Source organism: Triticum urartu, chromosome 4A (assembly GCF_056163025.1).
Source record: "Triticum urartu cultivar PI428250 chromosome 4A, HENAU_Tu73, whole genome shotgun sequence".
Classification (NCBI taxonomy): domain Eukaryota; kingdom Viridiplantae; phylum Streptophyta; class Magnoliopsida; order Poales; family Poaceae; genus Triticum; species Triticum urartu.
Window position 1 is genome coordinate 132,340,166 of NC_141876.1, and position 72,089 is coordinate 132,412,254.

A 72,089-nucleotide genomic window follows, 5' to 3' on the forward strand; every position below is an offset into this window, starting at 1 on the left:
CCACGAAGGGTAATGGTTGCGCGAGTCCACGGAGGGCTCCACCCACGAAGGGTCCACGAAGAAGCAACCACCCACGAAGGGTCCACGAAGAAGCAACCTTGTCTATCCCACCATGTCCATCGCCCACGAAGGACTTGCCTCACTAGCGGTAGATCTTCACGAAGTAGGCGATCTCCTTGCCCTTACAAACTCCTTGGTTCAACTCCACAACCTTGTCGGAGGCTCCCAAGTGACACCTAGCCAATCTAGGAGACACCACTCTCCAAGAAGTAACAAATGGTGTGTAGGTAATGAACTCCTTGCTCTTGTGCTTCAAATGATAGTCTCCCCAACACTCAACTCTCTCTCATAGGATTTGGATCTGGTGGAAAGAAGGTTTGAGTGGAAAGCAACTTGGGGAAAAGCTAGAGATCAAGATTCATATGGTAGGAATGGAATATCTTGGCCTCAACACATGAGTAGGTAGTTCTCTCTCAGAAATAGGATGCTGGAAGTGTAGGCTTAGTCTGATGGCTCTCTCTCGAATGAAGAGGAGGTGGAGGGGTATATATAGCCTCCACACAAAATCCAACCGTTACACACAGTTTTCCAATCTCGGTGGGACCGAATCAACAAACTCGGTCGGACCGAAAAGGTAAACCTAGTGATCGTTAGAGATTTTCGGTGGGACCGATGTGCTAGGGTTAGGGTAAATCCAAAACTCGGTTTGACCGATTACTCAAACTCGGTGGGACCGATTTGGGTAATAAGTGAAACAGAGAGTTGGCCAAGCAAACTCGGTGGGGCCGATTGCATATCACGGTGGGACCGAAAATATTGCAATAGGTAACAGAGAGTTTGCAAGCCCATCTCGGTGAGACCGAGATCCCATCGGTGAGACCGAACTGATTAGGGTTTCTGGCAGTGGCTATGACAAGTGAAACTCGGTGGCGCCGGATAGGAATAATCGGTAGGTCCGAGTTTGGCTTTGGGTTTAGGTCATATGTGGAAGTGGGAAAGTAGCTGAGGATTTTGGAGCATATCATTAAGCACATGAAGCAAGAGGATCATTAAGCAACACCTCATCCCTCCTTGATAGTATTGGCTTTTCCTATGGACTCAATGTGATCTTGGATCACTAAAATGTAAAATGAAGAGTCTTGAGCTTGAAGCTTTAGCCAATCCTTTGTCCTTAGCATCTTGAAGGAGTTCCCACAACCTTTAGTCCATGCCACTCCATTGTTGAACTTATCTGAAACATGCTAGATAGAAATGTTAGTCCAACAAGAGATATGTTGTCATCAATTATCAAAACCACCTAGGGAGCACTTGTGCTTTCAATCTCCCCCTTTTTGGTAATTGATGGCAACATACATCAAAGCTTTAGATAAAGATATAAAGAACAGCAAGTAAAGCTTTGGAAGGACATGTAACAAGCATAGGCTCCCCCTACATGTATGCACTCATGTAAATATGAAATATAGAGGCATGTGAGAGCATAACCATGACAGAGTAGGCAATGTGTTACATGTATCTTGGCCATATGCATCAGAGCAAAAGATTATCAAGGAAAATACCTTCATGCTCATGATTCCTTCTTGCAAACAGTATGTACATAAGCAAGAACTCCTCATACTCATGATTTTGATGCATATACTTACCTTGTGGTCTTGAGTTGGCTTAGGATGGAATGAACCTGCACAAACAAAGTTAGATAACACATGTACATACACTAGCCAGAGCAAACAAAAGAAACCACAAGAATACCAAGACTGGGATGACATGTAGAGAGTGAGTACAAGGTACCACATTGGATTCAACATGTCCCCAAGAATAAAGATATGCAATGAACTTGAATGATTTCTTTCCCTTAGGTGTCTTGCTCCCCCTGAATCTTACATGGGATATTAGGAGAAGATAGGGAACAGAAAATCAGAGCTGAAAGATACAAATGGATAGAACTTAATGCAAATACATGTCTTTCCCCCAAAAAGGCATGTGACATCTCTCCTCTTGAACATCAAGCATCTGGGATCCTTGAGTATTCTCTCCCCCTGGAAATCTCTTTCTCCCCCTTAATACTTTCTCTCTTGTAGGTTTAGTTCTTTAGTTCTTGAGACTTTTTCTCTCCCTTGATGTGATCTCTCTCTCCTACAAGCTTTGATGTGATCTCTCTCTCCCCCTTTGACATCAATTTCCAAGAAGGGCTTTCTGGAATCCGTCGTATAGGTTTGGTCCTTGAGACTCAGCACAAAGCAATGGATAAAACTGTGATGCTTGAAGAGGACAAGATTCATTGAGTAGAGCTGGATCAGAAGAAATATAGAACAAGTGGCAAATTGTTTTTCCTGTTGCGAAGTCGGTGGCACCGAGTGGAATGTTTCGGTGGTACCGAAAGGATTCGGTTGGACCGAAAATTACAAGTCGGTGAAACCGAGTTTACACAGAGAAAAACATTTGTCACCTCAGCTCACTAGACATGTAGGATCTCACAAAGATTTGCAATGAATTACCTGAAGGATTTGCAAGGAATTGAATGCAGAAAATGCAGAACAAAAACAAAGAGAAAAGAGAAGAAACTGAAAGATCTAGATGAAGTTTTTTTTGAAAAAGAGAAAGAAAATAAACATGCATGAGACAAATGCAATAACACAGAAAAGAACACAAGAGAACTTCATCTAGAGTTGGGCGGTGACATAGTCACCTATGTTAGAGTATATTGACTTAGGAGTCAAGTGAGAACACTTGATCATAGGTCATACTCATCGTTTAAGCTCAAAATGGGGTTACCATTTTTCGTTTAAGCATCTTGATGTATTCACATCTTGTTGAGTTGCTTTGACTCATGTCTTGGAGTAAAGCTTCTCTAAGATGGAATAACATACCTTGGGTGGTGGTGTGGTTCTTGCTCATGTAGTTGAACTTGTGTGGGTGCTCAAGGTTGATGTAGCTCATCAAGAGTTGGGAGCACCACTTGGAGTTTGAGTTCATCTACCTATATGGGTTAGTTCTTGCAAGGAAGAGCACTTGTGTATCCAAAAATGACAATCATGAAGCTCAACATAGAATTTGTCAAAGGATATGTTTGAATGGTTTTGTGCTTCCTTGTCTTCAACCACCATTGTGTAGAGTCTTGGTGATGTAGAGATTGCTCAAGATGTGAGTGAGTCGCAATCTCATGGAATTAGATTCAACCAAGCACCTACATGGGTTAGACAACATGCAAGGTGTAAATATATCCAAGACATAAGATAGTTATCATAAGAGATATATCATGGATTAGTCATAAGCTCATGTCTTGCATGTATCCAATGGAGTTTCTACGCCAAGTTCGAAGCATCAATGATGTTCAATTCTCCTCTCAACCTGCAAAACACTTTCTCATCAAGAGGTTTAGTAAATATATCCGCTAATTGCTTATCGGTGTGAACATGCTTAAGATCAATGTCACCCTTAGCAACATGATCTCGAATGAAATGATGACGAACTTCAATATGCTTAGTTCGAGAATGTTGTACAGGATTATGACCAATTTTGATAGCACTTTCATTGTCACAAAGTAGTGGAACATGTTTCACATATATCCCATAATCTTTAAGAGTTTGGGTCATCCAAAGTAATTGAGCACAACATGAACCAGCGGCAATGTATTCCGCTTCGGCGGTGGATAAGGATACCGAGTTTTGTTTCTTGGAAGACCAAGACACAAGAGATCTACCAAGAAATTGACAAGTACCCGAAGTGGACTTTCTATCAACCTTGTCTCCGGCATAATCCGAGTCGGAATAGCCAATGAGATCAAGAGAAGATCTCTTAGGATACCAAATGCCAAAGTTTGGTGTATGGATTAAGTATCTCACTATCCTTTTCACAGCCTTAAGATGACATTCTTTAGGAGCAGCTTGATATCGTGCACACATGCACACACTTAGCATAATATCGGGACGTGAAGCACATAGGTATAACAATGAACCAATCATAGAGTGATAAACCTTTTGATCAACCGGTTCACCATCTTTGGTTAAATCATTATGTCCACTAGTAGGCATGGGTGTAGACATACCTTTGCATTCTTGCATATTGAACTTCTTGAATAAGTCCTTGGTGTACTTTGTTTGAGAGACAAATGTACCTTCCTTAGTTTGCTTGATTTGCAAACCGAGAAAGAATTTGAGTTCACTCATCATAGACATCTCAAACTTCTCTGACATTAGCTTTCCAAACTTTTCACTAAAGAGAGGGTTAGTTGAACCAAATATGATATCATCAACATAAATTTGGCATACAAATAGTTCTCCATTAACCCTTTTAGTAAAAAGAGTAGAATCAATTTTACCAATTTCAAAACCACTTGTAGTAAGGAACTTGGTCAAGCATTTATACCATGCTCTAGGAGCTTGTTTAAGACCATAAAGAGTTTTGTGAAGTTTGTAAACATGATTTGGTTTCTTAGGATTGATAAAACCGGGAGGTTGTTTGACATAAACTTCCTCCTCTATTTCACCATTTAGAAAAGCAGCACTTTTGATGTCCATTTGGTACAAGGTGATATTATGGTGATTAGCATAGGCAAGTAAGATGCGAATGGACTCAAGTCTAGCAACGGGAGCATATGTCTCACCATAGTCCATACCTTCGACTTGTGTGTATCCTTGGGCGACGAGACGTGCTTTGTTGCGAACCACTTGTCCATCTTCACTTGCTTGTTGCGAAACACCCATTTGGTACCAATGATGTTGTGGTTGTTGTCGGGCTTCTCAACTAATGTCCAAACTTGGTTTCTTTCAAAGTTGTGTATATCTTCATGCATAGCGTTTATCCAATCCGGATCTTCCAATGCTTCTTAAACCTTCATAGGTTCAATGCTAGAGATGAATGAATAGTTTTCACAAAAGTTAGCTAAACGAGTCTTTGAGCGAGTGATTCTCCCGGTTTGTATATCATTTAAGATTTGCTCGACGGGATGATCTTTGGCAATTCTTGCTCGAACTCGTGAGAGCTTTTGCTTGGGTCTTTGTTGAACATCTTCTTCATCTTGTTCTTCTTCTTGGTCTTCTTCATTGTGACATTGTCGTTCTCTTGTCGTGGTGGAGAAGGAGGTTGTTGATGTTCGTCTTGATGTATTTCCTCGTTTTCTTCATCTTGGTGTGTCCCACTTGTGGATGCTTCCGTGTCAATTCTTGGTTCACTTTGTCGTGAAGTAGAAGCTTCCACTTGGACGGATGAAGTACTCTCCTTCACCTCCATTGGACGAATTTTGCCAATGGACAAGTCTTGGATTGCTTCTGAAGGGTCTTTATCTCATCAATTGGCAATTGCTCTACTTGCGAGCCATTAGATTCATCAAACTTCACATCTACCGTCTCTTCAACCTTTCGGGTGAAATTGTTGTAGACATGGTAAGTGCGAGAGTTTGAGCCATAACCAAGTAGGAAACCTTCATGAGATTTAGGAGCAAACTTTGAACGACGATGCTTATCAAGAATGTAGCACTTTGAGCCGAATACTCGAAAGTATCCAACTTGGGGTTTGTTACCGGTGAGAAGCTCGTATGCCGTCTTGCCGAGTAGCTTGTGAAGATATAAGCGATTTGTTGCGTGACAAGCTGTCTCAACCGCTTCTGCCCAAAAGTGCTTCGGCGTCTTGTATTCATCAAGCATCGTTCTTGCCATTTCGATGAGCGTCCGGTTCTTCCTCTCAACAACTCCATTTTGTTGAGGTGTGTACGTAGCCGAGAACTCGTGTGAAATCCCTTCTTCGTCAAGAAAGGTGTCCACATTTGCGTTCTTGAACTCCGTTCCGTTGTCACTCCGAACCTTCTTGATCTTCACGTCAAACTGATTTTGGGCCTTCCTAGCGAAGTTTCTGAAGATCTTCTGGACCTGCGACTTGTCATTAAGAAAGAACACCCACGTAAATCTTGAAAAATCATCAACTATAACTAGACCAAAAGAATTTCCACCGAGACTCTTGTAGGCGTTGGGACCAAAAAGATCCATATGAAGTAGCTCGAGTGGCCTTCTTGTGGTCATGATGTTCTTCACGGGATGCCTTCCTCCAACCTGTTTACCTGCTTGACAAGCACTGCAAAGTCTATCCTTATCAAATATGACATCGTTAACTCCAAGGATATGATTTCCTTTAATAAGCTTGTCAAGGTTTCTCATGCCAACGTGACCTAGTCGTCTATGCCACAACCAACCTTTTGAGGATTTAGCAACAAAGCAAGTTTTAGGTTGTGCCTTTTTAGAGAAATCGACAATGTAAAGATCACCTCTACGCATACCCGTAAAGACCATTTTATGATTGTCTCGATGAAATACTTGGCAATCTACCTCAGTAAATAGGACATTCAAACCGAAATCAGCAAGTCTAGATACTGAAAGTAAGTTGTAGCCGAGAGATTCAACGAGCATGACATTTTGAATGGAACTATCATGTGAGATGGCCACCTTACCAAGGCCAACCACTTTACCCTTTGAATTATCACCAAAGGTGACATATTTTCGAGGGCCGTCATTTTCAGCAAGCTCACGAAACATCTCTTCATCTCCGGTCATATGATCAGTACATCCACTATCAAGAACCCATTCCTTTCCTCCTGATTCATATCCCCGAAGATTTGCCATAAGACCAAAATGTCTCATTGCATCATCAAGATCGAAGTCACTATCATCATCATCATAGTATCCATGTTCATCATGATCTTGTGACTCATCATTTCCTAGAGAGGGTAATTCATTAGATAAATGATCATCAAAGTGGTCACTTTTATGAATTCTTATAGCTTCGAATATGATATCACTAATGATTCCAACATCTCCTTTAGCATGCTTAAGATTGGTAAGTTCAAATAGACAATTACCAAAACTAGGATCACTAGAGTTCATCTTACTCAAGGCAATAGATTTATGGAGAATTTCATCCAAAGTTTTCAAGGAATGATCGGGAAATCGTTCCTCAAGAAATTTCCATATAGTATAGGCACAATTAAGAGTAGGCAAATTAGCAATCAAATTTTTAGGCAATCCTCTAATGATGAGCTCAATAGTTCTAAGATTGCGAATCATGTCAATATCTTCATCTATGGTAGGATGCAAAGGATCAATATGAGGTGCACAAGGGCTAGCAATATACTTGTTCAAATGATATTGATTGAAAATTACAAGCATCTCATTTTTCCACTCATGAAAATACTCTCCATCAAGAATAGGCACTCTATGTCTAAGACTCCCTAAAGTAGACACATCCATCTTCCTCCAATGGTTATTAAACCAAGGCAATGGAAACCAAAGCTCTGATACCACTTGTAGGATCTATAAGTAGATGTGTCTAGAGGGGGGGTGATTAGACACTTAGTGCTAAAGTTGCAATTTTTAGGCCTTTTTGGTTTGAGTGGAGTTTTAGGCACAATTTCAACATACACAATACATATCAAGCAAGCATGCAAAGAGTATATGAGCAGCGGAAAATAAAGCATGCAACTTGGAAGAATGTAAAGGGAAGGGTTTGGAGAATTCAAACGCAATTGGAGACACGGATGTTTTTCCCGTGGTTCGGATAGGTGGTGCTATCCTACATCCACGTTGATTGAGACTTCAACCCACGAAGGGTAACGGTTGCGCGAGTCCACGGAGGGCTCCACCCACGAAGGGTAATGGTTGCGCGAGTCCACGGAGGGCTCCACCCACGAAGGGTCCACGAAGAAGCAACCACCCACGAAGGGTCCACGAAGAAGCAACCTTGTCTATCCCACCATGGCCATCGCCCACGAAGGACTTGCCTCACTAGCGGTAGATCTTCACGAAGTAGGCGATCTCCTTGCCCTTACAAACTCCTTGGTTCAACTCCACAACCTTGTCGGAGGCTCCCAAGTGACACCTAGCCAATCTAGGAGACACCACTCTCCAAGAAGTAACAAATGGTGTGTAGGTAATGAACTCCTTGCTCTTGTGCTTCAAATGATAGTCTCCCCAACACTCAACTCTCTCTCATAGGATTTGGATCTGGTGGAAAGAAGGTTTGAGTGGAAAGCAACTTGGGGAAAGCTAGAGATCAAGATTCATATGGTAGGAATGGAATATCTTGGCCTCAACACATGAGTAGGTAGTTCTCTCTCAGAAATAGGATGCTGGAAGTGTACGCTTAGTCTGATGGCTCTCTCTCGAATGAAGAGGAGGTGGAGGGGTATATATAGCCTCCACACAAAATCCAACCGTTACACACAGTTTTCCAATCTCGGTGGGACCGAATCAACAAACTCGGTCGGACCGAAAAGGTAAACCTAGTGACCGTTAGAGATTTTCGGTGGGACCGACTGGATCAACTCGGTGGGACCGATGTGCTAGGGTTAGGGTAAATCCAAAACTCGGTTTGACCGATTACTCAAACTCGGTGGGACCGATTTGGGTAATAAGTGAAACAGAGAGTTGGCCAAGCAAACTCGGTGGGGCCGATTGCATATCTCGGTGGGACCGAAAATATTGCAATAGGTAACAGAGAGTTTGCAAGCCCATCTCGGTGAGACCGATCCCATCGGTGAGATCGAACTGATTAGGGTTTCTGGCAGTGGCTATGACAGGTGAAACTCAGTGGCGCCGGATACTAATAATCGGTAGGTCCGAGTTTGGCTTTGGGTTTAGGTCATATGTGGAAGTGGGAAAGTAGCTGAGGATTTTGGAGCATATCATTAAGCACATGAAGCAAGAGGCTCATTAAGCAACACCTCATCCCTCCTTGATAGTATTGGCTTTTCCTATGGACTCAATGTGATCTTGGATCACTAAAATGTAAAATGAAGAGTCTTGAGCTTGAAGCTTTAGCCAATCCTTTGTCCTTAGCATCTTGAAGGAGTTCCCACAACCTTTAGTCCATACCACTCCATTGTTGAACTTATCTGAAACATGCTAGATAGAAATGTTAGTCCAACAAGAGATATGTTGTCATCAATTATCAAAACCACCTAGGGAGCACTTGTGCTTTCAACTCCCCCGAACCCGACCCGGACAATCGTCACCGTTGGATCCGGATCATCCCCAAACGTCTATAAAACATCACTATTTCCTTGTTTGGACTCCCTAACCCATTCATCTCCGACCATCCGGTTTTGATCGGATGATCCAAAATACTCCCTCCTATCTATATTCTGGTATATATAGTAGATAAACTCCTAACCCTAAATTTTAGGGACAATGTCCCATCCATCTCCTCAACCGCCGCCGCCGCTCTCTCCCTTGGGATCCTCCCAGATCCCCTCCTCATCTCCTCCCACACCAACCACAGCTCCACCTCATCTTCAGCGCCGGACCAACCAGCATCGCCGCTGCCAACAGCCACTGGATCGATCCAGCGGCCAGGGAACAGTGACCCCGCGCCGCCCCATCACGCCAGCTCTCCCTTCCTTCTTCCCGTTTCTTCCTTCTCCTCTCACATTTGGCTCCCTCTCTCTTTTTCCCTCGCGGGAGCCCATGGCGAACCCGACCAAGCCCCTCACATGGCGCCCTCGCGCCTGAGCTTTTCTTCAGCCCCGCGTCACCGGAGTCAAGCCACCGGCCGCCCGAGCCTCGTCACCATGGATCCGCCTGCTCCAGGAGCTCTGCCTCGCCCCGGAGTGACCCAGTCGAGCGCCACCTCCGTTGACCCGTGCGAACCCAGGCACCCTCCTCTAGTTCGTCGCCGGGGACGCCAGTGCCGAGTCCTGCTCTCCTCGCCTCCGCCCGGGTTCCCTCTCCGCCAAGCTCCGCCATCGCCCCGTTACCCTAATTTTCGCCGGAGATCATTGTCGTGAGACCTTCTTCGAGCCATGGCGCGCCAAGGTCTTCATCTCCCCCCTGCAGTCGCACGTTGCTCCAACCCTCGAGAGATCTGGCAAGTACGGCTCTTCCCCGACCCGTTCAGGCCAGTCCGGGCCCTTTCCCTCGAAGGATCCGGCTGATCTCCCCGCGTCCCGCCGGCTGCTGCCTCCTCTGCATCATGCCGGCGCGCCGTCTCCTGTGCTTCAGGACGAGCAGCGCTCGACCGCGCTTTGACCATGCCCTACCTTGCTTCGATCTGCCTGTGTGGCCCAGCGCCAAGGTCCGGCACCCTGGAGCCCAATGTGAGGAAGCCCATCTCATGTTTGCTCCTATGCAGCCCAGTTCGGGCCAGTTTTGGCCCGACTCATGTTTTTTCCCGCGGAGTGTTTTGTCTATTTATCCAGTAGTTTGGCAGTTTTGCAGAAAACCCCCTAAGCTCCATGCATATCGTAACTCTCAAACCGTGCATCACATGTAAATGTTTTATATATGAAACATGACTAGAATTTCATCTAGTTTCGTAATTTCTAACTTTCATGCATGTTTAAATGTTTAAAATTCTTTTTCCTTAAATTTTCCCAAATAACATGCTAAAATGGTTTAATTCATAACTAAATAATCGTAGCTCCAAACTTAACAAATTTTATATGTAAATGGGGTAGAAAAATGCCTAGTTTAACATGGTGTACTTGCTTTGCATGTTTAATAACTCTAAAATTGTGTTTAGGGCAGAACAATACCAAATCTAATATATGCTCATGAGGATTTTCCGGACTTGTTTGCTTGTTGTTCCGGCCTCATTTAAACTTGACTAGATAGTTAGTTTACTTATGCCTCACCTCTTGCCATGTTAATCAACATTTAATATTGTTGGGTACATAAACGAGATCAAAGTAAATAACTTGAATGTGGTGTTCTGTCAATATGCAACTCGTTGCATATCGAACTCCATTTAACTTGTAGCTTTGCTTGTGCACTTTGCCATGTCATTCCTCATTAAACCGGACATGCATCATACTTGGTTGTGCATCATGCCATGATTATGTGATGGTTGTTTACTTTGTTGTTTGCTTATTTTCGGGTTGCCTGTCTCGTTAGCTTCGGTTCCGTTTCGGAGTTGTGAGGATTCATTCGACTTCGTCCGGTTGTCGTCTTCATGGACTCGTTCTTCTTCCTTGCGGGATCTCAGGCAATATGACCATACCCTCGAAATCACTTCTATCTTTGCTTGCTAGTTCCTCGTTCTTTTGCTATGCTGCGATACCTACCACTTCCTATATCATGCCTCCCATATTGCCATGTCAAGCCTCTAACCCACCTCGTCCTAGCAAACCGTTGTTTGGCTATGTTACCGCTTTGCTCAGCCCCCTCTTATAGCATTGCTAGTTGCAGGTGAAGATGAAGTTTGTTCCATGTTGGAACATGGATATTGTTGGGATATCACAATATCTCTTATTTAATTAATGCATCTATATACTTGGTAAAGGGTGGAAGGCTCGGCCTTATGCCTAGTGTTTTGTTCCACTCTTGCCGCCCTAGTTTCCGTCATACCGGTATTATGTTCCTTGATTTTGCGTTCCTTACACGGTTGGGTGTTATGGGAACCCCTTGACAGTTCGCTTTGAATAAAACTCCTCCAGCAAGGCCCAACCTTGCTTTTACATTTGCCTCACCTAGCCTTTTTCCCTTGGGTTTTCGGAGCCCGAGGGTCATCTTTATTTTAACCCCCTCGGGCCAGTGCTTCTCTAAGTGTTGGTCCAACCTGAGCGATGTCCGGCGCCCCCTGGGCAACCAGGGTCTATGCCAACCCGACGTCTGGCTCATCCGGTGTGCCCTGAGAACGAGATATGTGCAGATCCTATCGGGATTTGTCGGCACATCCGGGCGGCTTTGCTGGTCTTGTTTTACCATTGTCGAAATGTCTTGTAACCGGGATTCCGAGTCTGATCGGGTCTTCCTGGGAGAAGGGATATCCTTTGTTAACCGTGAGAGCTTGTGATGGGCTAAGTTGGGACACCCCTACAGGGTTTTGAACTTTCGAAAGTCGTGCCCGCGGTTATGGGCAGATGGGAATTTGTTAATATCCGGTTGTAGAGAACTTGACACTTAACTTAATTAAAATGCATCAACCGCGTGTGTAGCCGTGATGGTCTCTTTCCGGCGGAGTCCGGGAAGTGAACACGGTTCTTGTGTTATGCTTGAACGTAAGTAGTTTCAGGATCACTTCTTGATCACTTCTAGTTCACGATCGTTGCATTGCTTCTCTTCTCGCTCTTATTTGCGTTTGTTAGCCACCATATATGCTAGTGCTTGCTGCAGCTCCACCTCACTATCCTTTTCTACCCATAAGCTTAAATAGTCTTGATCTCACGGGTGTGAGATTGCCGAGTCCTCGTGACTCACAAATACTTTCAAACAGTTGCAGGTGCCGATGATACCAGTGCAGGTGATGCAACCCAGCTCAAGTGGGAGCTCGATGAAGTTCGTATTCGTTGTGTTGTTTCGTTTCCAGTTGATCAGTAGTGGAGCCCAGTCGGGGCGATCGGGGATCTAGCATTAGGGGTTGTCTTTCTTTATTTGGTTCCATAGTCGGACCTTGATTGTATTCTGGATGATGTAATGCTATATTCATGTATTGTGTGAAGTGGCGATTGTAAGCCAACTCTTTATCCCTTTCATATTCAGTACATGGGATGTGTAAAGATTACCCCTCTTGCAACATGCCTACTATGCAGTTATGCCTCTAAGTCATGCTCCGACACGTGGGAGATATAGCCGCATCGTGGGTGTTACAGAACCTCTCCCATTGCAAGAAAAACTAATCTAGTTGGCCAAATCAAACCCATAGTTCGAAGAGAAATACAAAGATATCTTAATCATTCATAAAAGAGTTCCGAGAAGACTCAAATAATATTCATAGATAATCTGATCATAAATCCACAATTCATCGGATATCAACAAACGCACCACAAAAGAATATTACATCGGATAGAACTCCAAGAACATCGAGGAGAAAATTGTATTGAATATCAAAGAGAGAGAATAAGCCATCTAGCTACTAGCTATGGACCCTTAGGTCTGTGGTAAACTACTCACACTTCATCAGAAGGGCAGTAAGGTTGATGTAGAGGCCCTCTGTGATCGAATCCCCCTCCGGTAGAGTTCCGGAAAAGGCCCCAAGATGGGATCTCACGGGAACAGAGCCTTGCGGCGGAGGAAATGTATTTTGGTGGACACTTCTGATGTTTGGGGAATATTTGAGAATATATAGAGGTGGAACTAGGGTTAGGGGACTCCCGAGGGGCCCAAAAGCCAGGGGCGCGTGCCCTAGAGGCTTGTGGCCTCCTCGAGACTCTTCTGGCCCTCTCTCCAAGCCATGTAGGTGTCTTCGTCCAAGAAAAATTATTGTAAAGTTTTATTCTGTTTGGACTCCGTTTGATATTCATTTTTTGTAAAAGTAAAAAACAAGGAAAAAAACATAAACTGGCACTAGGCTCTAGGTTAATAGGTTAGTCTCAAAAATAATATAAAATAGTATATTAATGCATACAAAACATCCAAAATAGATAATATAATAGCATGGAACAATCAAAAATTATAAATACATTGGAGACGTATCAAGTAGAATTTGGTCGGCCAAAAGCAGGTCGGTCACTATACCGAGTCCATGGGCCAGCTCAGGTCTTAGATACAGAATGTATGTTATACTAGAAACTCAGAGATGACCTATCACTGCATCTCATAATTGGGTCTGTCTGACTCGAACCTTATCTGGCCTTGGGTCCGAGTACGTCAAATCCGACTCCAGATCTTTCTGAGTCCATATTATCTGGCTAGCATCCAATGTTACATGGCCAGTGAGTCCGAGCCATCCACCATGTCATATGCTAGTCTCGTCGGTTGAGATTCCACACAACCCTTTCGACTAGGGACCATTTAGGACACTTGTCATACAGTGCAGTCTCACAAACAAAGCCATGTACTTGTTGATGCACATCATTGATAATGTCTAAGGACTATGTTGATTATCATCATACATGATTGCCTCTAGGGCATATCTCCAATAGAGTAGTGGTTTTCTTTTTCCCCGTTCTATAAGCAAAGGCCTTGGTTTCTATATGAAATCGGAGAGGACGGCCTCTCTTTTGCTCATTTTTTTGTATTTCGATTGATGTGTGGCATCGAGGCCAAAACATCAACAAGTTGAGTACAAAACTTAGACAACTATGGTAGACACACTACAATAGATGAAATTAGCACTATGACTAAGTCGACTTCTTTCGTAACAACGCCTTCGAACAGGGATATCCACCTTCACGTCGTCGTCGCCATGTCAAGCTGGAAACGACAAGAACAAGGATTTTCATCCTAGTTGCCGAGATAAAAACAAATGAAGGCCAGTACAACAACAAGTAGACAATGCCTTTAATAAAGTAATGACGGAAGTTTGTCGTTGTTCAACACGACCAATCCAGGCCAAGGCAAGAGTTTTCGCATCGAATAAAAAGCAATGCTCCAATCACCATCTTGAAAACGAATCTTCCATCAGTCGCGTCAGCCAGTACTCCATGGTAGATCAATGTGGACCTAGCAAATTTGTGAGACGCCATCCCACATTAAGCCATCACGATAGTCTTGGCTGAGTAATACTACTATTTTTTCAGAAAAGGTAATATTACAGTTTTCCAATTCCTACGATGTGAAGAAACAACCATTATCGTGGCATTGTTGCTATCCAGCCCCAACACTGGGAGGGCCAAATCATGCATCGATGGAGCTCAGGTAGGAGTATCTACAACCAGACCACCCAAATTCTTACCATATGTTCGGGAGGACAACCCTATCAGTGCCTGGAGAGAGAAGAAAAAAAGCCACCTAATCGGACCCCCCCCCCCTTCCCTTGTCATCATATGACCAGGTTGTCCGCAAATTCTCATATCCACACCAAATGTGTGGAGGATATTGGGATGTCCGGCAGCCCTCCACGTAGGATGTGGCTCACGCCGAACCACATTTTCTTTTTCTTTATTTTTTTCTTTTCCCTCTCTCTATCCCTACCAATCACAAGAATTTGATCGGATAATTTAGAAACATGGTTGTCTGCATGCATAAATAGAAATTCAAAACGGACATGCTCGGTCAGTAATCGGGCGTGCCTGTGGACGTTTGAGGATCGGTATTAGACAGTCGTGGTTGTAGATGTTGCAATCAAACTAGAGAGGAAACATGTAGTACAAGGTGGCATAAATGTCAAGCTCGATGCCCCTAAAAAAATGTCAATCTCGATGATAGCCTCGTCTTGGGCAGAATGCCGAGCATTCCGGCAAGACAAGCAGTACAAGTCGAGGCTCGGGACTATACTACTACAAGCAGACCCGTTGGCACTCCATTCCGGTGGCAGACTGATCAGCGCGACACACCAGCTAAAGCTAGTACTTGGACCTAATGAAAAGCTGGACCAGGCTGGATCAGTCGATCACTGTTTTGGGGACACGTACATCTGAATGATTTATGTGCATGTTTAGTGGAAGGAAGCATATAAAGTGGACGAACAGTTTAGCTAAGTCGAATCAAGATACGATCAAATTTTGCACTGTGTCACCAGCTGGTCCGTAGCTATTCACGATAATACGATATGCATGTACTCCCTCCATAAATTAATATAAGAGCATTTAGATGTTCTAAATGCTCTTGTATTAATTTATGGAGGGAGTGTATATATATCCTTGAAACCTACACATGTGCCGACGTACATCTGAACGCGCTATATATCTTGTGATCGCCTAGCTATTGCCGACAAATTACAATATGTCAAGCCCGGCGTGCATGCACCACAAGGTCCCATGCATGCATGCATGGAAACAACCATAGTGCGCCACGAGGTCATCGTTCAAGCTGTGACACACATCGACAAAGAAAGGGAGAGTGAAGAAAGAAACAAGCAAGGAAGTGTATTTTTTGGAACATTATGGCAGAGGGCGGCACTTCAGACCTTGCATGTATATATTCATTCATCATGACCATATTATTGCCTGCCCATATCCAGCCATGCACCTCCATCGCTGTCTCTGTTTGATCTAGCTAGGGTTCCTATTTCCTAGTAAAACGTGTTGGACACGGACACATGCATGCATGCATGAATATCTGTAGCGATCGATCGACGAGCGAGGCCAGTGTGCCCTTGTCTGTTGCTTCTGCACACCCGTTATCCTTGTATATGCTTCCCCGTTGCCACAAATAACTTGAGCCCGCGCGCGCATGTCGCATGCCCCATGCGTGCATGTGACACAACTGGGTGCTCCATATCGATATTGAGATATAGTAGATAGATTAGACAATCTGGCCTAAGATCGAGATGCATTGTTTAGTTCCGTTGTTGTTTTCTATTGATTGTCAGGACGTATGGTATGTGTGCCTCTCTGCATGCAAACAAGATACACCGACCTCGAGACATGTGCATTATGTCTGTGATGCAGATGCGTGCGAATTAGTTAAAACCAATCTCCACTGGTACTAGTACTAGTACTACGTGTTTTGGCTGCTGGCTATAGCTGCTGTGTTACTGTAGGACTGTGCATCTGTATGGAGAGCTTTGCTTTTTGCGGAATCTGCGGTATTGGGAGCTTAGCTCACAAATCATAAATAAATCTATGTTACATTTTTTTATTCAGCATTTTTGGTGCTGCTAAATGTGCAGCCGCACATGGCTCCGCCACGCCACGAGCTTGATCCAGCTTGTGCGTCATTGGATGTGCCTTCCATTCGGGCGCAAATCTACGTTACATCGTTGGAGTATATATATTTTTTAGAACAACTTTGCCCATGGGTTGCAACGGAAGTATGTAGTCCATAGCCCATAATTACATTCCATGTTAGTGTGATTATTTAAATAATTGTTTATCAAATCATGCCAGTGATTTATCTACCAAAATAAATTTTAAGAATTTATTTGGTAATCAATTATCTAGTAAGAACTTATTGGTTGACAAAGAAAACATAATTTTACTTGGTTAGTTAATAAAAGACGAGAAGGAAGGGGAGACGTTGGACGAGGTGGACGATAGAACCTTACGTTTTTTTTAAGCAGGAGAGAGGAGAGATTCTGGTACTCCTCGTATTCTGTGTCATATTTTGATCATGAATTTAACTAACAAAATGTAAGCTATATGTAACAAAAATAGTATCATTGGAAAGTACATTCAAATACGAATTTGATAGCATATTCTTTACATGCATTAAATTTTTGCTAGTAATCTATGATCAAAATTTGGCAACAAAATGGAAAGAAGACCAATAAACTAGGACGGAGGTGGTAGTACTTTTAAAAAAACTTCTATGCTAGTAGTAGATGAGAGCTGAGGCCGAGGCGCCCATCCCAGTAGCAGCCTTCACAAACGCCTATGAGATGTAACTTTCGCTCGCCTACAAAGGGCAGCCAACGGGCCAGACAGTACGGATGTACACCTTCGATTTTAGGTTTCCTTCTTCGGTTCTCTTTGTTTTTTGCATTTCTTCACCGGGTTTTTTTATTTTCCTTTAATTTTCCTTTTGTATGTTTCTTCACCAGTTTATGCATTTTTTGTAACTTTTCCTTTTTTTTGGCGTTTCTTCTTAAGATTTCTTCGGGTTTCCCCTTTTTGTTTTATTCATTTACCTTTGTTCAATACATGTCTATTTTTTTTCAAAACACATAGTACAATTTGTATATACATGCGGACATTTTATACACATGGTGAACATTTTTCAAATACATGTTTCAAACATTTTTTGATACATGTCAAAATACTTTTCAAATATATATTGATTTTTTTGTTAAAAATTGGCACGATCTTTTTTGTTAAACCACATGAACATTTTCTATATTGTATAAACATTCTCTTGAAATGTCACGAACATTTTTTAAAACACTAGAATATTTCTTTGAAAGGCCACATACATTTCGTTGAACGTACGAAAAATATGTACTATGCAAACCGTTTCCTACTTTCCATAATTTATTCTCAAGAGTGTCATGTACATATTTTTGAAATACATGAAGTTTGTTAAAATGTCACATACATTTTTTTAAAGGTATGAAACTTTTTGGCACATGCAAATATACATTTTCATTGTACGCGCATTTTTTTAAATACAAAACAATTTAAAACGTGGAAACATTTTTCAAATTGTCAAGGATTTTTTTTGCTACAAACAGTTTTTAAAATTGCGCAATATTTTTTTAACATTGCGTTTAAATTTTTTGGAGAGTGTGAGGAACATTTGTAAAATTTAAATAAATTTCTTCTAATTTTAGATATATCAATAAAATTAGTTAAATAAAAAAATAAAAAAGTAGAAGAAAAAACATGTGCTTGTTGTGAGGGGGGGGGGGGGATGTCGGCGAGAGCTATCTCTCTCATTAAGCGAGACAGTAGCAGCTCTACCTGGGACCTCCTATACGCCGCAACAACAACAACAACAAAGCCTTTAGTTCCAAACAAGTTGGGGTAGGCTAGAAGTGAAACCCATAAGATCTCGCAACCAACTCATGGCTCTGGCACATGGATAGCAAGCTTCCACGCACCCCTGTCCATAGCTAACTCTTTGGTGATACTCCGATCCTTCATGTCTCTCTTAATGGACTCCTTCCATGTCAAATTCGGTCTACCCCGCCCTCTCTTGACATTCTCCGCACGCTTTAGCCGTCCACTATGCACCGGAGCTTCTGGAGGCCTGCGCTGGATATGCCCAAACCATCTCAGACGATGTTGGACAAGCTTCTCTTCAATTGGTGCTACCCCAACTCTATCTCGTATATCATCATTCCGGACTCGATCCTTCCTCGTGTGGCCACACATCCATCTCAACATACGCATCTCCGCCACACCTAACTGTTGAACATGTCGCCTTTTAGTCGGCCAACACTCAGCGCCATACAACATTGTGGGTCGAACCGTCGTCCTGTAGAACTTGCCTTTTAGCTTTTGTGGCACTCTCTTGTCACAGAGAATGCCAGAAGCTTGGCGCCACTTCATCCATCTGGCTTTGATTCGATGGTTCACATCTTCATCAATACCCCCATCCTCCTGCAGCATTGACCCCAAATACCGAAAGGTGTCCTTCTGAGGTACCACCTGGCCATCAAGGCTAACCTCCTCCTCACACCTAGTAGTACTGAAACCGCACATCATGTACTCGGTTTTAGTTCTACTAAGCCTAAACCCTTTCGATTCCAAGGTTTGTCTCCATAACTCTAACTTCCTATTTACCCCCGTCCGACTATCGTCAACTAGCACCACATCATCCACAAAGAGCATACACCATGGGATATCTCCTTGTATATCCCTTGTGACCTCATCCATCACCAATGCAAAAAGATAAGGGCTCAAAGCTGACCCCTGATGCAGTCCTATCTTAATCGGGAAGTCATCAGTGTCGACATCACTTGTTCGAACACTTGTCACAACATTATCGTACATGTCCTTGATGAGGGTAATGTACTTTGCTGGGACTTTGTGTTTCTCCAAGGCCCACCACATGACATTCCGCGGTATCTTATCATAGGCCTTCTCCAAGTCAATGAACACCATATGCAAGTCCTTCTTTTTCTCCCTATATCTCTCCATAAGTTGTCGTACCAAGAAAATGGCTTCCATGGTCGACCTCCCAGGCATGAAACCAAACTGATTTTTGGTCACGCTTGTCATTCTTCTTAAGCGGTGCTCAATGACTCTCTCCCATAGCTTCATTGTATGGCTCATCAGCTTAATTCCACGGTAATTAGTACAACTCTGAACATCCCCCTTGTTCTTGAAGATTGGTACTAATATACTCCGTCTCCATTCTTCTGGCATCTTGTTTTGCCCGAAAAATGAGGTTGAAAAGCTTGATTAGCCATACTATCGCTATGTTCCCGAGACCTTTCCACACCTCAATGGGGATACAATCAGGGCCCATCGCCTTGCCTCCTTTCATCCTTTTTGAAGCCTCCTTGACCTCAGACTCCTGGATTCGCCGCACAAAACGCATGCTGGTCTCATCAAAGGAGTCGTCCAGTTCAATGGTAGAACTCTCATTCTCCCCGTTGAACAGCTTGTCGAAGTACTCCCGCCTTATGCTTAATCTCCTCGTCCTTCACCAAGAGTTGGCCTGCTCCGTCCTTGATGCATTTGACTTGGCCAATATCCCTCGTCTTCCTCTCTCGGATCTTGGCCATCTTATAGATGTCCCTTTCACCTTACTTCGTGCCTAACCGTTGGTAGAGGTCCTCATATGCCCGACCCCTTGCTTCACCAACAGCTCGCTTTGCGGCCTTCTTCGCCATCTTGTACTTCTCTATGTTGTCTACACTCCTATCCAGGTATAGGCGTTTAAAGCAATCTTTCTTCTCTTTAATCGCCTTCTGGACATCATCATTCCACCACCAGGTATCCTTATCTTCGCTTCTCCTTCCCCTGGACACTCCAAGCTCCTCCGAGGCCACCTTACGAATGCAAGTCGCCATCTTCGTCCACACATTGTTCGCATCTCATCCTTCCTCACAAGGGCCCTCCTTAATGACCCTCTCCTTGAACGCTAGAGCTACCTCCCCCTTGAGCTTCCACCACTTCGTTCTAGCGACTTTGGCACGCTTATCCCGCTGGACATGAATCCGAAAGAGGAAGTCAGCAACCACCAGCTTATGCTGGGGTACAACACTCTCTCCAGGTATCACCTTATAGTCTAGGCACGCACGCCTATCTTCTCTTCTCGAGAGGATGAAATCAATCTGGCTAGAGTGTTAGCCACTACTAAAAGTCACCAGATGTGATTCTCTCTTTCTAAAGAGGGTGTTAGCTACAATCATGTTGTAGGCTAGAGCAAAGCTTAAGACATCTTCTCCTTCTTGATTCCTGATGCCATAGCCAAAGCCCCCATGCGCCCCTTCAAAACCTGTGTTAGATGTACCCATGTGGCCATTGAGGTCTCCTCCTATGAAGAGCTTCTCACCAATCGGTACACTCCTAACCATGTCTTCCAGGCCTTCCCAGAACTCCCTCTTGGTGTTCTCATTGTGGCCTACTTGCGGGGCATACGCGCTGATAACATTGAGAACCAAGTCCTCAACTACCAGGTTGACCAGGATAATCCGGTCCCCACGTCTCTTGACGTCTACCACTCCATACTTGAGGCTCTTGTTGATCAAGATGCCTACGCCATTTCTGTTTGCAGCTGTCCCTGTGTACCACAGCTTGAAGCCGGTATCCTCCACCTCCTTCGCCTTCTGTCCTCTCCATTTGGTTTCTTGGACGCAAAGGATATCAACACCTCTCCTCACCGCTGCATCAAGTAGCTCCCGAAGCTTCCCTGTCAGAGACCCTACGTTCCAGCTATCTAAGCGAATCCTCCTAGGCTCGGCTAGCTTTCTTACCCTTCGCACTCGTCGAGTCAAATGCGAAGACCCTTGCCCATTTTCCACTACATCCGGGCGCCAACGTAGCGCGCCACTAAGGATGCGATGACCCGATCCTCGCTCACTTGCCACCATATCCGGATCAAGATACAGCGCGCCACCTTGGGGGTGACGGTCTGGCCCTTGCCCATTTTCCACCACACCCGGGTTCTGATGTAGCGCATCGCTGAGAGGGTTACGCCCCAACGAAAATCTTTTGGGTTTCATCTCCATAAGAGTGGCTGAGTTTTTACGTTGGCTCGCCAAGCCTATCACAACCCTTCTCCTTTATCCGGGCTTGGGACCGGCTATGTTGAGACAACATAGGCGGAGTTACCTCCTATACGCCACACACTGCGGCAAATTGTCGTCGCTTCGCACAGGCGGCCTCCGGCTGGGCTGGCCCAGTACCACCAGCGGACTTGTACTGTAGCTCCAAAAAAACCAACTTTGTGGGGAATCGAACCAGGTATCTCGTGCTACAGAGTAGGATCTGCGACCAGCTGAGCTGGCAAGCTTTATTTAGGTAGCAGCGTCAACCTTTAAGAACTAACACACAGGGCAGATCCGAATAATTTTCAGAATTTCGGAGCAGAAATCATTGTGAACTTTTCTTGAAAGGACACAACCAATTTTTTCAATAAGCGAACATTTTTGAATTTTTTAAAATGATCGGCTTTGAAAAAAGATAAAATAACCTTGAAAAGGACAAAAGAAAAAAGTAATAGAAAACGAAAAAAGCAAAACAAAAGAAAAGGAGGATAAAAATAGAAATAAAAAAATAAAAGAAAACAGAAAAACCATTCAAAACAAAAAAAAACCCGGTTCAGGGAACCTTCTAGAAGGTTCCCAAAACCGGCTGGCTGTTGCGATTGTACGCTCAATAACTAGGCCGGCCCATCGCGTCGCTGCTCGGTCGCTCGGCGACAGTTTGACGTAAGGTGCGTTAAATAGGATTTCGCACTCTACCTAAAGGTTTCTCCTACCCCCCACATCGTATTGGGCCGGCCCACTCGCGCGAGTATAGCAAGTAATTAATAAATAAAATAAAAGTAGAGGATAAAACATGTGCTTGCTGTGAGGGGGGTGGTGGTGGTGGGTGGGGGGGGGGATCCCCACGACCGCTATGTTCTGTAGGAGCTCTCACTGAAGTTTTTTCCTCCCCCTAAACATACTGGTGAAAAGAAAAGGGGGAGAAAGAGGGATCGATCCCTGGCTGGCTTCAGTGAGATCGCGAGCGTGTCGTACTAGATTCAATTGAAGCCGTTTTTTATCTTTCCTCTCTTTTTTCGTTTCCTTTGGTTTCTTATCTTTTTCTTCTCCACTTTTTTCATTATTTACATCTTTTTTACATTTTGTTTCTTCGGATTTTTGCCTTTTCTCTTATTTATTTTATTTATTTATTTGGTTTTTGTTCTTTTGATTATTATTCTACATTTTATGTATATGGCAACAAACATTTATCAAATACAATTCTACATTTTTCCAATACAAATTAAATAATTTTGTAACACATCATAAACATTCTTCAAATGCTTGATTAACATTATTCAAAAATAATAATCAACATTTTTTCCATACATTTTGAACATTTCTGAATGATTGATTAACAGTTTTCAAATAAAAAGATTTATATTTTCTTAATACATGGTCAACACTTTCTTATATACATTTAATATTTTCTAAATGCTTAATTGACATTTTTCAAACACTTATTCAATTTTGTTTAAATGTTGGTTAACATTTTTATATAGATGATCAAAATTTTCATCATTTTTTAATACATGGTCAACAGTTTTTCAATGCACATTTAACATTTTCCAAATGCTTGATCAACTTTCTCAAATACTTTTTCAACCATTTTTCAAATGCCCCACGACCGCTATGTTCTGTAGGAGCTCCCACTGAAGTTTTTTCCTCCCCCCATGTCGTATTGGGCCGACCCATTTGCACGAACATAGCCGGTAAACATACCGGTGAAAAGAAAAGGGGGAGAAAGAGGGATCGATCCCTGGCTTCAGTGAGATCGCGAGCGTGTCGTACTAGATTCAATTGAAGCCGTGTTTTATCTTTCCTCTCTTTTTTCGTTTTCTTTTGTTTCTTATCTTTTTCTTCTCCACTTTTTTCATTATTTACATTCTTTTTACATTTTGTTTCTTCCGATTTTGCCTTTTCCCTTATTTATTTTATTTATTTATTCGGTTTTTGTTCTTTTGATTATTATTCTACATTTTATGTATATGGCAACAAACATTTATCAAATACAGTTCTACATTTTTCCAATAAAATTAAATAATTTTGTAACACATCATAAACATTCTTCAAATGCTTGATTAACATTATTCAAAAATAATAATCAACATTTTTTCCATACATTTTGAACATTTCTGAATGATTGATTAACAGTTTTCAAATAAAAAGATTTATATTTTCTTAATACATGGTCAACATTTTCTTATATACATTTAATATTTTCTAAACGCTTAATTGACATTTTTCAAACACTTATTCATTTTTTTTAAATGTTGGTTAACATTTTTATATAGATGATCAAAATTTCCATCATTTTTTAATACATGGTCAACAGTTTTTCAATACACATTTAACATTTTCCAAATGCTTGATCAACTTTCTCAAATACTTGTTCAACCATTTTTCAAATGCTTGGTTAAAGAATTTATATACATGATCGAAAAATTTCACCATTTTTTGGTACATGGTCAAAATTTCGTCATTTATAGACATTTAACATTTTTCAAATACTTGTTTAACATTTTTTTCAAAATGCTTGAATAATAATTTTATATACAAGATAAAAAAATCATCATTTTTTAATACATGATAAAAAAATTGTATAGACATTCAGCATTTTTCTGAATGCTTTATTTAAAAGTTCAAGTACTTGTTCAATATTTTATTTAAATACTTGTTCAACATTTTCAAATATTTATTATGTATTTTCTTAAATGTATCCTCCCGCGCTCGTGGGCCTCTCGTACTCATTTTGCTTGTTGAACAATGGCGATTACCTATTTGACGGATTTTGTATCGAATTGTCAGGATCGACTATGTCCTGGCTTCAGCGAGTCCAAAGGGCAAAAGATCTGGGCCCGCCCACGAGCGCGGGAGGCCACAGCCTCTTTTTTCTGTTTTGATTACGTTTTCTGTTTTCTTTTTTACTTTTGTTTATACTGTGAAATATTCTAAATACATATATTAAAAAACTCTTCAGAAAATATTTCAATTTTTTTATCATGCATATAAAAATGTTGAACAAGTATTTGAGAAATGATGAACAAGTATTTGAAGAAAATGTTGAACCAGTATTTTTAAAATGTTGAACAAGTATTTGAAATATTGTTGAACAAGTATTTAAAATAAATGTTAATCATGTATATAAAAATGTTGAACAAGTATTTGAAAAAAAATGTTGAGCAAGTATTTGAAAAACGTAGAATAACCATTTGAAAATTTGAGATCATGTATATAAAATGTAGTATAGAATGTTGAACATGTATATAAAATGTTAAACCATTTGAACAACCATTTGAAACTGTTGAAAAAGTGTTTAAAAAATGTTGATCATGTATATAAAAATGTGAACATGTATTTAAAGAAATCTTGAACTTGTATATAAAAATGTAGGATGAAAAAAATGAAACAAATTGGAAAAAAAAGAAAAGTTCGAAAAAATCCAAAGAAAAAAACGAGAAAACAAAGAAAACCGGGAAACACTAGCTCCGGTCGCCTCTAGTAGGCCACAGTCCTACAAATAACAAGTAACTCCATTTAGAGCATCTTCAATAGGCGCCGAACGCGCCGCGCGCAAAAAACTGCTTTGCCGCGCGCCCACCGCTTGGTTTGGCGCGGCGCGCAGCGCTGGCTCCAGCAACCGCACTAAAAAGCAGCGCGCGCGCCGCTCCAGCAGCGCGCAAAAATGCAGCGCGCGTGACTCTCACACAAACAACATATGCATTCTATAAACATAAAGCAAAAAGATCAAACACAAACAAAAATAAATCAAAATAAATAGTTCAATTTCATTATTACAACTCAAACAAATAGTTTATCGTTCAATACAACAAATAGTGCAATAAACACAACAAATAGTTCAACAATACAATATCAAACGCACAAATCATGATGCTTTTTGTCGTCCATTCCATGCCCACCACTCCTCAATGAGATCCTTCTGAAGATCATTATGCGCTGCGGGGCGTCGAATGGCATGATAGGAGGCAACAAAACGGGCCACCCTTTCAGCCCTCCGTCGCACTCGCACGGGATGTCCCAAAAGCTCATACTGAGAGTAGTCTACATCTTGACCATGCTCATTCTCGATGATCATGTTATGCATGATCACACAAGCGTGCATGATGTACCAAAGCATTTTCTGATCCCAAAATCTAGCCAGTGCTCTCACAATAGCAAATTGGGCTTGCAAAATCCCAAAAGCTCTCTCCACATCTTTTCTAGCCGCCGCCTGAGCATTGTGGAAATCAAGATTTTTCTTACCTTCTAGCTTTTTCAACGGCTTGACCAAGGTTTGCCACTTTGGATAGATGCCATCCGCTAGATAATAGCCATAGTTGTATGTACGGCCATTTGCTACAAACTGCACCGGTGGAAACTCACCATTTGCAATCTTATTCATCAATGGTGACCGGTTGACAACATTGATGTCATTCAAAGATCCAGGCATTCTAAAGAATGCATGCCAAATCCAAGTCTCTTGATCGGCCACCGCTTCAAGGATTATAGTGGAACCCTTTTTTGGCCATGGAATTGCCCATGCCATGCCTTTGGACAATTCTTCCAACTCCAATGCATGCAATCTATTGAGCCAAGCATGCCAGGAAAGCCGCGAGCTTTGTTCATCGCCAATAGCCTTGCGACGTCTTCAGCATTAGGAGATCTCAAATACTCCTCGCCAAACACTTGCACAATTCCGACCGCGAAGCGGTTGACACACATGATGGCTTGGCTCCCACCCATAGCCAAGTGATCATCAACAAGATCAGCCGGTATACCGTATGCCAACATACGCAAAGCGGCTGTCACCTTCTGAAAGGTGCTATGCCCGAGCTCTCCGGCGGCATTCCTCCTTTGCTAAAAAAGCGGTCATGGCTCGCTAGTTTCTCTGCAATGCGCCTGAACAACTCGGTGCTCATCCTAAAACGGCGACGAAAATACGACTCGGGGTATGTGGGATTCTCCGCAAAATAATGCCTGATCAATCTGTTGTGGGCATCGATCCTATCCCTCCAAATTTTTTGCCGACCCATAACCGAACCACCGTGCTTTAGTTTTTTATTGATATGCATAGCTAGGATCATTGCAAGATCCTCCTCCTCTTCCATATAAAATTCTTCTTCGGAAGAATCATACGACGAACTCATCTACAATGTTCAATACTATGATATAAAAACTACAATCAACATGCATGAAATTCATGGCTTTTGAGCAAAACATACCTTCTAGGCATTTTGTCGAACACCTTGCGGGCGCCGAGCGGCAGCGAGCGCGCGGGCGCTGTTCGTCGAAGGACGGACGCGCGCGAGGGGCGGCGGGACTAGAGGGGGGGGGGCGGAGAAGCCGCCGCGGGGCGGGGATAAGCCGGGGAAGCGCCGGAACGGTCGCCGGGTGGCGCGGTCAGCGGCGGCGGCGCGGCTGGATGGGGGGTGCGAGTTGCGAGCGAGCGCGCGAGAGTCCAGCACGCGGGAGCGGGCGCAGCAAATAAGCGGCGCGCGATTGAGTTTCGGCCCGCGCGCTGAACTGCATATGCCGCGCACGCTGTTTTTGCGCGCCCGCTGGAGCAACTATACCGGTTGCGCGCGCGCTAAAACGAGCAATTTTGCGGCGCGGCGCTAGTTTGACACGGCTGTTGGAGATGCTCTTAGGCGGAGTGCTTATTCGCATGCGATGATCACCCTGGAGACCAGGGCTCGATCCCCGGTTGTTCTCTTTTTATTCCCAAAATTTTCAACCTTCACGAGCCAAAATGGGCCGGCCCGACGCTATTTCCTCGACGCGAGACATCCCGGCAGAATCACTTGATGCGATAAAATAGTTCTTTTTTTTGAGAAATCTCTCATTTGATTTATATCTAAGTTACAAGCAAACTTTTGCAAGATTGTCACCTTTTGCCCTATCAACAATTTCCGCGACGATGTCACCGTTTCTTCCTCCAGCACGACGATGGATGTCATTGACAACTCCGAGACAATTTGATGCAACATGTATAGGCGGTCAAGATTCAGGTCCTTGGCTAAAGCAAGAGCCTCCCTGATAGCAAAGGTCTTTAATATGGTTGGATCAATCACATGAAATAACACTGCTGAGGCTCCCAAATATAGACCAGATTCATCACGGCATATGACAGTTGTTGCACCATGCTGACCATTGCTTGCTACAGCCATGTCCCCATTAAATTTTGATGTATTGGCCAACGGCAGGTCCTTTTGTAGCTTGGGTATTAGATTTTTGACAACTTGTAGGTACTATACTCACAGCTAGATCATGCAGATATGAACTGATGAACGTATCTATTTGTTGTGGGCTCTAAAAAATATATTCATAGACGGCCTTTCTTTGTGCATACCACATGGACCAGAGAGTTACCACTAGCCTCGTAAACTGATCTTGGCTTGCATTTTCATGAAGCTCAAACAACTAGTTCTTCGCACTGGCCTCATGATTCTCTATAATGCTTTCCACTAGGTCCTCGTCTGAGAGCACCCAGACGCACCTGGCAGTAGTGCATCCCAGCAATGCATGGCGCCATGAATCCTCACACCCACAAAGTGCACAAGCAAATGCAGGAGACATATTACTCTTCAAAACGTTGGTGGTTGGCAATGAATGTCTCGCTAACCGCCATAGAAAAGTCTTTACCTTAGATGGGACCTTGATCTTCCATGGTAGATCATGCCTTCTGATCCCTATCGTATTTCGAAGAACCGCCTGAAGGAAATATGCCCTAGAGGCAATAATAAAGTTGTTATTTATATTTCCTTATATCATGATAACTTTTTATTATTCATGCTAGAATTGTATTAACCGGAAACTTAGTACATGTGTGAATACATAGACAAACAAAGTGTCCCTAGTATGCCTCTACTTGACTAGCTCGTTAATCAAAGAGGGTTATGTTTCCTAGCCATAGACATGTGTTGTCATTTGATGAACGGGATCACATCATTAGAGAATGATGTGATGGACAAGACCCATCTGTTAGCTTAGCATAATGATTGTTTAGTTTTATTGCTATTGCTTTCTTCATGACTTATACATGTTCCTCTAACTATGAGATTATGCAACTCCTGAATACCGGAGGAACATCTTGTGTATTATCAAACGTCACAACGTAACTGTGTGATTATAAAGATGCTCTACAGGTGTCTTCGATGGTGTTTGTTGAGTTGGCATAGACCGATTTATGTAGCGACACGACCTCAGACGGTCAAGTCTTTGTGCTTAAGTGTCATCCCTGGATCGGTATTGCTAACACACACAGTACTCGAGGATTTATAAAGAGTTCAATCACACACTTATTACATCGAATGTCTCAAAACAGAACTTATTACAATAATATGGCTGAAGGCCATCTAAATAAGATAACATCGGAAGCTTTGAAGGTAGAAGAGTCCATCCAACTCCACGGCAAAACTGAGTGCATGACAACGACCTAGCGCACCTTACTCCTCGTCTGAAAATTCTGCAACATAATACGTTGCAGCCTGTGTAGGTCAGCACATGGAATATGCTGGCAAGATAACACTATAGAGCAATGAATAAATAACAGCTATCACTACATACATATATGGATGGTGGAGGCTCTATGGTTATCATTTGCATAAAGCTAATTTTTCCTACAACAAAGGAATATATTTTATTTAACTACAAAGTTTGTTGAAAACATTGAGAAGGTAACCCCAACTCAATCCCAAAATTTAAAAGTTTAATAACCCGACAAATTAAACAAGTGAAGTGATGAGATCAACATAATAATTCAAGCACCAGATACTTAAGATGTCCATAACCGGGGACACGGCTAACCATGATTAGTTTGTACACTTTGCAGAGGTTTGCGCACTTCTCCCCACAAGACTCGATCTCCTTCGTTGTATTTCTCGCACTACATGATGTTTGAGAGACGGATGATCGAGACACAGTATTTCCGAAGAGGTCCCCTTAACCAATAAATAGGCCGGTACACCTACAATCCCCTACATCTGCTAGCCCGTCATGGAAAGGATTCCCACAACTTACTCAACTATGCCAAAGCCCATAATGGCTTGTGGCTGCACACGGAAGTTTCTAGCATGAATAATCTTATGATCCCTTTGAGCCTGGGTGACGAACCATAGGATGATCACACGGATACCCCGGGATCTCCTAGGACAACACTGGATTCCCAGGTGCCCAAACCAATCCACCCAGATGTGTATTAAAGTAGCCACCTTAAGTTTCCCTTAGTTAATAATAACTCTCGCATCTTTCATGAATCTCAGAACCAATCCACGTCTACGAGCATAGCATGGCAGTATAAGAATAGCGTAGAAAATACCCAGGGTTTGAATAAAAGGCAATAGGTTCCTACCTCATCGACCACTTCCCAATACCCACATGTTATCAAATCCTACTCAATGCAATGTTTGAGGGTTGAAACTAATGCATACAAACTGGGTATTGAAGGGATATGATCAAAGTGTTACTTGCCTTGCTGACGATCGGAAAACCCTAGTGATTCGTAGTAGCAAGCCTCGCACTTCGGAAACTCTATCGTGAACAAACAATACAATACATAAGCACTCAAGCATAAGATACAATGTTACAACTAAGAGAAAAGATCTGAACAGAAAGGTCAAGAGAAGTGCTTCGATTTGCAAAAAGAATCAATCAAATCGGAGAGACAAAACTCAAACTATGATAAAAAAAAGTTCAAATTAAAATCTGCTTGAAACCAAATTTTAAATTTTCAAAATCATGTTCAAGTTGATTATCTGGATAGAGGGGAACAAGACGAAGATTTTAGCATTGGTTTCATTAGATTTAGACAAATGATCAAAAAGTAGTGAAGGTTTGAAGGTTTGAAGATCAGGGACTAATCTGCGATAAAGGTAATTACGGATAGGTCCCTGGCCGAAAATAAACAGAAAAATAAAAATATGTCGGACGAACATCCGCTAACAGAGACTAACGAACGAAATCATTCACTAATAGAGAGAATCGGGTGAACATTTGCTAATTAGCAAACCCTAAAAATAAACTGATTGTCGTTGTCAAAACCGGCGGATCTCGGGTAGGGGGGTCCCGAATTGAGCGTATAGGCCGGATGGTAACAGGAGGCAGGGGACACGAAGTTTTACCCAGGTTCGGGCCCTCTTGATGGAGGTAAAACCCTACGTCCTGCTTGATTAATATTGATGATATGGGATTATGGGTGTTACAAGAGTAGATCTACCACGAGATCAGAGAGGCTAAACCCTAGAAGCTAGCCTATGGTATGATTGTATGTTATGGTTGTTGTTCTACGGACTAAAACCCTTCGGTTTATATAGACACCGGAGAGGGTTAGGGTTACACAAGGTCGGTTACAAAGGAGGAGATATCCATATGCGTATTGCCTAGCTTGCCTTCCACTCCAAGTAGAGTCCCATCCGGACACGAGACGAAGTCTTCAATCTTGTATCTTCATAGTCTAACAGTCCGGCCAATGGAGATAGTCCGGCTGTCCGGAGACCCCCTAATCCAGGACTCCCTCAGTAGCCCCTGAACCAGGCTTCAATGACGACGAGTCCGGCACGCAGTATTATCTTCGGCATTGCAAGGCGGATTCCTCTCCAAATTCTGTGTACCTGTCGAAATAATGTCCGGTTCCTTGTGAATGTTTGTACTCCTTGGCTTCTATGCCCAATAATGGCCACTTTCCACGTGTCGAGCAAATGTGAAGAGCCAGGGTGTTTTCACATTTACCCCCCTAGCTGTGTGAATGAGCCGCCTATTTAAAAAGACGAGGATTCAGATCCAAATCACATCATCCTCCCTTGGCGAGTCTTCATCGGAGCGCACCCGACAGAGATCCATTCCACCATGGCCGGTCGACGCAACTCCTCCTCTCACACCCCTAGCTCCAAGCCTGGAGATTGGGAGAGATGTTCCGTCCCGCACAGCAAATTAGTGATGCTTTAGTCCAAGGGATTTCTCCCCCTAGCGTACCTGGTCCCGGTTCGAGCCGGGCTTGCCAGCTATAATGGCGGAGAGCAAGCGGAGAGCCTTCCCAATCCCTCCAAGGGGGAGTGGGTATGCCTTATCTCTTACTTGGTAAGAGGGCTCGGATTCCCAATTCATCTGTTTCTCCGGGGGCTCCTGGAGTTCTACGGCCTCCAGTTGCACAACCTTACGCCTGCCTCCGTACTGCATATTGCGGGATTCGTAGCCCTCTGCGAGTTGTTTTTGGGCTGTGAGGCTCATTTTGCTTTGTGGAAGAAACTGTTCTGCCTCGTGCCCCGTTCCCAGAAGGGGTCAATATATCAAGTGGGCGGAGCCGAAGTGTGGCGTATTGCCGGGACCGGATACCTGTCCGGGACCCCAAAGAAGACGTCCGAAGACTGGCCTTCAGAATGGTTTTATATAGAAGACATCCCCCTCCCGGATCCTATTCGGATCGGCCTTCCTGAGTTCGACAACGCCCCTTTGAAGAAGCGCCGGAGCTGGCGCCCACGGAGCTCCCTGGAGGAAGATGACAGGGACATTCTTTATCTGATGAGCCGGATAAGTTCTTTAGCTCGATCCGGATTGACCATGATCGAGGTCATGGCTATATGCATTATGCGGGGGGTGCAGACGCTCCAGTACAGAGGCCACCCCATGTGGGATTTCAACAGGGAGGATCACGCCACCCGCCACGGCCGCAAAGGGCCGGGATCGGCTGCTGATCTAATAAAGATCTTGTCCACTTTATACAAGGGAGAAGAGGAGGAATTCCTTCGTGTCAACCCGCAGGGCGGATTCTCTATGTACAATCCTCCGAGCTGGGTAAGCGGAGACTTTTTCTCGCCCATCCGTTTCGTATTCCCGTAGTTTAAGTATTCATTCTAGCGATTTCATCATAGGAGCTGCGCCAGGCAGTAAAGGAGATAAACAGCCCTCCTCCACAACCTGAGGACCCTGGACGGTCCCTTGACCCGGCCTCCCAGGAGGATCCGGACATATCTGTGGAGCTGATCGACGGGGTATTTATCAAGGGAGTAATGACAATACCTTGGTGGCCATTACGGCCAATTACCCTGGGCTAGTTTCAGCCTCACAGGTGACTGAGACCGAAGTCCCAGCACTTAAAAAGGGATCCGTCCTTGCGCCTTTTTTCTTTGATTGCCGTATAACAGCCGTGTTTTGCAGGGGAGGTCCTCGGGGCAGAAGGCCGAGCCTGTGGCAACTAGCCAACAAGGGGCCGCTAGGCCAGGCAGGCTGAAAAGATCCACAGTCCGGATTGAGGCACCGGCGCAGCGGTATGGCGCGCCGTCTTTATTGCAAGTCATTATTTACAGAGGCATATAACGCCCATGCCTTCTTTTCAGGAAAAAGAGCGCTCTCCGGACTATACCCGGAGAGGCTACCAATCGCGCCTCCACAAGCCAGGCTCCAAGGCCGGATTCAGAGGCGAGAACGAATACAAGGCGTGCGCCGGGTGCTCCTCCGACAGAGGATGCGGATAAACTGTCCGCCACCCATTCTGAGGTGGAAAGTGCCATCAACCACAAGCGTCGCCGGACTGTTCTTCATGATGCTTGTTTCTCCCAAGAGGCATTGGATGCCTTCAACTCGGGAGACGCGCACCTCCGTGCCGCTCAAAATGGTCTAACCAAAGCCACGGAGCAGTATGTAAAAGACATATGGGTGAGAAAATTTGATGATTATATATATCAGTAGCCCCTGAGACTTGAAACAGTTAGGATAACTGATTTAAGGATCATTTGTTATGTAGGTTCTTACAGAAAAGAATACTCAACTGTCCCAGGAGCTGAAAGAGTGCAAAGCCCAACTTCAGGCCGCACTGGCCGCAGCAGGGGAGCCCAAAGAGACCCCCTTTGGTAACATATCCTTCGAATGATAAGTATCATATTAGAGTGCGGCTTTATATGCAGATCTGACGATAAAATTGCAGATGACGCTGGAGTGAATCCGGATAAGCAACAGCTCATACGCCAGCTGAAGGCCGGTGAGAGCGTGCTTACAAGGGTGAGGCAGGAGAAGAATGATCTCCAAGATGCCAACACCAAGCTGGGTGTGGAACTAAAATATGTTCGTGCCCAACTGTCGAACTCTGTTAAGGAGAATCGCGGCTTCGACGCGGCATATTTAGTAAGTGCTTGAACGAACTTTGAAAAAAGAGTTCGGCGAGGAAGCTGGCTGACAGAGTTATGTCTGTAGTTATGCTAACAGGTCGTCCTGCCAAGGAGATGCCTGGTTCAACGGGTGATCTTCTTCCCGAGCTCGCACAGTTGCACGAACGGGTTCAGCAGGTGATGCAAGGCGTCGCCCAGGCCTTGTGGCCGTCCGTCTCCATACTCAAAGGCCTTGGAGAGCTTGCAGAAAAGCTGAAGGGAGCACGACGACGCTTCCGATTATGGAAGATATTGGCCTGCCGTCAGGGCGCCAGGGAAGCCTGGGCAATGGTGAATACACGGTACACGAAGGCTGACCCGAACCACATGGCCGAAGTCGGACCTATGGGGCCTGATGGCAAGGAGATCCCTATGAGTTTAGTGTACGGCCAAGTAGAATTGGCCGCAAAGTATTCCCAACAAGACTGTAGACTAGACAGCCTATTGGATGGTATTGAAGAGGAATTCAACCAGTCAAATTGACTATATAATTTTAAAGTGACATGTATGATGCCTTCTAGCCGGATTGTAGACCGTTTGTTGTAGCGGACCTTTTCGCTTCAACCTTGGGACCCGATAGTCCGGAGTGTATCCAAATACCCTCTCGGTTATGTAAGAACCGGGGCATGCGTGGAGACCAGGCGTAGGGGTCATTAGTGCTTTATCAGACAAGTGCCCAACTAGTTATGTTATATTACATGGGTAGTAAGAAACATCTTCCAGAGAGAATAGTTCCATTAAGGGTTCCTTTCCCTGGGTAGGCATGCCCTAAAGTGCATGTTCGGACTGCGACAAGAAGCACAGAAAAAACATCTGGGGGCAGATATGGATAAGAAATAAAAGTCATCTTTTATTCACCGACCGAATATTCTCTTAAGAACGCTAGCTTATGGCTTCACCCAGTCTGAGGTACACGTCCGGCTGACCCGGCGGTAACAATCGCAGAGGTGCTCCCCTTATGCCCTAGCCAAATTAACGGGAACATAGGGCATAAATACAAGAGCCAGGCAACCCAGCTTGGCCAAAACTTAAGTCATATCGATGCATATAATGGTGAAAAAGGTACATGCAGAAGTATAACACATGTGTTTGGGCATGGGGCCCATGTAAATAATTTAAGCTTCTGTGAAACAAGCCCCCAGGTATGAAGAGTGCGGCTAGCACATCTGTGATGTATGAGTGAGGCACAAGGTGACCCTTGAAGGCCTAGGGAAATAAAAAGAAAGAAAGGGAAACAACACAGATGATGCATATGCAGAAAATGGACAAAGGGAGGGGACTAACATAAAGTCCGGTGCTAGGCGTAGAATCTTCGGAGCCTGGCTGCGTTCCATGGGTTCGGCTCGAGTCGACTAGTCGATGCATCCCGCAGTCGGTACGCTCCACCGGTCAGAACTTGGTCGATAATGAAGGGACCTTCCCATTTGGGCTTGAGCTTGTTCTTTTTCTTATCCGGCAGCCGTAGAACTAGTTCGCCAACGTTATAAGTTTTGGCCAGTACTTCTCTGCTTTGGTATCTGCGAGCCTGTTGCTGGTAGAATGCGGAACAGGCTTTGGCTATGTCACGCTCTTCCTCCAAGGTGTCCAGACCGTCCTGCCGATCGAGCTCGGCTTCTCTTTCTTCGTACATGCGCACTCGAGGTGAGTCATGAATTATGTCACAGGGCAGGACTGCCTCTGCGCCGTACACCATAAAAATGGTGTATATCCGGTACTACGATTCGGCGTGGTCCGCAGTCCCCAGAGTACGGAGTCGAGCTCCTCTACCTAGTGCGTATCGGACTCCGTTAAGGAGCGCACTAATCAGGGTTTAATGCCGCTCATTGTAAGACCATTTGCTCGTTCGACTTGACCGTTGGTTTGTGGGTGATAGACTGAAGCATAATCGAGCTTGATGCCCATTTTGCTGCACCAGAGTTTTACCTCGTCGGCCGTGAAGTTCGTGCCGTTATCAGTGATGATGCTGTGGGGGACGCCGTAACGGTGTACAACCCCGGATATGAAATCTATCACCGGTCCGGATTCGGCTGTTTTTACCGGTTTGGCCTCTATCCATTTGGTGAATTTATCCACCATGACCAATAAATATTTTTTCTTGTGGGTTCCCCCTTTAAGGGGTCCGACCATGTCAAGCCCCCAGACCGCGAAGGGCCATGTAATGGGGATCGTTTGAAGGGCGGTGGGTGGCATGTGGCTTTGATTTGCAAAGAGCTGGCAACCGACGCAACGTTGGACCAAGTCCTGTGCATCTGCCCGGGCCATTGGCCAATAAAATCCTGTATGGAAGGCCTTGCTTACAAGAGCCCGGGATGCGGCGTGATGACCGCCGAGTCCGGCGTGAATTTCTGCCAAAAGGTTCCGCCCTTCCTCTTCGGAGATGCACCTTTGAAGGACTCCGGTAGCGCTTTTTTGTACAATTCTCCCTCATGGACCCTGTAGGCCTTGGATCGCCGCACTATGCAGCGTGCCTCATTTTGGTCCTCCGGAAGTTCCTGTCTAATCAGGTAGGCCAGGAATGGTTCTGTCCACGGGGCAATAATGGCCATTATTTCGTGGGCTGATTGTGTTATTTCGGTGGCGGAGCCTCCGATTGTGTCAGAGAGTTTGGTATCGGGTATTTTGGCCGGGTCCGGACTATTGTTACCGGTGTCACCTTCCCATGCTACGGATGGCTTGAAAAGCCTTTCCAGAAAAATGTTGGGAGGGACAGCGTCGCGTTTTGCGCCAATGCGGGCGAGGATATCCGCCGCCTAATTGTTTTCCCGAGCCACATGGTGAAATTCGAGCCCCTCGAACCGAGCTGACATTTTTAGGACGGCATTGCGATAAGCTGCCATTTTTGGATCCTTGGCATCAAAGTCTCCATTTATTTGGGATATCGCGAGGTTTGAATCCCCGCGCACCTCTAGGCGTTGAATGCCCATGGATACTGCCATCCGGAGACCATGTAGAAGGGCCTCATATTCGGTTGCGTTGTTGGAGTCCGTATACATTATCTGTAGTATGTATTGAATGGTGTCTCCTGTTGGGGACGTCAAAACGACGCCAGCCCCCAGAACAGCGAACATTTTGGAGCCGTCGAAGTGCATGATCCAGTTTGAATATGTGACGTACTCTTTAGGGAGTTCGGCTTCCGTCCATTCAGTGACGAAGTCAGCCAAAACTTGCGACTTAATAGCTTGCCGTGGCTTGTAAGTTATGTCGAACGAGAGGAGCTCAATGGCCCATTTGGCAATCGGGCCCGTCGCATCGCGGTTGTTTATAATATCGTTAAGTGGTACTTCTGAGGCTACCGTTATCGAACACTCTTGAAAGTAGTGTCGCAGCTTCCGGGATGCCATAAATACCACGTACGCTATCTTTTGATAATGCGGGTACCGTGATTTGCATGGAGTAAGGACAGTGGACACGTAGTAAACCGGCTTTTGAAGGGGAAATTTGTGTCCGTCCACTTCTCGCTCGACGACAAGCACTACGCTTACTACTTGATGAGTTGTCGCAATGTATAATAGCATTGGTTCGCCAATGTTTGGCACGGCCAAGACTGGGTTTGTTGCCAATATGGCTTTTATTTCGTTGAGTCCGGCCGTGGCGGCGTCCGTCCACTCGAAGTGTTCGGTGCGCCGGAGGCGATAAAGGGGTAATGCCTTTTCTCCCAAGCGGGAGATAAAGCGGCTTAGAGCCGCCACGCATCCAGTCAATTTTTGTATTTGTTTGAGGTCTGTTGGGGTAGCCAACTGTGGCAACGCTCGGATTTTGGCCGGATTAGCTTCAATAACTCTACTGGAGACAATGAATCCCATGAGCTTTCCTGCTAGCACGCCGAAAATGCATTTTTCCGGATTGAGCTTGATGTCATATGTTCGGAGGTTGTCGAATGTGAGCCTCAAGTCATCTACTAGAGTTTCGACATGCTTGGTTTTAACGACCACGTCATCCACGTATGCCTCCATTGTTTTTCCGATCTGGTTTGCCAGACATGTTTGAATCATGCGCTGATATGTTGCGCCGGCGTTTTTTAGCCCAAAGGGCATTGTGTTGAAGCAGAATGGGCCGTATGGTGTGATGAATGCCGTTGCGGCTTGGACTGGCTCTGCCATTTTGATTTGATGGTAGCCGGAGTATGCGTCCAGGAAACACAATGAATCGTGTCCTGCGGTAGCATCGATGATTTGATCAATGAGGGGGAGGGGGAAGGGATCATTTGGGCAGGCCTTGTTAAGGTCCTTAAAATCGACGCACAAGCGCCAGGATTTGTCCTTCTTTGGTACCATCACCAGGTTTGCTAGCCAGTCCGGATGTTTTATGTCTCTGATGAATCCGGCCTCCAATAGCTTGGCTAGTTCCTCTCCCATGGCTTGTCTTTTAGGCTCAGAGAAACGTCGAAGAGCCTGCTTGAATGGCTTGAATCCTTTTAGGATATTTAGGCTGTGTTCAGCCAGCCTGCGTGGGATTCCTGGCATGTCTGAAGGGTGCCAGGCAAAAATGTCCCAGTTCTCGCGTAGGAACTCCCGCAGTGCGGCGTCGACATCAGGGTTTAACTGTGCCCTGATGGAAGCTGTTTTTGTAGGGTCTGTTGGATGGACTTGGAATTTGACTATTTCGTTCGCCGGCTTAAAGGAGGTGGACTTGGATCTTTTATCGAGTATCATGTCATCCATGTTCACCGTGGAGCGCAGCGCAGTTAGTTCTTCGGCCGCTAGGGCTTCGGATAGTGCCTCAAGGGCCAGTGCAGCTGTCTTATTTTCGGCGCGGAGTGCTATGTCCGGATCACTAACAAGAGTGATGATTCCGTTGGGCCCGGGCATTTTGAGCTTCATGTACCCGTAATGGGGTATGGCTTGGAAGATTGTAAACGCCTCCCGCCCTAATAGAGCGTGGTATCCGCTGTTGAACGGGGCCAATTGAAATGTAATTTCTTCGGACCTGTAATTATCCGGCGTGCCGAATACCACGTCTAGTGTTATTTTTCCGGCGCAGCGTGCTTCCCGACTGGGGATGATTCCTCTAAAGGTTGTGCTGCTTTGCTCAATGCGGCTCCAGTCTATTTCCATATTTTGAAGAGTTTCCTCATAGATGAGGTTTAATCCGCTGCCGCCATCCATGAGTACCTTGGTGAGTCGAAAGCCGTCCAAGATTAGACTGAGGACCAGTGCGGCTGGTACTCGGGCTGTTCGGAATTTAGGTTCGTCACTGGCATTGAAGGTAATAGCCGTGTCACTCCAAGGATTTATTTCTGCTATGTGGCAGATTTCGGCCATGCTGCGGAGTGTTCGCTTGCGTCTATTATTTGACGCGAAGGTCTCAAAGACCGTTAACACCGTATTGTTGTCCACGGGATGGTGCTCTGTGGTTTTTGGGAGGAGTAGATCCTCACCACTTTTGGCCACCCGCTGGAGTATCCAGCATGCTCTAAGGCTGTGCGTTGGTATTGTATCCGCTGTACTATGAATTTTGCAGGGTCCGTTGAGCCATCCCTCCAGTACGGTTCCTTGCCCCGTAGAGGGCTTTTGCTTTTTGGTAGTTAACCCAGGTGTATTGTGATAATGCACCCTTTTATTTCGGACTGGGTTTGTATTCAGGGCCGGATTATCCCAAAATTTTATTTTGGTTTTCCAGGCGCTTTCCATCGCACAGTACTTTCGTATTATGGTCACCAAGTCAGCAAAGTGTGTAATTTCGCGACAACTTATGGCGTTGAGGATTCCCTTGTCCATGCAATTATTACAGAAGAATGAAATTGTGTCTTCCTCGCGGCAGTCCTTTATCATGTTCATGACCAGGAGGAATCTGGCCCAGTAATGGTGTACTGTTTCTTCGGGCTCTTGCCTAATTTGGGATAGACCGCGTATGTTTGGGTGGGTGGGTGGAATTGAATCCAAATCCTCACCCAATCTGAGGCTCAGGGGCCAAGGAGTTTGCGAACTCGAAAGTTTGGATTCTTGGATGTTTTTCGATAAATCTAGCCCGCTGCCTGATTCTAGGTTCAGGCTTTGAGTGACATCCTCCCCTCCGCGGGTATCCGGCTTGGAGGGATCGGGAATCCGGACATAGCTAGTCCTTAGGGTAGATGAAGGGTTGCCGCATTGTTCTTCTACCACTGCAACATGATGGGTGACCTGGGGAGAGTTAATTTCTCTCAGATCAGGTTTAGACCCAATCTGATCGTAGTCTGTAGCGACTCCCAGGGCGGCGATGCGATCCAAGAGCTCGTTCAGGGAAGAGAGCTCCATTGGATCTAACTGCTCGACGAGTTCCGAGTTGACGTGAAGATTGCTTTCGATGACCCGAGAAGTCATCGCCAGCGCAGCGGCCGAACAGGTGGTCATAAGAAAACCACCTAGCCGGAGAGTTTGGCCGATAGCCAGAGCTCCCTCAGCGATAATGCCGTCTTTAAAGATGGGATGATACATCCTTCCTGGCGGCGACGGCATAGCGGAACTCTCAATGAAAGCACCAATGTCGGTGTCAAAACCGGCGGATCTCGGGCAGGGGGTCCCGAACTGTGCGTCTAGGCCGGATGGTAACAGGAGGTAGGGAACACGAAGTTTTACCCAGGTTCGGGCCCTCTTGATGGAGGTAAAACCCTACGTCCTGCTTGATTAATATTGATGATATGAGTGTTACAAGAGTAGATCTACCACGAGATCAGAGAGGCTAAACCCTAGAAGCTAGCCTATGGTATGATTGTATGTTACGGTTGTTGTTCTACGGACTAAAACCCTTCGGTTTATATAGACACCGGAGAGGGTTAGGGTTACACAAGGTCGGTTACAAAGGAGGAGATATCCATATGTGTATTGCCTAGCTTGCCTTCCACGCCAAGTAGAGTCCCGTCCGGACACGAGACGAAGTCTTCAATCTTGTATCTTCATAGTCTAACAGTTTGACCAATGGAGATAGTCCGGCTGTCCGAAGACCCCCTAATCCAGGACTCCCTCACCGATCTAAAACAAAAAAACAAAAAAAACTAGGGCAGCGGTTCGGTTTTATACCGGTTCTCAAAAAAAGCCGGCGGTCAGATCCGGCGGCTCCGGTGACGGGCGTTGGCGGCGGGGCGAGGCGAGGCGACTGCGACAAGGCAGCGTGCGGCAGCGTGCGATAGTAGGCGGCGGAGGCGAACTAAGGCGGCGGCGGCTCGGGAGTCAGGCGCGGGCGGCGGTGCGGCGGCACGGGCGGCGGGGTGCAGAGGCGACGACGGTTGACGAGGGGAGGAGGAGGGGCCGCGGTGCTCCTTTTAAAGGGGTCCCGAGGCGGCGGCGCGATGCGGAGTCCGGGCAGACTCCGCCGGCGTGTCAGGGTCGGTCTCCCCGAGCGGGAAGGCGGCGGCGGCTAACGGGTCGGCTGGGCCTTCGCCTTAGTTCGGTCTAGAACATCTTTTTAAATAATTTCGCCCGAACAGAAAAATCCAAATATAAATTAAATAAAAATCCTAAAATTTCCAGAAATAATTTTCACGGTCCTCTCCTAATATTTAGGACAACATGAACATTTTTCTGGGCTAAAATGCAATTTTCCCTAATTTACTCAAATAAAAACTCAAAAAAAAATTCAGAAAAAACAAATATTTTTATTTAAAATTGAATTTCCATTATTTCTTCTGTTTTGAAGAAGTCATATTATCTTCTCTCATTATTCATTTATTAGGAAATACTTTGGAAAAATAATTTCAAATAAAATTCACTTTGATCCAATTTACCAATTTTGAAAAATTCAAAAATGGAATTTTTATAAAACCTCCAACTCTCTCAAATGGTCCTTGAGTTGCTTAAGGTCCTTAGGATCAAAATGTTCAAATAAAACCAAATAAAAATGCAAAGAGCATGGATGCATATGATGACCTAATGATTAACATCCGAATTGAAAATTGAGATGTTACAAACATTGGGAAGTAGTCGATGAGGTAGGAACCTATTGCCTTTTATTCAAACTCTGGGTATTTTCTACGCTATGCTTATAATGCCATGCTATGCTCATAGACGTGGATTGGTTGTGAGATTCATGAAAGATGTGAGAGTTATTATTAACTAAGGAAAACTTATGGTGGCTACTTTAATACACATCTGCGTGGATTTGTTTGGGCACCTGGGGAATCCAATGTTGTCCTAGAAGATCCCGGGGTATCCGTGTGATCATCCTATGGTTCGCCACCCAGGCTCAAATGGATCATAAGATTATTCATTTTAGAAACTTCCGTGTGCAACCACAAGCCATTATGGGCTTTGGCATAGTTGAGTAAGTTATGAGAATCCTTTCCATGATGGGCTAGCAGATGTAGGGGATTGTAGGTGTACTGGCCTATCTATCGGTTAAGGGGACCTCTTCGGAAAGACTGTGTCTCGATCATCCGTCTCTCAAACATCATGCAGTGCGAGAAATACAATGGAGGAGATCGAGTCTTGTGGGGAAAAGTGTGCAAACCTCTGCAGAGTGTACAAACTAATCATGGTTACCCGTGTCCCCGATTATGGACATCTTGAGTATGTGGTGCATCACTTTACTTAATTAATTTGTCGGGTTATTAAACTTTTAAATTTTGGGATTGAGTTGGGGTTACCTTCTCAATGTTTTCAACAAACTTTGTAGTTAAATAAAATATATTCCTTTATTGTAGGAAAAAAAATTAGCTTTATGCAAATGATAACCATAGAGCCTCCACCAACCATATATGCATGTAGTGATAGCTGTTATTTGTTCATTGTTCTATAGTGTTATCTTGCCAGCATATTCCATGTGCTGACCTACATAGGTTGCAACGTATTATGTTGCAGAATTTTCAGACGAGGAGTAAGGTGCGCTAGGTCATTGTCATGCACTCAGTTTTGCCGTGGAGTTGGATGTACTCTTCTACCTTCAAATCTTCCGATGTTATCTTATTTAGATGGCCTTCAGGCATATTATTGTAATAAGTTCTCTTTTGAGACATTCAATGTAATAAGTGTGTGATTGAACTCTTTATAAATCCTCGAGTACTGTGTGTGTCAGCAATATCGATCCAGGGATGACACTTAAGCGTAGAGACTTGACCGTCTGAGGCCGGGTCGCTACAAGATGGTATCAGAGCACACGCTGATTATAGGACATGACCACTAGGATAAGCCATAAGACACTCTTCTCTACTCATTTCTGACTCTTCTCCATTTTCTACTCTATAGATGGCGGACCCAAGGAACAAGTTCACTCAACCGGATGACGACACCCCCTTTGGACGACACTTGAAGGAAGTCACTAGGTACCTGAGCATCGGAATACCAAGTTTCACCGGGACCTACACCGCCACTTTACCAAAAGAGGAGCGCTGGATGATTCGAGTTCATGTTCCAGGAAGGACGTTCGCACCAGTTACTGAGCCCATAGAGTTTTCCTTTGATGCACCAACCTAGAGTCTAGGAAAGAGCATGGCCGCCCACATCGCCATCGGACGCATCAGCGAGGTATACAACCAGGAGCTTAAGGACACCATCTACCAGATATGTGGACGCCGAGATGAGCAATGGGAGATGATTTGCACCAGGAAGGATAAATCCATTTCAGCCTACGTACAGGAGTTGAATCAGCACATTCGTCATCAGGAGAACTAGATGTGCGCCAGCATGATAGACATGAAGAAGGTGATGGCCAGGAACATGGAGCTAGAAGAGGAACTCAAGTCTACACGCGATGGATATGAAGAAGAAATTGCTGTACTACTTGAGAAGAATGAAGACCTGAAGAAGAAGCTAGGAATACTCATGGGAGATCCCAAACCCGAAAAGGACATCCGTTCTGAAGACTACATCATAATCGACGACACTGACTCCGACCCCGATAGTGATGATGATTATGAAGACGAAGCTAGAGCAGATATCATGGAGTCTTCCACCGATCAAAATTTCTAGACGACCACCATATTATCATTAGTTTTCCCCCATGTATATAGTAATAGTCCGAGAATTTTGTAACGGTAGTTTAGAATCGATTGTATGATCTTGTTTGAATTGAGTGGTGTGAAATGAATGTGTTTGTCACATGTGTATATGGGCAGTGATTTCTCTTTAGACCTCACTCTATTATGTTCTCACCCCTCTAAAACCTATCAGATGCCTCCGAGACATGACCTCGGATTTGTTTTCCCACCGGAGCTCACTCAGTTGATCCAACAACAGAATGCTTTGATGCAGTTGCTAGTCCAGAACCAAGGCAACAACAACAACAATAACAACAACAACCCACCGCCACCACCCCCAGTTGACAACTTAGCCCGTTTTCTAAGGTTGAATCCGCCGGTGTTTTCTAGTAGCACAGAGACAATTGTTGCTGATGACTGGCTCCGCAAGATTGGAAGGGAGCTGACCACCGAAGATTGCACAGATGCCGAGAAGGTGTGATTTGCCTCACATCAACTGGATGGATCCGCAGCCTCATGGTGGGAGAACTACACTGCCACTTTCCCCTTGGCCAATGTCACTTGGGATCAGTTTCAACAAGCTTTCCGCACTGCACATGTCTCAGCTGGAGCTATGAGTATGAAGAAGCGTGAGTTTCGCAACTTATGCCAGGGAAATCATACTGTGGCGCAGTACGTGGATGAGTTTAGCAAGTTAGCTCGCTACGCCCCAGATGATGTGGCCACAGATGCCACGAAGTAGGAGAAGTTTATGGAAGGGCTGAATGACGAGCTGAGTATGCAGTTGATTGATACGTCTCCATCGTATCTATAATTTTTGATTGTTCCATGCCAATATTATACAACTTTCATATACTTTTGGTAACTTTTTATACTATTTTTGGGACTAACATATTGATCCAGTGCCCAGTGCCAGTTTCTGTTTGTTGCATGTTTTTTGTTTCACAGAAAATCCATATCAAACAGAGTCCAAACGGGATTAAAACTAACGGAGATTTTTTGGAATATATGTGAATTTTGGGAAGAAGAATCAACGCGAGACGATGCCCGAGGGGGCCACGAGGCAGGGGGCGCGCCCCAGGGGGTCAGGCGCGCCCTGGGCCCTCGTGGCCACCCCATAAGGTGCTTGGTTCCCTTCTTTCGCCACAATAAAGCCAATATCCGGATAAAAATCATGTACAAAATTCATCCCAATCGGAGTTACGGATCTCCGGAAATTTAAGAAACAGTGAAAGGCCAGAATCTGAAACGTAGAAATAGAGAGAGACAAAGAGACAGATCCAATCTCGGAGGGGCTCTCGCCCCTCCCATGCCATGGAAGCCAAGGACCAGAGGGGAAACCCTTCTCCCATCTAGGGAGAAGGTCAAGGAAGAAGAAGAAGAAGGGGGGCCCTCTCGCCCTCTCTCCCGGTGGCGCCGGAACGCCGCCCGGGCCATCATCGCGACAACGATCCACACTAACACCTCCGTCATCTTCACCAACATCTTCATCACCTTCCCCCATCTGTCTACAACGGTCCACTCTCCCGCAACCCGCTGTACCGTCTACTTGAACATGGTGCTTTATGCTTCATATTATTATCCAATGATGTGTTGCCATCGTATGATGTCCGAGTAGATTTTCGTTGTCCTAACGGTGATTGGTGAATTGCTATGATTGGTTTAATTTGCTTGTGGTTATGTTTCTGTCCTTTGGTGCCCATCATATGAGCGCGCGCGTGGATCACACCATAGGGTTAGTTGTATGTTGATAGGACTATGTATTGGAGGGCAAGAGTGACAGAGCTTCAACCTAGCATAGAAATTGATGCATACGGGATTGAAGGGGGACCAATATATCTTAATGCTATGGTTGGGTTTTACCTTAATGAACATTAGTAGTTGCGGATGCTTGCTAATAGTTCTAATCATAAGTGCATAGAATTCCAAGTTAGGGATGACATGCTAGCAGTGGCCTCTTCCACATAAAACTTGCTATCGGTCTAGTAAAGTAGTCAATTGCTTAGGGACAATTTCGCAACTCCTACCACCACTTTTCCACACTCGCTATACTAACTTTATTGCTTCTTTACCTAAACAGCCCCTAATTTTTATTTACATGCTCTTTATATTCTTGCAAACCTATCCAACAACACCTACAAAGTACTTTTAGTTTCATACTTGTTTTAGGTAAAGGAATGTTAAGCGTGCGTAGATTTGTATCGGTGGTCTATAGAACTTGAGGGAATATTTGTTCTACCTTCAGCTCCTCATTGGGTTCGACACTCTTACTTATCGAAAGAGGCTACAACTGTGTGACGCCCCGAGACCGATGTGCCATGTGTTTTCTAGTTATTCGCCGGCGTTGCCATGTCATTTGCTTGCGTGTTGCATTTAATCATGTCATCATGTGCATTGCATCATCATGTTTTCGAAACTTGCATCCGTCTGAGTTTCCCCAGTTCCGTCCGTTGTCCGTTTTGAGTCCAACCACACTTGCACGTGCCCGCGGCACGTCTGAAATACTATTTTATAAGTGGCCGGAAAATGTTCTCAGAATGGGATGAAAGTTGGCATGCGGTGTTGTTTTGTTGTTAGTAGGTCGCCTGCCAAGTTTCATCGCATTCGGAGCTCGTTTGATAGCCCAACCGTTAAACTATAGCGGTATTATAGCCGGTCAGACGTCGGACGTTTTCGGTCTCCGAAACTGCTGCCGGGCCTCTCTCTCCTCTCTTCTCAGCCATTTCCCTTTTGCACAGCCCACCTACCCCTCCTCGCGTCTGAAGTCGTCCGATCGAGATCTAATGGTCCGAAAACGGACTAGTTCCCCTAACCCTGGACCCCCTACCCTATTTAAGCAGCCACCCTTGCCATTTTTGAGCACACCTAGCCCTTCCCCTACCTCATAGCCATAGCCAAACCCTCCCCTTCCTTGGATCCGGCACCGCCACCTCGCTCCCGCCACTTGGCGCCTCCCGATTGCCCTTGTGCCGCTGTAGCCGCCAGCCTCGCCCACTCCAGTGACGCCACGCCCCCCTGCCGCTTCCCGCCGCTGCGGCCCTAGAGGCTCATCGCGAGCCCGCCCAGGGCCGGTCTGGGCCCAAGGCCGCCCGCCGTGAACCCGCGCTCCAGCTCGTTCCCCGCCGCCGCCTGAACCCCGCTCCTCGCGCCTCTCGCCGGTGCCGCGCCTCCCCGCCAGAGTCTCCCCCGCGAGCGCCTGCCCCCGCCGCCTAGCGCATCTCCGCCGGCGACCTCGCCTGCTCGACGTCGTGCCGACCCACACCGCCTCGTTCCACCACCGTCGCCGCCCGCTTGGCGCTGGAGCATGCCGCCCTGGCCGGATCCGGTGCCCTGGCGACCGGAGTTGCTCGTCCCAGCCACCTCCTCTTCGGATCCGGTGGCTCCCCGCGACGCCACCACACCGGAGGTCTCACCGTCGCCATGGCCATGCTCGGCCTTCGTCGTTGTCGTGCGAGTTGACCCCGCGTTGAAGGCCCAGATCCAACGCCGTGTGGATCTCAGGAAGGTCGGCCCAACTGCTGCCTCAGCCGGCCTCCTCTGCTTCCTACTAGGCCGAGACCATGGGTGAGAGCCCTCCAGTTCCCCTGTTCTCTATCGGGCCAGCCAAATTCGGCCTGTTTAGGTTTTTTTTCTAGATCTGTGAATTTAGTTATTTTTCCAGAGAACGCAGTTTTGCAGAAAAACGCTTGTTGTTCATGCATATCATAACTCACCAACCGTGCATCATATGTAGAAACTTCAAATATGAAAAATGCTTAGAATTGTGTCTAGTTTCGTAATATCCAACTTTCAATCATGTTTAGAATGTTTAAGTTGTTGTTTGCATTAATTTGCTTAATTTCCATGCTAAAATGCTTTAATTCATAACTAAATAACCGTAGCTCCAATCTTAATAAACTTTATATGTAAATGGGGTAGAAAAATGCGTAGTTTAACATGGTGGCTTTACTTTGCATGTTTAACAACTCTAATATATGGTTTAGGTCAGAACAGTACCAATCCATAAAATTGCATATGGGGATTTACCGGAATTGTTGTTCGTTGTTTCCGGCCTCATTTAAACTTGCCTAGATAGGTAGTTTTACTTTGCTTCACCCCTTGTCATGCTAAACAACATTTAATATTGTTGAGTACATAAACGAGATCGAACTAAATAACTTGTTGTGGTGTTTCGTCAATATGCAACTCGTTGCATATTGAGCTCCACTTAATTTGTAGAATTGCTTGTGCACTTTGCCATGCCATGCCCTCTTTAAACCGGACATGCATCATACTTGGTTGTGCATATTGCCATGTTTATGTGGTGGTTGTTTACCATGTTGTTTGCTTCTTTCCGGTGTACTTCTTCGGGTTGGTTCCGATAATGTCGCGTTTGTGAGGATTCGTTCGACTACGTCCGTTTGTCTTCTTCATGGACTCGTTCTTCTTCCTTACGGGATCTTAGGCAAGATGACCATACCCTCGAAATCATTTCTATCTTTGCTTGCTAGTTGCTCGCTCTTTTTGCTATGCCGCGATACCTACCACTTGCTATATCATGCCTCCCATTTTGCCATGTCAAGCCTCTAACCCACCTTTCCTAGCAAACCGTTGTTTGGCTATGTTACCGCTTTGCTTAGCCCCTCTTATAGCGTTGCTAGTTGCAGGTGAAGATGGAGTTTGTTCCATGTTGGAGCATGGATTTGTTGGGATATCACAATATCTCTTATTTTAATTAATGCATCTATATACTTGGTAAAGGGTGGAAGGCTCGGCCTTATGCCTGGTGTTTTGTTCCACTCTTGCCGCCCTAGTTTCCGTCATACCGGTGTTATGTTCCTTGATTTTGTGTTCCTTACGCGGTTGGGTTATAATGGGAACCCCTTGACAGTTTGCTCTGAATAAAACTCCTCCAGCAAGGCCCAACCTTGGTTTTACCATTTGCCACCTAAGCCTTTTCCCTTGGGAGTCGCGCTCCCGAGGTTCATCTTTATTTTAAACCCCTGGGTCAGTGCTCCTCTGAGTGTTGGTCCAAACTAGAGCACCGTGCAGGGCCGTCCCTTGGCAACTTGGGTTACATTGGCTCCTGTATGCTTAGCTTATCCGGTGTGCCCTGAGAACGAGATATGTGCAGCTCCTATCGGGATTTGTCGGCACAGCGGGTGGTCTTGCTGGTCTTGTTTTACCATTGTCGAAATGTCTTGTAACCGGGATTCTGAGTCTGATCGGGTCTTCATGGGAGAAGGAATATCCTTCGTTGACCGTGAGAGCTTGTGATGGGCTAAGTTGGGACACCCCTACAGGGTTTTGAACTTTCGAACGCCCGCGGTTATGGGCAGATGGGAATTTGTTAATATCCGGTTTTAGAGAACTTGACACTTAACTTTAACTAAAATGCATCAACCGCGTTTGTAGCCGTGATGGTCTCTTTCCAGCGGAGTCCGGGAAGTGAACATGGTTCTTGTGTTATGCTTGAACGTAAGTAGTTTTAGGATCACTTCTTGATCACTTCTAGTTTCATGACCATTGCTTTGCTTCTCTTCTCGCTCTCATTTGCGTATGTTAGCCACCATATATGCTAATGCTTGCTGCAGTTCCACCTCACAACTTTTTCCTACCCATAAGCTTAAATAGTCTTGATCTCGCAGGTGTGAGATTGCTGAGTCCCCGTGACTCACAGTTTACTTCCAAAACTAGTTGCAGGTGCCGATGATAACCGTGCAGGTGATGCAACCGAGCTCAAGGAGGAGCTCGATGAAGATCGTGTCGTTGTGTTGTTTCATTTTCCAGTTGATCAGTAGTGGAGCCCAGTCGGGGCGATCGGGGATCTAGCATTAGGGGTTGTCTTTCTTTATTTGGTTCCGTAGTCGGACCTTGATTGCATTCTGGATGATGTAATGCTATATTTATGTATTGTGTGAAGTGGTGATTGTAAGCCAACTCTTTATCCCTTTCATATTCAGTACATGGGATGTGTAAAGATTACCCTTCTTGCGACATGCCTACTATGCGGTTATGCCTCTAAGTCTTGCTCCGACACGTGGGAGATATAGCCGCATCGTGGGTGTTACAAGTTGGTAATCAGAGGCTTCCCCGACTTAGGAGCCCCCTGCTTGATCGAATTGCTGGCGTTGTTGAGTCTAGAAAAATGTTTTGAGTCTTATAGGATTATATATATCATAGAGTAGGATTATTTTTACTCCTCAGTCCCTTCGTCGCTCTGGTGAGGCTTCCTGACGTAGAGTTTTGACTCTTCTCTCCTCAAATTTCACGAATTTTTTTAGGATCACGCGGGTATCTTGGAATCGTTCCGATGGTTTTGTGACGAGAACATTGTTCTTGGTGCCTCCTGACATTTAGGGGTTGTGGCAGTGTCCCGGGGAGTTGAGCTCCGAGGTGTTGTCGTCACAATTTTATCATTGCAGTTCTGGAATACTTGAGTTCGCCGACATCGAAAATCTCTTTTATGCAGTTGTTGGTGAGATAACCTCAACGCCACCCAGTACTGGGGCGGGAGTTCGGGAGTATTGCCATAACTCGTATAACGGATGCTTTTCGAAGGTTGAGGTAAATGATTTCCGAAGGTTTCTTGGTTATGTGTTGAAGGATGGATACAGCTGGCTGTAGGATTTGCTAGTTTTGGGTGAGATATTATGCTTCCCCTGTATCCCCAACACCTGATTGCATAACCAAAAAGTTTCGGGAGTTTATAAGTGGGAATTCAAGTAGCTCATAGGATATCTTTCCGACAGATGTATGATATGAAATTGGGGTTCGACGTCTAGTGGTCCGCCTATCCACGGTTGGTTTTACAGTGGTCTCGTTGTGTCTTAAAGAGTCCTTGGCTATGCTGACCCGGGGACGCTTCATATGTCATGTGCACTACCTTGTACATGATGGTGCTATACGGTCGAGCCCGTGTGGGCCCCACCATGAAAACTCCGGACGAAATCTCTATCATATGTTTGTTCTGGCTTTTTCTGCAAGCCACTCCTTTGTTTTGTTTTTCAGCTGTGGTATTCGAGTTGCTTCAATGTCAAGTGTTGATTCCATACCTTTCCTAAGTGATGCCCTCATATTTCTATGTGGATGATAATCCTTCTTGATCATCAAGGTTGTCTTTTCAATTCTTTCCAACCGGTGTGCTTCTCTTCAAGTGGATCCGATCATTTTAAACATCTGGAAGTTCAATTCTAAGTTCTCTCAACGGTGTACGTTTCATCCGTCCCAAGTTGTCTTTGTTTTTCCCGCCCTCCCACCCTTTTTCTTCAAGGATTCAGATTTCTTAATCAAGTATCCATTTTATTCATGAGAAGTCTCTCCATTGTTTTCCGTCAATGTTCTTATCCGGTGATTCTCAGGAAGATACTAACGGAGCCTCAAGTTCGTCATTATTCGTTCTCTTTCTTCTCCGGTGGATTCAATTCAAGCTTTGTCGATCATATCTTTTCCTCGGTTCAAATATTTTCTCATGTCGGTGCACCTCTTAATCATCCACTTCTCGCTATTCAATTATTCCAGAGTGCTGAAGATATCTCGAAAGATTCGCGTTGCCATTCTCAATCATCAAGATATCTCGAAGTTGTTATCTCAATCAAGCCATTTAATTGAACCGGTGCAATCTCTCTTCAAATCATTTCAACGGTGTTTATCTTGAGTGGGCCCTAACCCACAGGTCTTTCCCAGGATCTTTCCCGACTCTTCTAATTTTCCCGGAGCTATTCTAAAAAAATTCTTTTCCAAGTTTGATGTAAGAATGAGTTATCATCAGTCAAATGTCTTCTCCAAGATCTTTCAATTTTTTTCCAGTGTTGGTTCTACTTTTCTATTCTTCTTTATTCCAGAGTGTCTCAACAATTTGATGGTGTTCTTCTCATCATTCTTGGATTTGAAGACCGAAGAGGAGTTCCTCTTAAATCCTTACCTGTTATCCCAAAGATTCATGGTTCTAGCTTGATGCCATCCTCTCATAATTGTTTTCGATTGTGAGAATTCTTTTCACCCATCCAGAGCAATTCATGAGTCTTTTCAGTTTGATTCTCCGAAGGCCATCATTTCGGGTTTATTCATTCTCAGCTTTCAGCTCTCATTCTTCAAATCTTACTGGTGCACCATTCAAATATTCTATAATCAGCTCGTGATCTCTTCATTCTCGTGTATCAAATTTCCCTCAAGTATCTTCATTCGTTCTCTAATTCTTACCGGTGATTCATCCCTTTACTTCGTTCATTTCCAATTCTTGCGGTGGTTTGTTCAAGAGTTCTCTTCCTTGGTTATCATATCAATTCATTCATTCTTCCCAATCCTACCGGCGGTTCGTTGAAGACCTTTCCAAGCTTGCGCTGTATCTACCTTAATCCTTTCTACGAGAATAAGTAGTATGCCAAATCCGTTTGCTCGTCATCAATTTAAATTGGTCAAGGATACGCATAATGTAATTCTTATTCTTGTTTCATCCAAGCGATTAATTCCTTATTCCGGAGGTTCATCAAAATTCTTGATTTCATTTGTTCATCTTTCTTTCCGGAGTTCCAAGATATCTCAATTATATCAACACAAAGCTCCATCTAATCATTGCAAGGCTTCAATCTTATTCTTTTCATCCTTCACTTCTTTTTGATCATTCTTTTATTACCGGAGTTCTTCATGGAGGTTCTACATGATGGTTCATCAAGGATTTAATTCCTTCTCAAAGTGTTCATTGAGATTCTTTTCACAGGAGCTCAAGTTTTCTTCATCTTGCAATCCGGAGTGCAATTGTTCTCCCTTATCTTTTGAGGTGGTAATATATCATCCTTCATTCACAAGAATGAGGTATTTAAACCCATCATTTTCTTCCTTGGAATTATCTTGGGTTATATTTCATCGAAAGATTTCCCTAAGGATTGTTGCAAATTATGGTGCTCATAAATGACCCAAGTTCTTCTTTCATCCTCCTGGTGAAATAAGTTTGTCATCTCCTTGTTGACCTTAATCCAATCTATTGTTTTCGTTAGTGGCAGAATTTCACCTCATAATTTTTAGACGTTTTCCATAAGCCCACTACAAGTTTATTCGTTTCGTTCTTAGTTTTCCAACAACTCCGTTATAACCTTCTTGGAAGGGTGCTTTCCAAACCCATTTGTGGCAAAAGTTGGCATTTTCTTCACCATTCTGTCATTCCAATGATCTACCGTCTATTATTTCTTCCGGAGGCATAGTGATATTGCTCTCTTCACTCATCATCTTGTATTAGGAGGATCGTGTTCTTTCCTGTGCTTATCCATTTTGTGACGCCCCAATTCAATCGTACACTAATCATACACGCAAATGTGCACGATCAAGATCAGGGACTCACGGAAAGATATCACAACACAACTCTACAAATAAAATAAGTCATACAAGCATCATATTACAAGCCAGGGGCCTCGAGGGCTCGAATACAAGAGCTCGATCATAGACGAGTCAGCGGAAGCAACAATATCTGAGTACAGACATAAGTTAAACAAGTTTGCCTTAAGAAGGCTAGCACAAACTGGGATACAGATCGAAAGAGGCGCAGGCCTCCTGCCTGGGATCCTCCTAAACTACTCCTGGTCGCCGTCAGCGGGTTGCACGTAGTAGTAGGCACCTCCCGATTAGTAGTAGTTGTCGTCGACGGTGGCGTCTGGCTCTTGGGCTCCATCGTCTGGTCACACCAATCGAGTATAGAAAGGGGGAAAAGGGGGAGCAAAGCAACCGTGAGTACTCATCCAAAGTACTCGCAAGCAAGGAGCTACACTACATATGTATGCATTGGTATCAAATGGAATAAGGGTATCATATGTGGACCGAACTGCAGAATGCCGGAATAAGAGGGGGATAGCTAGTCCTTTCGAAGACTACACTTCTGGTAACCTCCATCTTGCATCAGGATAAGAGAGTAGATGGTAAGTTCACCAAGTATCATCGCATAGCATAATCCTAACCGATGATCCTCCCCTTGTCGCCCTGTGAGAGAGCGATCACCGGTTGTATCTGGCACTTGGAAGGGTGTGTTTTATTAAGTATCCGGTTCTAGTTGTCATAAGGTCAAGGTACAACTCCGGGTCGTCCTTTTACCGAGGGACACGGCTATTCGAATAGATCAACTTCCCTGCAGGGGTGCACCACATAACCCAACACGCTCGATCCCCTTTGGCCGGACACACTTTTCTGGGTCATGCCCGGCCTTGGAAGATCAACACGTCGCAGCCCTACCTAGGCACAACAGAGAGGTCAGCACGCCGGTCTAAATCCTATGGCGCAGGGGTCTGGGCCCATCGCCCATTGCACACCTGCACGTTGCGTACGCGGCCGGAGAGCAGACCTAGCAACCTCCATTACAAAGGAAGTTGCGTTACACGGTCCAACCTGGCGCGCGCCACTCAGTCGCTGATGTCACGAAGGCTTCGGCTGATACCATGACGTCGAGTGCCCATAACTGTCCCCGCGTAGATGGTTAGTGCGTATAGGCCAGTAGCCAGACTCAGATCAAATACCAAGATCTCGTTAAGCATGTTATTTTGAAATAACCACGGACGCCGACCAGGGCCAGACCCACCTCTCTCCTAGGTGGTCTCAACCTGCCCTATCGCTCCGCCACAGTGTAACCGTTGGGGGCCTTCGGGAACTCAGGCCCACCTCTACCGGGATGGAGCCACCTGCCCCTTCAGCCCCCAACATCGGAATCACTCACGGGTACTCCTACGAGATGACCCGTCTTTAGTCACCAACCGTATAACATGTATTTATGTATAAGTATATACCCGTGATCACCTCCCGAGTGATCACGGCCCGATATTATAGCATGGCAGACGGACAAGAAAGTATGGCCACTGATGATAAACTAACATCCTATACTAAGCATTAGGATTGCAGGTAAAGGTAACAACAGTAGTAGCAAGGACAGGCTATGCATCATAATAGGATTAACGGGAAGCAGTAACATGCTACACTACTCTAATGCAAGCAGTATAGAGGAGAGTAGGCGATATCTGGTGATCAAGGGGGGGGGGCTTGCCTGGTTGCTCTGGCAAGAGAGAGGGGTCGTCAACACCGTAGTCGTACTGGGTAGCAGCGGCGTCGGTCTCGGTGTCTAGCGAGAGAAGAGGGGGGAGAAACAATAAATATAATGCAAACAAATGCATGACGATGCATGGCATGGCAAAGCGTGATGCTAGGTGTGCCCTAACGCGGTACAAGGTGGTACCAGTGAAGGGGGGAAACATCCTGGAAAGTATCCCCGGTGTTTTGCGTTTTCGGGCAGAGGAGCCGGAGGGAGGAAAGTTGCGTGTTCGCTATGCTAGGGATGCATGGCGGACAAACGGGCTGTGTATCCGAATTCGTCTCATCGTTCTAAGCAACTTTCATGTTGAAAATATTTTAATCCGAGTTACGGATTAAAAGATATGATTTTCTAAAGATTTTATTAATTTTCTGGAATTTAATTAATTATTTAAATTAATTCAAAAATGGATCAATGACATCAGCATGATGTCATGCTGATGTCAGCAGTCAACAGAGTTAACTGGTCAACCTGACCAGTGGGTCCAGTGGGACCCACCTGTCATACACTGTTTAGACTTAATTAGGGTTTAGGGTAAACAAACTACTATTTAATTAAACTAACAGATTAATTAGATTAATTAACTAGGATTAATTAACTTAATTAATTAATTAATTAATTAAGTTTAATTTTATTATTTTATTATTTATTTTTTAAATCCTTTTTTTGGAAACGTTCTGTGGGGTGGGGCCCTCGTGTCATAGGCCTAGAAGGCCTAAAGGGTGATGGGCGTAGCGGCCAGTGGGTGCTGGGCGCCGGGCGCCAGCCCGACTGGCACCCGCCCGGTCCAGCCGCAGCACCGAGCGGCACGACGCGCTGACTAGAGAGGGCGAGGCAGGGCCTACGTGGGGCGCGGCAGGCGAAGGCGGGGCACGGCGGCGGTGACGAGCGCGAGCAGAGGCGCGGGCGAGGCGCTGGAGAGGAGCAGCAGCGGCCAACGCGGGAGGGACGGCCACGACGGAGCAGGGGCGGCCATGGCGGATGCGAGCGGGGATGGAGGCAGAGCGCCGTCAGCAGGGCGGCAGGCGACTACGGCAGTGGCGCGGCAAGTGCGGACGAGGAGGGAAGGGAACGCGCGGGCGGCGTGGCTGGGAAGCACACCCGCGGGCCGCGGTGCAGCAGTTGCAGCAGTAGGGGCGGCGCGGTCGGGCCGGCAAGCGAGCCAGGGGCGCGCGCTTCGGTGCGAGAAGGCGCAGTCGAGCGCGGGCGCGTGAGCGGGGCATCGGGGGCGTGCACATCAGAGTACTGGTGAAGGGGGGAAACATCCGAGAAAGTATCCCCGGTGTTTCGCGTTTTCGGGCAGAGTAGCCGGAGGGGGGAAAGCTACGTGTTCGCTATGATAGGGATGCGTGGCGGACGAACGGGCTGCGCACCCGAATTCGTCTCGTCGTTCTGAGCAACTTTCATGTTGAAAATATTTTAATCCGAGTTACAGATTAAAAGATATGATTTTCTAAAATTTTATTAATTTTCTGGAATTTAATTAATTATTTAAATTAATTCGAAAATGGATTAATGACATCAGCATGATGTCATGCTGACATCAGCAGTCAACAGAGTTGACTGGTCAACCTGACCAGTGGGTCTAGTGGGACCCACCTGTCATACACTGTTTAGACTTAATTAGGGTTTAGGCTAAACAAACTACCATTTAATTAAACTAACAAATTAATTAGATTAATTAACAAGGATTAAATAACTTAATTAATTAATTAATTAACTTTTATTTTATTTATTATTTATTATTTATTTATTTATTTATTTTTTAAATCCTTTTTTGGAAACGTTCTGTGGGGTGGGGCCCTCGTGTCATAGGCCTAGAAGGCCTAACGGGTGACGGGCGTAGGGGCCAGTGGGTGCTGGGCGCCGGGCGCCAGCCCGACTGGCACCCGCCCGGTCCAGCCGCAGCATCGAGCGGCACGACGCGCTGACTAGAGAGGGCGAGGCATGGCCTAGGTGGGGCACGACAGCGGCGGCGGTGATGAGCGCGAGCAGAGGCGTGGGCGAGGCGCTGGAGAGGAGCAGCAGCAGCCAGCGCGGGAGGGACGGCCACGACAGAGCAGGGGCGGCCATGGCGGATGCGAGCGGGGATGGAGGCAGAGCGCCGTCAGCAGGGCGTTACAAATCTCCTCCACTACAAGAAATCTCGTCCCAAGATTTAGGAGGTAGAAGGAAACAGTGCAGGGTATTCATCGCGAAGACGATCCTCGCGTTCCCAGGTGGCTTCGTCTTTAGAGTGATTCGACCACTGGACCTTGAGGAACTTGATCGCCTTCTGATGTGTGCGGCGTTCATCTTGGTCGAGAATGCGGACCGGGTGCTCTTTATAGGAGAGGTCCTGTTGCAATTCGAGCACTTCATGGTCCACTGCTCGGATTGGGTCCTTGAAGCAGCGTCGAAGTTGCGACACGTGGAACACATCATGAACCTGAGAAAGGTTTGATGGAAGCTCGAGTTGATATGCCACTTTCCCACGCCTCTCAAGAATAGTGAAAGGACCAATATAGCGGGGAGCTAGCTTTCCTTTGATCCCGAAGTGGTGTGCACCATTCATTGGTGTAACTCGAAGATAGGCCTTTTCACCAGGTTGATAGACCATGTCTTTATGATGACGGTCATAATTACTCTTTTGGCGTGACTGAGCAGTCTTGAGATTCTCGCGAATAATGCGGACTTGTTCTTCGGCATGTTGGATAATATCCGAACCAAAGAGTGGACGTTCCCCAGTTTCTGACCAGTTCAGAGGGGTTGTGCACTTGCGTCCATATAACACTTCGAAGGGGGCCATCTTCAGACTAGCTTGATAGCTATTATTATAAGAGAAGTCAGCATATGGGAGAGATTCCTCCCATTTCTTGCCGAAGGAAATAACACAAGCTCGAAGCATGTCTTCGAGAACTTGGTTGACACGTTCAACTTGCCCTTGTGACTATGGATGAAACGCAGTACTGAAAGATAAGTGAGTCCCCATAGCTTCTTGGAAACTTGCCCAGAATCTTGAAGTGAATAAGCTGCCACGGTCCGAACTGATAACCAGTGGAATACCGTGAAGTGAAACAATTCTGGACATGTAGAGAGTTGCAAGCTGACTAGCAGTGATAGTTTCTTTGACCGCCAGAAAATGTGCAACTTTAGAAAGCCGGTCAATGACGACAAGAATAGCATCATTACCTTTCTGCGATTTGGGAAATCCAGTGACGAAGTCCATTTCAACATGGTCCCATTTCCATTCAGGAATAGAGATAGGTTGCAGAGTTCTAGCAGGCCTTTGATGCTCTACTTTGATACGTCGACAAACGTCACACTCAGCAACATAACGAGCAATGTCCTGCTTCATATTAGACCACCAGAATCTTTGACGAATATCCTGGTACATATTTGTACTACCAGGATGGATGGACAGAGGCGTATCATGAGCTTCTTGCATAACCCTTTTAGTCTTATCCAGGTTTTTCTTCGAACATGGTACCACTAGGCGGCCTTTGAAGTACAAGGCGCCATCGTCGGCGATAGTGAAGAATGAGGGCTTTCCTTTTGCTAGATGGCGTTTAATCTTATGGACTTCAGAGTCATAACCTTGAATAGTCTTTATACCAGCTACGAGATCTGGTACGATAGCCAGGGTATTTAGAGAACCCTTAGTAACAACAAGAAGATTCATCTTGCGGAACTCCGGGGGAGGGGGAGCGAGTGCTCCAGGAGGAACAATATGAAGGTTCAGCTTTCTAAATTCTTCGACGAGCGAGGGCTGAACTTTGTGAACCTGGAGGTGGTTGCAGTAAGACTTGCGGCTCAAGGCATCAGCCATTACATTAGCCTTGCCGGGGGTATAGGATATACCCATGTCAAAGTCTGCAACAGTCTCCATCCATCTTTGCTGATGGAGGTTCAGATCTGGCTGAGTAAACAGATACTTCCGACTTTGGTGGTCGGTGAAGATTTCGCAACGATTACCGAGAAGGTAATGTCGCCACTGCTTCAGTGCATGAATGACAGCAGCAAGCTCGAGGTCATGAACTGGGTAGTTTTCTTCGTGAGGGCGCAGTTGACGAGAGGCATAAGCAATCACTCTGCGCTCTTGCATTAGGACACAGCCTAATCCTCAACGGGAAGCGTCACAGTAAATGACGAAGTCCTTCTTAGTATCAGGTGGAGCAAGCACTGGGGCAGAAGTTAACTTGTCTTTGAGCGCCTGGAAACTTTCTTGACACTTGTCTGTCCAGTCGAACTTGACACCCTTATGCAACAGATTAGTCAGAGGTCTGGCAATCTTGGAGAAGTTCTCAACGAATCGATGGCAATAGCTGGCGAGACCGAGAAAACTTCGGACTTGCTTGACATTCTTCGGAGGAGTCCAATCGAGAATAGCCTGAACTCGTTCAGGGTTGACGGCAATACCATCCTTGGAGATGACATTCCCAAGATAGGTTACTTCGGGGAGCCAGAATTCACACTTGGAATACTTAGCATACAGCTGATGCTCTCGAAGCTTTTCCAGCACAAGACGAAGATGTTCAGCATGTTCTTCTTTCTTCTAGGAAAATACAAGGATATCATCCAGATAAACCACGATGAACTTGTCGAGGTAATCCATGAATATATAGTTCATCAGACGGAAGAAGGTGGCGGGAGCATTCGTTAAGCCGAATGACATGACGGTGTACTCGTATGACCCATACCGAGTGACGAAGGCGGTTTTTGGGATGTCCTCTTCACGAACACGGATCTGGTGGTAACCCAACCTCAAGTCGAGTTTGGAGAACACTGATGAGCCAGCCAGTTGATCATAAAGATCATTGATCCGAGGAAGAGGATATTTATTCTGAATGGTAGCTTGGTTTATAGGACGGTAGTCTTGGACTAATCGGTTTGTCCCATCCTTCTTCTTAACAAAGAGAGAAGGTGCTCCCCAAGGAGAGCAACTTGGGCGAATGAAACCCTTGACAAGAGATTTGTCGATTTCCTCCTTAAGCTCAATGTGTTCATGTGGCGGCATCTTGTAGGGTCGTTTGGTTATAGGGGTGGTGCCTGGTTTCAAGTCGATAATGAATTCGACAGCTCTAGCAAGGGGAATCCCGGGAAGTTCTTCTGGGAAGACGTCTTGGAATTCACGAACGACGGGAATGTTTTCAATGCCCTCGAGTGGTGCAGCGTTCAATGCATTCAAGGCATAAAGTCGTGCCTCGGTGTTCTGAACTAGATGAGCTTGGTAAGCAATTATTTCATCAGAAGGGTGTAGCACATGGACGACCTTAGTGGCGCAAACTATAGAAGCAGTATGCGCTTTCAACCAATCCATTCCCAGAATGAGGTTGATGCTACAGGACTTCAGTACGATGGGAGTGGCAAGGAATTCCAGTCCTTCAATTTCAACGGGAATGTTGTGACTAACCATAGAGGTTTGACACTGGCCTGCAGGAGTGTGTACCACAATCGCAGTGTTCATCTCTTCGTATTTAATGCCATGCATGAATGCAAACTCAGCCGATATGAATGAATGCGATGCTCCTGTGTCAAATAAAACAGATGCTGGTACTGAATTTACGAGGAGTGTACCCATCACGGTAGTAGGCTGGTCTAGAACTTCATTGAGATCAACGTGGTTGGCATGGACACGACCATAAAACTTGGCATTGTTGTTGCGAGGCTGGTTGCTTCCACGGCCAGCTATGGGGAGGGCCAGTTGATTCTGGTTCTGATTCTGATAGCAGTTCCTGGCAAGGTGACCAGGTTGGCCACACTTGTAGCACAAACCATTATTGGGAGTGGGAACAGGAGCTTGGGGTGGCGGAGCTGGGAGCCTTGGCTGCCTAGTTGGAGGAGTAGGCAGACAAGGGGCAGCATAGGACTGCCTTGGGGCAGGTGCAGTTGGCTGGTACATGCTGTTGGGAATCCATATCTTACGCTTCTGCGAGGACGGGCCCGAAGATGAGCCCGTGTCATGGTTGCGCCTATGAGAGCTCTGGTATTCCTGCAGACCAGTTTCGACATTGATGGCCTTGTTCACCAGGGTGGCGAAATCAGCAAAGTCATGCACTAGAAGTGCGAGCTTGATGTCAGCTTGAAGGCCATCACGGAACTTCTCCTGTCTGCGTGCATCAGTTGCAATGTCTTCTTCAGCATAGCAGGACAAGTCAAGAAACTCCCGCTGATAAGCTTCAACAGTCTTGTTGCCTTGGGTGAGGTTGCGAAACTCGCGCTTCTTACGGTCCATGACTCCCTGAGGAATGAAGCGAGCACGGAAGGCAGCTTGGAAGTCTGGACAGGTGATGATTGTTCCAACTAGCAGAGTACGCCTGTGGCTGTCCCACCATTGAGCTGCGGGTCCTTTTAGGAAGAAAGAAGCAAAGGTGACGTAGCTTGCAGGGGCTACATCAGCATACTCCATCTCATAGGTGATGTCACGGAGCCAGTCATCAGCATCAAGAGGCTGAGTTGAGCTGCGGTACACGGTCGGGTTGAGGCGCATGAAATCCTGCAGATTCACTTGGGTTGGCTGCTAATTCATATTGGGGCGAGGAAACTGAGCCATAATATTCTCCATGAACTGACGATTCAGCTCAAACTGTTGGATCATACCAGCCATGTACTCAGGCGGTGGTGGGAAGTTGCCACCACGACCACGACCACCTGGTCTAACCATCCTGCTAATATATAACAGGGGTAGTTCAGCATCGAGAAATTGCGAGGGCAAGAATCATTCATGATGAAACATGCATAATGAAAGGAACACGATAGATACTGCATAGTAGTTGGCATATCTTACAAAAGTGATCATGCATAGAGTTTGGTACACAGAGTGCAGTACACAGACTAAGATCATCATAGGCGGCACGCAGGCTCTCGGTGAATGCACCTAACACTAACAAGCAAGCCTACATCAGTCCCAGGAGGAACTGTGGAGGTAGGTGTAGCCTGACAGCTGGTAGTGACGCGAAGGGAAGACCTCCACGCGAGTAGCCTGGGGTCCGCAGATACTCTGCTGTGGAACCCGATGCGCAGGTGGCAGGAGAGGACCAAGTGCAGGAGAGTAGCCTCCCACATCTGGCCAGCCGACGCCCTGGGGCATCACGGTCCTGGCAGGGTAGATCGCAGAACGCGACAGATCACCAGATTGGACAGAGGGGTGCAACAGCGTCAGAGCACGATACAGGTGCTGACGGGTGGTGTACAACTCGTGGCGAAGAGCTCGGTTAGCTCTATCCAGCCCATCAGAATGCAGAACCAGGTTCTGATGGTAGAAGGGCTCTCGGGTGACAGTGGAGTAGGCAGCAGTGTAGTATCCCTCCGCACCAACATCGGATGCGATAGCAATGTGCCTGAAGGGGGAGGTGTCCAACTCCTGATACTCTCCACGAAGACGTGTCAGAGCAGCATAAGCAGCATCATGGACCGTCATGTCGATAGTCACTCCAACACCATGAGCAGTGTGCAGCATGGTAGTGGAGTCATACTCCCGAGAGTAGAGGTGGACGATGGCACGGTACTGCTCCTGGTTGAAGTCCTGGTACTCCTCATAGACGGTGTACTCAGGGTGCCAGCGATAACCCAGATAGGTCATCATCTCAACCAACACAGCAGGTGATCCTGAGGCACCAATGGCCGTCGTGTGGCGCACGACCTGTCTCGTGGGTTCCATCTGAAAACAAAGATGTTTCAAAGGAGTCAACTGACAGTGTGGATAATGTTCAATATACTACTTTAATGAATAGCTAGGGCTTATCCAACTTTGGGGTGAACGTGGTCACGGGATTCTAATGTTAAAGTTAGTAAAATCGTTTAACCCGAGTAGGAGAGAGTTCAGAGTCCCAGAGTAAGGATCGAGGAGTAAAAGATCCTAATACCACCCAGATGGTGACATGGGCCCGTAAGGCACACAGCCATGTTAGTAAAAGTTTTTGTAATGTCTAGACTCAACTTCGGCCAAGGAGTGTGGAAGGGGGTTCCTACAGGCAGTCGGCTCTAATACCAACTTGTGACACCCCCGATTCAATCCTACACTAATCATACACACAAATGTGCACGATCAAGATCAGGGACTCACGGAAAGATATCACAACACAACTCTACAAATAAAATAAGTCATACAAGCATCATATTACAAGCCAGGGGCCTCGAGGGCTCGAATACAAGAGCTCGATCATAGACGAGTCAGCGGAAGCAACAATATCTGAGTACAGACATAAGTTAAACAAGTTTGCCTTAAGAAGGCTAGCACAAACTGGGATACAGATCGAAAGAGGCGCAGGCCTCCTGCCTGGGATCCTCCTAAACTACTCCTGGTCGCCGTCAGCGGGTTGCACGTAGTAGTAGGCACCTCCCGATTAGTAGTAGTTGTCGTCGACGGTGGCGTCTGGCTCTTGGGCTCCATCGTCTGGTCACACCAATCGAGTATAGAAAGGGGGAAAAGGGGGAGCAAAGCAACCGTGAGTACTCATCCAAAGTACTCGCAAGCAAGGAGCTACACTACATATGTATGCATTGGTATCAAATGGAATAAGGGTATCATATGTGGACCGAACTGCAGAATGCCGGAATAAGAGGGGGATAGCTAGTCCTTTCGAAGACTACGCTTCTGGTAACCTCCATCTTGCATCAGGATAAGAGAGTAGATGGTAAGTTCACCAAGTATCATCGCATAGCATAATCCTAACCGATGATCCTCCCCTTGTCGCCCTGTGAGAGAGCGATCACCGGTTGTATCTGGCACTTGGAAGGGTGTGTTTTATTAAGTATCCGGTTCTAGTTGTCATAAGGTCAAGGTACAACTCCGGGTCGTCCTTTTACCGAGGGACACGGCTATTCGAATAGATCAACTTCCCTGCAGGGGTGCACCACATAACCCAACACGCTCGATCCCCTTTGGCCGGACACACTTTTCTGGGTCATGCCCGGCCTTGGAAGATCAACACGTCGCAGCCCTACCTAGGCACAACAGAGAGGTCAGCACGCCGGTCTAAATCCTATGGCGCAGGGGTCTGGGCCCATCGCCCATTGCACACCTGCACGTTGCGTACGCGGCCGGAGAGCAGACCTAGCAACCTCCATTACAAAGGAAGTTGCGTTACACGGTCCAACCTGGCGCGCGCCACTCAGTCGCTGATGTCACGAAGGCTTCGGCTGATACCATGACGTCGAGTGCCCATAACTGTCCCCGCGTAGATGGTTAGTGCGTATAGGCCAGTAGCCAGACTCAGATCAAATACCAAGATCTCGTTAAGCATGTTATTTTGAAATAACCACGGACGCCGACCAGGGCCAGACCCACCTCTCTCCTAGGTGGTCTCAACCTGCCCTATCGCTCCGCCACAGTGTAACCGTTGGGGGCCTTCGGGAACTCAGGCCCACCTCTACCGGGATGGAGCCACCTGCCCCTTCAGCCCCCAACATCGGAATCACTCACGGGTACTCCTACGAGATGACCCGTCTTTAGTCACCAACCGTATAACATGTATTTATGTATAAGTATATACCCGTGATCACCTCCCGAGTGATCACGGCCCGATATTATAGCATGGCAGACGGACAAGAAAGTATGGCCACTGATGATAAACTAACATCCTATACTAAGCATTAGGATTGCAGGTAAAGGTAACAACAGTAGTAGCAAGGACAGGCTATGCATCATAATAGGATTAACGGGAAGCAGTAACATGCTACACTACTCTAATGCAAGCAGTATAGAGGAGAGTAGGCGATATCTGGTGATCAAGGGGGGGGGGCTTGCCTGGTTGCTCTGGCAAGAGAGAGGGGTCGTCAACACCGTAGTCGTACTGGGTAGCAGCGGCGTCGGTCTCGGTGTCTAGCGAGAGAAGAGGGGGGAGAAACAATAAATATAATGCAAACAAATGCATGACGATGCATGGCATGGCAAAGCGTGATGCTAGGTGTGCCCTAACGCGGTACAAGGTGGTACCAGTGAAGGGGGGAAACATCCTGGAAAGTATCCCCGGTGTTTTGCGTTTTCGGGCAGAGGAGCCGGAGGGAGGAAAGCTGCGTGTTCGCTATGCTAGGGATGCATGGCGGACAAACGGGCTGTGTATCCGAATTCGTCTCATCGTTCTAAGCAACTTTCATGTTGAAAATATTTTAATCCGAGTTACGGATTAAAAGATATGATTTTCTAAAGATTTTATTAATTTTCTGGAATTTAATTAATTATTTAAATTAATTCAAAAATGGATCAATGACATCAGCATGATGTCATGCTGATGTCAGCAGTCAACAGAGTTAACTGGTCAACCTGACCAGTGGGTCCAGTGGGACCCACCTGTCATACACTGTTTAGACTTAATTAGGGTTTAGGGTAAACAAACTACTATTTAATTAAACTAACAGATTAATTAGATTAATTAACTAGGATTAATTAACTTAATTAATTAATTAATTAATTAATTAAGTTTAATTTTATTATTTTATTATTTATTTTTTAAATCCTTTTTTTGGAAACGTTCTGTGGGGTGGGGCCCTCGTGTCATAGGCCTAGAAGGCCTAAAGGGTGATGGGCGTAGCGGCCAGTGGGTGCTGGGCGCCGGGCGCCAGCCCGACTGGCACCCGCCCGGTCCAGCCGCAGCACCGAGCGGCACGACGCGCTGACTAGAGAGGGCGAGGCAGGGCCTACGTGGGGCGCGGCAGGCGAAGGCGGGGCACGGCGGCGGTGACGAGCGCGAGCAGAGGCGCGGGCGAGGCGCTGGAGAGGAGCAGCAGCGGCCAACGCGGGAGGGACGGCCACGACGGAGCAGGGGCGGCCATGGCGGATGCGAGCGGGGATGGAGGCAGAGCGCCGTCAGCAGGGCGGCAGGCGACTACGGCAGTGGCGCGGCAAGTGCGGACGAGGAGGGAAGGGAACGCGCGGGCGGTGTGGCTGGGAAGCACACCCGCGGGCCGCGGTGCAGCAGTTGCAGCAGTAGGGGCGGCGCGGTCGGGCCGGCAAGCGAGCCAGGGGCGCGCGCTTCGGTGCGAGAAGGCGCAGTCGAGCGCGGGCGCGTGAGCGGGGCATCGGGGGCGTGCACATCAGAGTGGACGCGGCCGCGGTGAGCGAGGAGGCAGGGAGATCCAGGACGCGGGCGGCGCACGGGTGCGCGCGTGCGATGGCCATGGCGACGTGCGTGAGGCACGCGCGCAGCGCTGGCAGTCGGTGCCGCGCGAGGGAGAGGGGAGGGAGCTAAGGTGAGGGAGTGGGCCGGCTGGGCCTAGTGGGCTGGTCGGCCAACTGGGCCAGTAGGCCGTGGGAGGGGGTTCCCTCTTTTTTTTTGTTTTGTTAGTTTCTTTTTTTTTATTTATTTTCCTTTTCTGTTTTAGTTAGTTTAGGTCATTTAGGTATTTTGTAAAATTGTGTTTGCTGCACCATAATTACCCTTGTAATATTTGGCAACCACCGAACATTTTTGTTTCAAATTTTGGAAACTTTTATTGTCGACATTAATTTTAAATTTGAATTTGACGCGGTTGAACTAACGGACGTTTAGCAACAGTAATCGGGATGACGTGGCATGATTGGAGTGGGATTACTGTAGCAAGATTATCCGGGCGTTACACATCTAACCGGAGCGTTGTGTCATCTCCTCAAGTTCTTTTCATCTTATCAAGTTTTCTTCTCTTTTGTACCGGAGTGTTGTCCAAATTATATCATTCTTATTCTTTCTCTATCTTGTTTTAACCGGAGTGTTGTGTCTATCATTCCTCTTCTAACCGGAGTCTCATCCAAGTGCTTTCATTTTGCCAAGTTCATATTCTTACCTTCCATTTCCAACCGAAGTGTTGTCGTAATTGATCTTTAGCGTTCCTTGTACATCTCGTTTCTACCGGAGTGCTTGCATGTACTTTTTGTCCATTGCAACCCTTTTCTTATGTCTTTCAACCTACAAGGCTCTAGTAATGTTCCTTGTTCCTCTTTTATAACGGAGTGTTTTTAATTTTGTTCATCTCTGCTGTATTCTTTCATTCAATTGTTTAACCTCTCAAGGTTCTTCGGTTTCACTCTTTTGTCAAAGAAGCAACTTAGTTTTACCTCTTCTCTTCCTCTTCCCTTTCTCTCCGGTGCCATTCTAGATCTCGGAACGAGATCCTCTCGTAGTGGTGGAGTGTTGTGACGCCCTGAGACTGATGCGCCAGGTGTCTTCCAGTTATTCGCCGGCATTGCCATGTCATTTGCTTGCGTGTTGCATTTCATCATGTCATCATGTGCATTGCATCATCATGTTTTTGAAACTTGCATCCGTCCGGGTTTCCCCAGTTCCGTCCATTGTCCGTTCTGAGTCCAACCACACTTGCACGCGCCCGCGGCACGTCCGAAATATTATTTTATAAGTGGCCAGAAAATGTTCTCAGAATGGGATGAAAGTTGGCATGCGATGTTGTTTTGTCGTTAGTAGGTCCCTGCCAAGTTTCATCGCATTCAGAGCTCGTTTGATAGCCCAACCGTTAAACTATAGCGGCATTATAGCCGGTCAAACTTTGGACGTTTTCGGTCTCCGAAACTGCTGCCGGGCCTCTCTCTCTCCTCTCTTCTCAGCCATTTCCCTTCTGCACAGCCCACCTGCAGCCCACCTACCCCTCCTCGCGTCTGAAGTCGTCCGATCGAGATCTAATGGTCCGAAAACGGACTAGTTCCCCTAACCCTAGACCCCCTACCCTATTTAAGCAGCCCCCTTGCCATTTTGGGCATCCCTAGCCCTTTCCCTACCTCATAGCCGCAGCCAAACCCTCCCCTTCCTCGGATCCGGTGCCGCCACCTCGCTCCTGCCACTTGGAGCCTCGTGATTGCCCCTACGCCACCGCACCCGCCAGCCTCACCCACTCCCGCGACGCCACGCGTCCCCCTGCCGCTCCCCGCCACCGCGGCCCTAGAGGCCCATCGCGAGCTCGCCCAGGGCCGGTCTGGGCCCGAGGCCGCCTGCCATGAACCCGCGCTCCAGCTCCTTCCCCGCCGCCGCCTGAACCCCGCTCCTCGCGCCTCTCGCTGGTGCCGCGCCTCCCCGCCGGAGTCTCCCCCGCGAGCGCCTGCCCCCACCGCCTAGCGCATCTCCGCCGGTGACCTCGCCTGCTCGACGTCGCGCCGACCCACGCCGCCTCGTTCCACCTTCGTCGTCGCCCGCTTGGCGCTAGAGCACGCCGCCCTGGCCGATCCGGTGCCCCGGCGACCGGAGTTGCTCGTCCCAGCCACCTCCTCTTTGGATCCGGTGGCTCCCCGCGACGCCACCGCGCCGGAGGTCTCGCCGTCGCCATGGCCGCGCCCGGCCTTCATCGTTGCCGCGCGCGTTGACCCCGTGTTGAAGGCCCAGATCCAGCGCCGCGTGGACCTCAGGCAGGCCGGCCCAACTGCTGCCTCAACCGGCCTCCTCTGCTTCCTACTGGGCCGAGCCCATGGGTGAGAGCCCTCCAGTTCCCCTGTTCTCTACCGGGCCAGCCAGATTCGGCACGTTTAGGTTTTTTCTAGATCTGTGAATTTAGTTATTTTTCCAGAGAACGCAGTTTTGCAGAAAAACCCTTGTTGTTCATGCATATCATAACTCACCAACCGTGCATCATATGTAGAAACTTCAAATATGAAAAATGCTTAGAATCTTGTCTAGTTTCATAATATCCAACTTTCAACCATGTTTAGAATGTTTACGTTGTTGTTTGCATTAATTTGCTTAATTGCCATGCTAAAATGCTTTAATTCATAACTAAATAACCGTAGCTCCAATCTTAATAAACTTTATATGTAAATGGGGTAGAAAAATGCCTAGTTTAACATGGTGGCTTTACTTTGCATGTTTAACAACTCTAAAATATGGTTTAGGCCAGAACAGTACCAAATCCATAAAATTGCATATGGGGATTTACCGGAATTGTTGTTCGTTGTTTCCGGCCTCATTTAAACTTGCCTAGATAGGTAGTTTTACTTAGCTTCACCCATTGCCATGCTAAACAACATTTAATATTGTTGAGTACATAAACGATATCGAACTAAATAACTTGTTGTGGTGTTTCGTCAATATGCAACTCGTTGCATATTGAGCTCCACTTAATTTGTAGAATTGCTTGTGCACTTTGCCATGCCATGCCCTCTTTAAACCGGACATGCATCATACTTGGTTGTGCATCATGCCATGTTTATGTGGTGGTTGTTTACCATGTTGTTTGCTTCTTTCCGGTGTACTTCTTCGGGTTGGTTCCGATAATGTCGCGTTTGTGAGGATTCGTTCGACTACGTCCGTTTGTCTTCTTCATGGACTCGTTCTTCTTCCTTGCGGGATCTCAGGCAAGATGACCATACCCTCGAAATCACTTCTATCTTTGCTTGCTAGTTGCTCGCTCTTTTTTGCTATGCCACGATACCTACCACTTTCTATATCATGCCTCCCATTTTGCCATGTCAAGCCTCTAACCCACCTTTCCTAGCAAACCGTTGTTTGGCTATGTTACCGCTTTGCTCAGCCCCTCTTATAGCGTTGCTAGTTGCAGGTGAAGATGGAGTTTGTTCCATGTTGGAACATGGATTTGTTGGGATATCACAATATCTCTTATTTTAATTAATGCATCTATATACTTGGTAAAGGGTGGAAGGCTCGGCCTTATGCCTGGTGTTTTGTTCCACTCTTGCCGCCCTAGTTTCCGTCATACCGTGTTATGTTCCTTGATTTTGTGTTCATTACACGGTTGGGTTATAATGGGAACCCCTTGACAGTTCGCTCTGAATAAAACTCCTCCAGCAAGGCCCAACCTTGGTTTTACCATTTGCCACCTAAGCCTTTTCCCTTGGGAGTCGCGCTCCCGAGGGTCATCTTTATTTTAAACCCCCGGTCCAGTGCTCCTCTGAGTGTTGGTCCAAACTAGAGCACCGTGCAGGGCCGTCCCTTGGCAACTTGGGTTACGTTGGCTCCTATAAACTTAGCTTATCCGGTGTGCCCTGAGAAGGAGATATGTGCAGCTCCTATCGAGATTTGTCGGCACAGCGGGTGGTCTTGCTGGTCTTGTTTTACCATTGTCGAAATGTCTTGTAACCGGGATTCCGAGTCTAATCGGGTCTTCCTGGGAGAAGGAATATCCTTCGTTGACCGTGAGAGCTTGTGATGGGCTAAGTTGGGACACCCCTGCAGGGTTTTGATCTTTCGAACGCCCGAGGTTATGGGCAGATGGGAATTTTTTAATATCCGGTTTTAGAGAACTTGACACTTAACTTTAACTAAAATGCATCAACTGCATGTGTAGCCATGATGGTCTCTTTCTGGTGGAGTCCGGGAAGTGAACACGGTTCTTGTGTTATGCTTGAACGTAAGTAGTTTCAGGATCACTTCTAGTTTCACGACTGATGCTTTGCTTCTCTTCTCGCTCTCATTTGCGTATGTTAGCTGCCATATCTGCTAGTGCCTGCTGCAGCTCCACCTCACAACCTTTTCCTACCCATAAGCTTAAATAGTCTTGATCTTGCGGGTGTGAGATTGCTGAGTCCCCATGACTCACAGTTTACTTCCAAAACCAGTTGCAGGTGCCGATGATAACCGTGCATGTGACGCAACCAAGCTCAAGGAGGAGCTCGATGAAGATCATGTTTGTTGTGTTATTTCGTTTCCAGTTGATCAGTAGTGGAGCCCAGTCGGGGCGATCGGGGATCTAGCATTAGGGGTTGTCTTTCTTTATTTGGTTCCGTAGTCGGACCTTGATTGCATTCTGGATGATGTAATGCTATATTAATGTATTGTGTGAAGTGGCGATTGTAAGCCAACTCTTTATCCCTTTCATATTCAGTACATGGGATGTGTAAAGATTACCCCTCTTGCGACATGCCTACTATGCGGTTATGCCTCTAAGTCGTGCTCCCACACGTGGGAGATATAGCCGCATTGTGGGTGTTACAAACTGATCCCCTATACTTGTGGGTTATCAATAGCTTTTTCTGGCACCGTTGCCGGGGAGTTATTGCGTGGGGTGAATATTCTCGTGTGTGCTTGTTTGCTTTATCACTAAGTACTTTTTATTTTGTGCTATTGTTTTCTATCTTTAGTTATGGGTAGGAAACGCAAAATACCAAAAAAATTAGTTGTACCTACTACACCAATGGTTGAAGAACCACTCAAAATCTATCACACTCCTGAAGCTTTTTACTTGGATCATCTTCGATCCCTATGTGCTCGTGCTGAAACCCCAACTAGCTTAGTTGATGGCAAATCTTTAGATGAGCATGCTTGTTATGTGCGACACCGCTTATCTCAAAAAGGGGAACTTTTAGTGGATCAAATTCATTGTTTGCAATGCTATGCTTGGAATTTATGTGAAATATATGATTTTACTTGTTGTTCTGAAGACCCTAAGAAACACCTTCCCTACCAATGTGAGTTTAGTGATAATGGAATCGTATATTCGTATGCTAAGTGTGTTTATAATTACTATGATGTTCAATAAATTGAAGAATTTGTTGCTTTTAAGGGTGCTTATGAAATTGCCTATTTGATTGTAAAGTATGATGCTACTCTTTACAAATCTGAAAACTTTGCCATACTTAAATATTGTTATGATAATTATGCTTCTAATGCATATGTTAAACCATATATTGAGGACTCCTCCGCTGTCCAAGAAGAGACTAATATTTTGCAGGAGTCTATGGAAGAAGAAATTGATGAAACTGTGGACTCATTGGATGAAAAAGATTATGAGGAGAGAGAAGAACAAAAGGAGGAAGAGCGATTAGCTACCCGTGCCCACCTTCCAATGAGAGTAACTCTTCAACTCATACATTTTCTAATTTCCCTTCGAATTTACTAAAGGATGATTGCTATGATGACTGTTATGATCCCGTTGATTCTTTTGAAATATCCCTTTTTAATGATGCTTGCTATGCTTGTGGCCAAGATGCCAATATGAATTATGCATATGGAGATGAACTTGGTATAGTTCCTTATGTTAAACATGAAATTATTGCTATTGCAACCACACATGATAGTCCCATTATCTTTTTGAATTCTCCCGACTACACTACATCGGAGAAGTTTGCCCTTATTAAGGATTATATTGATGGGTTGCGTTTTACTACTACACATGATGATGTTGATAGATATAATATTCATGTGCTTGCTGCTCCTACTTGCAATTATTATGAGAGAGGAACTACATCTCCGCCTCTCTATGTTTCGAACATGATAAAATTGCAAGAAACTGTTTATACTATGCATTGACCTTTACTATGTGTGCATGAATTGTTCTTTTATGACATGCCGATGCATATGAAGAGAGTTATACTTCGTTGTTGCATGATATATGTTACTTTGTGCTCACTACTAAATCACAAATCATTGTTAATTAAAATTGGCTTTGATATACCTTGGGATCCGGGTGGATCCATTACTTGAGCACTTTATGCCTAGCTTAATGGCTTTAAAGAAAGCGCTGCTAGGGAGACAACCCGAAAGTTTTAGAGAGTCATTTATTTTTGTTGAGTGCTTTTATAAAGTTTAAAAACAAAAAATAATATATAGGGGAACCCAAAACTTTTCAAAAAGGAAAGTGAAAGTGAGAAAGACAAGCATTGTTAGTGGGGGAGCTCCTTGAACTTTGTTCATGCTCACAGAAACTTTGTGAATCTTGATTACAGAAACTTTTCAAC